Raw genomic sequence first — 72,089 nt, forward strand, 5'->3', positions numbered from 1 at the left:
AGTAGGTGGCAAAGAGATCTAATCGAGAGAGATATCAAAAACAGGTTATTTTATTAAGAACGCGACAATTATTGTCTCAACATGTGTAGGTTTCAAACAGAGAATATTCGTTAAGAACAGGACATCTCTCTGAATCGTCTAATTGAATTAGTTTGCTGTTAATTAAAGCCATCCTACTGTGCGCTGTGATTGACTAAGTCACCAACTATGAAGAATCGGAACATATATAAAGCTTTTCATTTAAACACATCACAACAGTTGAATTTCTCAGCTTCAAGGACAATGAAGACTTTTTTCGCATTTGTAGTCGCTGTTGTAGCAAGCCAAGGTGAGTGTTTTAAATGGCCATGCCTTCTAACTATCCACTTCTCAGTAGATACGATGGTCGTGGCTAAGGCGCAGCAATATGATATTTACGGAAATCCAATTATGTGCATTAATTCTTTTTCTGATGTGTTCGAATCTAAACATATTTACATTAATTATTTTTTGACTAAAGTTGACGCGTTGACGTTTTATATTTACATGTTTTCAGCTATGGCCCTGCCGATACAGGATGGAAATGATGAGTGCGCTGATTGCATCACTTTCATTACTGATCGCCAGGAGATGGAACTCGAATCGATTGTACGTAAATAATACTGACTGTATCCCATGATGGTTCGTAAAAATCGTGCTATTTCCAAACGTGCCCACTAACATATACGTACATGTTTAGAACATTATCTTTTTGATTATACACTAATGGTTTATACCCCTACCCTCAATATAATACTTAAAGTAATGGGACCAGTCAACCAAGTGTTCGTTTCGGAATCTACTTCTGAATTTTCCAATTTCCCAAAATAAATGGGATCTGTCCAGTCTTTGGTAGAATATTGTACTGAACCCTACTCTCATATATTTATCAGTATTCTATCTACTACACATAGATCTATTACTACATATATTTAAAGATAAGTTTACCCCAGAACGTAAGGAGGTAAACATGTCACAAATACACTCATGTCTCTTCTCCAGATCTATTGTACTGAGTTTTTATATAACATGTGTTTCAGGAAGAACAGGAAGCAAAAATGAACAACGTCTGTTCTTCAATGGAACCCAGCAAGGTGGAAGAGGTGAGATAAATAATAGTTCTCAATAGTAAACAAACGCATTTCATAAACAACAAGATCAGATGTTTCATTGCAAAGAGCAATGTACTGAATATATCACAAGGTAGATAATTAAAAAGGTACAATAATCTATATTCATAGCAAACTGTGTTGATCCTTAACGCTGTGAATTAGATAAACTAATATTCTTGAAGCTAATATTATAAAAACGCGTATTTGCAGTGTAAGACAAAAGTGCAGAAAATATGCCAGAAGAAGAAGGACAAAGTCAACAGTCAGGTAACTGTTAATTTTTACATCATCAGAAATCCTGCTCCAATCAATGGACTTATCATGAAGCACAAGATTGCGTCAGCTTACATTTGCATATACTGACATCATGAAAAAGGTGATTGATGCAAAAAGTTCAGGAAAGTACCAATCAGATGGAATTTAGATACCCGGGGAAGGAGATGGAAAACTCTATATCAGCATTTCAGCTTACATTTCCTTTATCAGAATAATAACCTTTACCATGATTTCACTGAGTTACACAAAATGCTGAGAATTGGACTATGATTTTACCCTTTAACTCTATAATTATTATTGTACACTGCGAGTAAGCAAAAGGATTTTGTTTTACAACATATCATGTAATTGTGTTCACCTTCATAGAGCCCTGAAGCCATCTGTAAAGCCACCAAGTACTGCCCGTCGCTTGATACCGCCAACATGAACACACCTACAAACAAGGCAAGATTAATACCTAGTACCAGTCCTCTAGTCAACAGGTTTAGTGAGTATAACTCATCAAACTTACACACAATCAAATGAATGTCTTAACGTGTTCATGATTTGTACAATTTACTGGGTTCGAAAGTAGGTTCGTCTTTCGTCACACTTATTGTGCTGCAATATTATTGTTACATTGGTTACAATCGAAAGTTTAAAAACTGTAGGCATAATGATGCATTCAATTTGTCATTTCATGTTTCGTAGGTTCAAGGGAGAAGGCGATGCAAGGACTGCAAGAACTTTCTAAAAGACGTCAAAGAAAGGCAAATGGTCACTGTTGTGAGTAACAAATATTGAGAAGGTTTAATCACTCCTATGTTGGTCTGGCACATTTACATTATTTCCCAAACTACATAAAACATGTACCATCTTGTTTTAAGTAAAATAACTAATCGTACACGTTGATGTAATGCAATCATAAAATCATGACAACGTGTAGTTAAAAACGTTTCTTTTACAGGCCTCTGTGAAGGAACTGATCGAAACCATGTTCTGTGAAAAGCTCAGCGAAGACCGTCAGGAACAGGTGTGTATATAGTTATCCAATCATTGTTCAGTTTTCTGATTATGATATAAATTCAGTAGTTCTTTCCTTATTGTAGTCCTAGACAATCCATGTGTTTGACACCATGAGTATCGGATACAATGACGTGCACCATTCAAGTCAGCAAGCCTGACCATCTGATCCCGTAGGTCGCCCCTCATATTGTGTTACAGTTAATTTCATAATCAGTCATGATATATATTCTTATATCATTATATAATGTGTGTATGTATACAATTTCACGTTCATCTAATTATGTTTGAGCATTCTGTGTACTCTGTTTCAGTGTGCTGACTTTCTAGATGCAGCAATCGAAATGGAAATCGAGCTACTAGATTTGGTGGTAAGTAAATGTTGGATGTATAAGTGAGATACTCATTGTTTTGATATATACATAAACTTACACTTTACAGCCATATATGTCGATTTCTTAAGACATATCCATTAAGGACACTTATCAATATGTATGATCGGAATGAAGTATAAAACCTGGATAGTAAGAGTTAAAAGACTACTGAACACGTCCCATTTTAATTCTGGAAACCCAAAAGTCCAGAAACTCTACGCTCTTTGCCCAGTCTCGGTTAAAGGTATTTACAAAATTAAACATGCCGTTTTCATGGGAACATACCAAGGAAGAAAAAATGAAAAAAAAAATGTTCAAAAACTCAATATTTAGACTATGTCGCCCATGGGCCTGCCCATGGGCGAAGTGTGGCCCATGGGCCTGCCCATGGGCGAAGTCTGGCCCATGGGTAGGCCCATGGGCAGGCCCATGGGCGAGAATATGTTCCTTTACTTAAAACTCATGTTTTTGTTTCGCAAATACATTTAATGTATTCATTCAAGTATCATGACACAAAATTTAATTCATTTTAACTTAATTCAACGATTTTATAACGATATTGAAATATTTCGCCCATGGGCGAGAAAAAGGTTTGGCCCATGGGCGAGAATATGTTCCTTTACTTAAAACTCATGTTTTTGTTTCACAAATACTTTTAATGTATTCATTCAAGTATCATGACACAAAATTTAACTCATTTTAACTTAATTCAACGATTTTATAGCGATATTGAAATATTTCGCCCATGGGCGAGAAAAAGGTTTGGCCCATGGGCGAGTATATGTTCCTGTACTTAAAACTCATGATTTTGTTTCGCAAATACATTAAATGTATTCATTGAAGTATCATGACACAAAATTAAACTCATTTTAACTTAATTCAACGATTTTATAGCGATATTGAAATATTTCGCCCATGGGCGAGAAAAAGGTTTGGCCCATGGGTAGGCCCATGGGCAGGCCCATGGGCGAGAATATGTTCCTTTACTTAAAACTCATGTTTTTGTTTCGCAAATACATTTAATGTATTCATTCAAGTATCATGACACAAAATTTAACTCTTTTTAACTTAATTCAACGATTTTATAGCGATATTGAAATATTTCGCCCATGGGCGAGAAAAAGGTTTGGCCCATGGGCGAGTATATGTTCCTTTACTCAAAACTCATGTTTTTGTTTCGCAAATACATTAAATGTATTTATTCTAGTATCATGACACAAAATTTAACTAATTTTTACTTAATTCAACTATTTTACGGCGTTATTAAAATATTTCGCCCATGTTTTCGTCAGTCCCTTTCAAGCATCAACTAACTGTTTGCAAAGTATATTGTATCATGTGAAATATACTTTATATTATATCATTACATTACTATTTAAAAAGGGCATTTGGTTGGATGTTTCCTTTAGTTCTACAAATTTCACCTGTTTTACATATTGTAGCGATCTTTAATGAACCCGGCCTTACCTCTCAAAACGTTTTGACAGTTTATCATACGAATTCATGTGCGTGTACTCTAATTCATTGGAGTTATTTTCCACAACATTAAATTTTAGTTACTTTCTATTTCATTTCCCATTTAATGTCCCGTTGATACATCACACTGGGCAATTACGTGACACCAGGTATGCAATATACAGGTACGCGTGCGCGTATTTTAATGAAAAAAAACTATTCGTCTTTTATTGCATAACGTTTGGCTGAATATCTTACATTCTAATGAAATCTCGAAATATTTTTTTAATTACATGCGGTTTCGAACTGACCAGTGGGAATTATGTTCCAATGCGATTGAGGAAAACGTGAGTGAATATTGTGACACTAAAGCAACTTTTAACTGCATTGTCACTTTTGGTATGAAAATGGTAACAGTTCAGAAAAAACAACAGCCTTCTTATGATAATTCTCATTAGTACGTTGTATCTAATTACAGTGTCGGCCTTATTTACAGGTGATTCTACAATACCTGCTCTCGGTCAATTACGATCTACCACACCACGCGTGAATAAACAGTTATGCAGGTGTTGCTGTGGGCAAATACCTAGCCTGAAAATGTTTATTTTTTTTAGGATACATGTTTTACAAATGTTCGTTGATATGTGGATATATTAAGCACAAAGACAAAAAAATGTTTATGAAAGATGAATTAGTGCCTTGATATATTCATCGAGATGTGTATCATCGTGTAATGGGGTCATTCAATAAACGTATGTTTGGAGGAGATATCAAAGGAGCCGCCCAATATACACAGTGTCGTCCGGTGAACTACCACCCCACCCTGTCCATTAGAGTTATTTAATCGGTACACAAATATATTTGATGCGGTGTCAGTGCGGAAGGAGTTTGAATTACGTCCGCCAGTTGTCACAGAAATCCTCAAAGTATAGAAACAATAAACAAGGTCAATCCGTACTAATTACCTAGTGACGCACGTAACAACGACTGTCAATAGGGAAAATGGTGAAAACAAATTGAAATAGATTTTAATAAAACATTATTGTACTACATAACTCGCAAAAGCGGTGCCTAAAATTGTTTGACCGTGTTATGTGTGTTGTAAACTGACGAATAGCAAGTAATTGTCATGCTGTACGCATGGTTCCATATACAAATTCAGTTATACAACCGGTATGAAACTGAGAACTGAGATACCAAGTACAACCTGCATTTACACACGGAAGCAATATACTTGTGTGTATGCCCTCTCCTCTAAAAAATGTATCACTAAAGTATTTGCATTGTAATAAATATAGTAATGATAAAACTTGGTAATTTGGTAGGTCTCCGACAGATATGATTTTCAGTTTTTTTACACCTTTGATTGATACGGATTACGTACCTGTTGTCTAGTCACTGTCTCTAATGTATCTGCTTGTTAGAAATTTCAAATGTCTTGTTATAGCACTGTTCCTAAAATACGGCAGTTTCTTTTATCGGGTATAAATAGTTGATTCGTCTTGTCACGCAGTCATTTTTTACTTGATCGAATGATTTCCACAAAAAATTACGGCAGAGAGTTTTGTATTTTATTATATTTTTAGAAGATTTTAGAAGATGCTTACATCACTGTATCTCAGAACGTAAAACTGATAACATTCAAACATGTAATTAGTACACAGTTAATTGTTACATATAATTTCCTGCATATTCCTTTTTGAACAAAAAGCCTACATGTATACTGATATCGGTGTCCACTGTTAAAAGGGTATTAGTGCAGTCAGCCATGGTAAATGGAGAGACAATAATAAGGTGATTAATTATAGTCTGTTGCAGAATATGCGGTATAAGTGTAGTCATTGATACATATACACATTACACATATACAGATGAAATACACGATATGATGCAGTGCAAGAACAAATTAAGATACGGTTTCTATTAAAAATAATTATACGATTTCGGATTTAATTGGCATGTTTAAATTTTCAGGCCAACACGGCTGAGATACAGCATCGGCATACTCAACTGGAGTTGTTTTCTGCCGGTCGTATGTTCATTGTTTGACTGAGCACACTCGTGTCGGGGTTTCGATATTTTCTTCTCTTTGTTGGCAGCCTGCCACCGGTCTGAATTTTGAGAAAGGTCTCAGCATGGGACTGTTAATTACTTCTTAATGATGTCTACAAGCTTACAAACTTGTAGATGTTGGGTGCGGTTAGGACCAAACTTTTTCAGCTCAGAGTGTTAGTGGTCCTGGAACCCATAGTGTCAAACAGGTTCTGCACAAAACGTCCATCAGATTCTACTGTTCAGCAACATTGTCACTGAATTTCAGAACTCTGGCATGATATAATAATCAAGGATTTCGAAGGTGAACGAGGGGAAAGGCAGACGCACGTGGATTTACCCTCAGGTTATTATTGTCTGGAGTTCACATTTTGGGGCATTTCATATACTAATTGAACAGAGTTCACCTGCACATGTCCACTTTAGTGATACAGACTGTAACCAAAAATGCAATGAGCCGTAGCTCTTAATCCCTTATAACAACGGTAACAACAACCAGGGTGAGGACACAGTAAGGTTAAACCGTGTCCAACAAACAATCTGAGGTGGCTATCTCCCATCAAGTCAGCTCTGTTTTTAAGCGCATAGTTATGTTTTTACATATTGAAATAAAAGGAATTTAAAAAATTATATTTAACAAACCTACACATAACCAAATACAAAACTTTATAACCCTCTCTAGACTTAGTTCCAATTAACCTGGATCATTCAACTCGCTCACGAAGGTCGTATGCGACTTTAAAGTGAATACGTCTACAGTGTACAAGTAACTTTTAACTGTATCATATATACTCATGATGAGCAATTATTTTCGTTCCTAATTCGAATGAGCACATTCTGAGGCTAAATCTGCAAAAGGACAGATAAAATATTTCTTTGTACAATGCAAACGATACAAACGTAGCGGCTGATAATAGAGACAATGATTTAATAATCTGCAATATATCAAGTGTTCTCGTTCAATCTATTGTACATATTGAAGTGATTGTAAAGTTTCAAGGAGTACTAAAATGTTGTGGTATTATGAATGTATTTAGAATATGAATAGCGAAAAACAGTCACCATATCGGATGTACATGTATAACTTGTCTTCCAACACCACGCTTGTGCCGAGGCCCATGGTCATAAAATTAATCGGTCCCATAAAAGGAGCAAATAGTTTCGCAGATACTTCTTGCTATGGTTCACTCACAATTGTCAGACGACCTAATCATCAGTCAGACCAGTCAAGTGTGACCAGCGTACCTGCCTGGTTTTGGCTCCTAATTACTGAACTGCCCAATACTTTCATACTGTGGGCAAAGTAAGCGGCCTCGTTGAGTGATACAGACTAACCAGATTATGATTGTGTTTGTAAGTTGCGTTTAATCTGTGTCGGATTGCAGTTGTTTTATTAGTCAAGACTAGGGGTAGTTTTTTCAATGAAACCTTTTAGCCGTTGAGTTTGTTTTGCATTCATTTCATTAAATACATTGTTAGGTAGAATAATAACACGTTATATGGATAAAACATCTCCCTAATCTGATTATAATCTCACATGTACTCTAAGTACCGTACTATATTACTTTGCGGAGACACTGAGTATAATTTTTTAGTTGGCATTGTATGCTGTCTGAATGACTTTACAAATCCCTGCATTCAATAGACCCGTGAAGATCTTCAACAAACCATTCTTGGCGTAAAAGGGCGACAGCGCTTGTCGTAAGAAGCGACTACCGGGATCGGGTGGTCAGGCTCGCTGACTTGGTTGATGCATGTCATCGTATCCCAATTGGTGGATCGATGCACATGATGTCAATCACTGGATTGTCTGGTCCAGACTCGATTATTTACAGACCGCCGTCATACAGCTGAAATATTGCTAAGTGTGGCGTTATACAACTAACAAACAAACAAAACACAATAAGAGAAAGTGTATGAGTACTAAAACTTGCAATAGATATGCGTACCCTACGTACACACATGAGTCCCATTCGACAGTCTACAACACACGAATAACTGTCAAACAAGTTTGGGTACCCCTTATGTTCAGGCAAGTTATTTAGTTCGATAATTTTGTATTAAAATCCTTTTCAATTTGTTTTCATCCTTTTCCCCTATTCCATGCATGTTTATGTTGCTACATCTTATTGCTCATGTTTCCAAGTATTGTAAAACACTTTAATGTTTCTCCTTCTTAATCTAACGTTGTAACATTTCCGGTCATTGCCATCATCTAATACACAAGAGATGATACCAAGACATATTTTATTCGGTTTTATGGTCTATGCGGTCTTACAATTGATTTTATTAGTCTTTAAATCTTATGTCTAGTAAATATTTTCACAAACAGGGCTGTTAACTGATATAAGGAATGTAACATCCAGTTGAGGACTGAATACGACGTACGTTAGACTGGTAACGACATTTCTACAATTAATATTTTGAATAAGCCGTTAATACGCCAGTTGTGACAGGGATGATGGTATGGTAGATGTAGCAGACATATTGACAGCCGTTGTTACGCGAGTCACTAGGTTATTAGTACGGCATTGGCCTTGTTGATTGGTACTATACTTTCTGTGGCCACTGGCGGACGTAATTCAAACTCCTTCCACACTGACATCGCACCAAATATATTTGTGTACCGATCACATAACTCTTACTGACAGGGTAGGGTGGTAGTTCACGCGAAACGGACGACACTGTGTATATTGAGCGGCTCCTTTGATATCGCCTCACAACATACTTTTAATGAATGACCAATTAAACGATGATACACATCAGGATCGCGGAGAAAATACAAGCTTCGTTCGCGTTGAATATATATATCAAGGCACAAATTCATCTTTCATAAACTTTTTGTGTCTTGGTGCTTAATATATCCACATATCAACGAAAATATGTAATACATGTATCCACAAAAATATACATGTACAGGCTAGGTATTTGCCTACAGCAACACCTGCATAACTGTTTATTCACGCGTGGTGTGGCAGATTGTAATTGACCGACAACAAGTATTGTAGAATCACCTGTAAATAAGGCCGACACTGTAATTAGACAACGTACTAATGAGAATATGAGAATTATCATTAGAAGGCTGTTACGTTTTTCTTAACTATTACCATTTTCATACCAAAAGTGACAATGCAGTTAAAAGTTGCTTTAGTGTCACAATATTCACTCACGTTTTCCTCAATCGCATTGAAACATAATTCCTACTGGTCAGTTCGACACTGCTTGTAATTAAATAATTATTTCGAGATTTCGTTAGAATGTAAGATATTCAGCCAAACGTTATGCAATAAAAGTTTATGCAATAAAAGTTTCTTTCCATTAAAATACGCGCACGCGTACCTGTCACGTAATTGCACAGTGGGATGTATCAACGGGTCATAAAATGGGAAATGAAATAGAAACTAACTAAAATTTAATGTTGTACACGCACATGAATTCGTATGATAAACTGCCAAAACGTTTTGAGAGATAAGACCGGGTTCATTAAAGATGTTGGGTGCGGTTAGGACCAAACTTTTTCAGCTCAGAGTGTTAGTGGTCCTGGAACCCATAGTGTCAAACAGGTTCTGCACAATACGTCAATCAGATTCTACTGTTCAACAGCATTGTCACTGAATTTCAGAACTCTGGCATGATATAATAATCAAGGATTTCGAAGGCAAAACCTTTTCTCGCGAAATATTTCAATAAATCTGTAAAATAGCTGAATTGAGTAAAATTGAGTTACATTATGTGCCATGAAAATAGTAAGAACACCTGCATGTATTTGCGAAACAAAAACATAAATTTTAAGTAAAGGAAAATATTCTCGCCCATGGGCCAAACCCTTTTCTCGCCCATGGGCGAAATATTTCAATATCGCTATAAAATCGTTGAATTAAGTTAAAATGAGTTAAATTTTGTGTCATGATACTTGAATGAATACATTAAATGTATTTGCGAAACAAAAACATGAGTTTTAAGTAAAGGAACATATTCTCGCCCATGGGCAGGCCCATGGGCGACATAGTCTAAATATTGAGTTTTTGAACATTTTTTTTTTCATTTTTTCTTCCTTGGTATGTTCCCATGAAAACGGCATGTTTAATTTTGTAAATACCTTTAACCGAGACTGGGCAAAGAGCGTAGAGTTTCTGGACTTTTGGGTTTCCAGAATTAAAATGGGACGTGTTGACTGTTTATTTAATTAAAAATATGTAAAAGAATGGAACTTTTTTTTAATTACAGAATGTTAAAACGTCATGCAAACTACTTGGTATGTGTGGTGCCAACTAGTTGTAAGGTGAGTTGTATTGAACGTGATATAGGCGAGGTAAGGTGAAGTGAGGCGGGATGAGTTTTAACATCGCGTTCAAGATTATTGCACTCCATGTGGCGGCTTGTTCTTGTCCGGACTTTATAGTGCTTGCTCACTGAGATGCCATGTCGCAGTTTCACATCGAAACCCCACTCTGACACATTATACTCAGACACCGAGCCGGCCAGTGCTTGTTGATGGTTGATGTTGCGCTAAAGGACACACGGGTGCTTTTGAACATTGCTACTCTCCTTTTACAAATTGAAATTATGTACTGTTTCGTGTTGATTCCCAAATTGAAATAGTATGTTAATCCAGAAGTCTGAACGTAAAAGAACTTCGTGTGAAACCAACAAACAACCAGCATGTTGTATACAATCAACAAATGAATTACAAAAATTAACTGGGTTTACAAATCAGGACAAATTACTCCACAGTAATTACAATGGCGCCTCGGGCAGACGCCCTGTCCAATACACCGCGGAGGTTTTCCTTCTGTCTACGCAATAGTTACACCGCTGTCTGAGGAACAAGTTTCGGTTGGAACTATTGACTGTTTGTTTCGTTTACTTCAACGCCACAATCAGCACTATTCCAGCTATATGAAGGCCTGTCTGAACCAGACACGCAATCAGCCAAATTACCGAGTCTGACCACTCGACCCATTAAGTCGCCTCTAACGACCAGCATAGGTGGATTGGGAGAAATACTTACTCTGGACCAATGGTCTTCTGCTCCCCGGACGGATGCTCTGTCCACTTTCCTGATGACTAGTCATGATATGAAATATTCTAACATTATTACACATGACACGGTTAACTTCAGTGTGTATTTTTGGTATTGCAGATGCTGACAATGCTGCCTCTCGATCCTTCATCGCCCACGAACAACGTCACGTGTAAAACATTGTCAATAAAACTTTGCATTTGACCAGAGTACTGTTGTTGCTTGGACGGTTTATGTGAGATATGGAGATCATTTGTTGAACCTGTGTCATATAATAGGCACGTGAACATTATTTAGCAATCGAATCCTAGTGGAACGCCATTTATCACACCATACATAACATAGACTCTCGACAGTCAAGAACGCAAAGAAACTGGTCCAGGCTGGTCAACTGATGATCAAATGAAACTACTTTAACACGTTTTTCTATTATCGTTCTATTTTGAGGATAGAGGAAGTGAGTTGGGTTTGGTTTGTCCAAGGAACGGAACTCTGCACGGCGAATAGCGGCGCCTCAGACGACTGAACCACTCGCATCCTCATCCTTGAGGATAGACCATTATGCGGTGAACTAAATACTCAGAACCAGACATTATACGATTAAATGAGGAAACACATGTATACAGGATCAAGACAAATGGACATAATAAGTTGTCACCAGTTAATTCCTGAAACAAATTGAAATAAAACGGTTATTGGCAAATGAACCCATTACGATTACTATTTTCCACACATTTCCTAAGAAGATAAACAGAACGAAGCTATCGCTTGTACAGCAAAGAGTGAGTGCGTTTAGGTTAACGCCTCTTTGAACAGTACGTCAGTTTCATCAGCACTCGTGATGGGTGCTATAATGCTGTCACACATGGGTGCTCTTGAATATTGATACTCTCTTTTGATTAATTGAAATTATATTCACTGCTCCACGGCTCAGTCATATATATCCGCTTCACCCACGGGAACTTTACCGGGGAGCATGTAAATGTACAGTGACAAAGACAATAAGGAGACATGTAAGGTTCAACCATTTCATTGCATGGTACAAGTGACGGGTAATCGTGACCTAGTGTCGCACGGGATATGATGTGGTAGTGCATGGTTGCCTAGTATTGGACAATAAGTGAAGGAAACATTACATTCCTTAGAACTATTATCAGATGGATACCAGACCTATCCTTCATTTGAATGGTTAAAGCTTCACTAACGTTACAAACTTTTAACTCAGAACTAATCAACTTGAAATATTTGAATAAACTTTAATTTTAAAGTCTCTGCAATGAGCATGACCTTTCACGGGGCACAAAGTGCTCTTGTCTCACAGGGTAAGAGATTCAGTCTAACTAGTGGTCTGGTGACTCTCTTGGAACATCTCCTTTCAGTCTCTAGAAAGGCCTTTCCTCCAGTGACACCTCCTTAATTGTACAAGAATCAATACTTCATAAAGAACGATCGGACGCCATCAACTTAGCCTTCTTAGACAGTTCAAAAGCGTTTGACGCAGTACCTGCTATACATAGATGAACTGTGAGAGAAACTGTCCACCAGCAAACTTGGTGCAGTGATCTTGGATATCCATGTAATGGCACCAACTCAAGCGGACGATATAGCAATTGTTAGTCCAGTATCAGCAAATCTGCAGAAGATGATGACCATATGTGAAAGATATAGTTCAGACTGGCGGTTCTCTTTTTATCTCCTTCCAAGAGCCAGATAGTCAGATATAGTGACAGAAAAGCAGCTACTTCTAGTGTTGTACTCTATGGACGTGATATCCCAGTGACAAATGAGCTTAAGCACGTTGGTTATATTGAACACTGAATTTAACTCATTGTAGAGAACTCTGGAGAGCTGCTCAAAGATGAAAGCATCAGCCATGGCCCTCGTCAAATCGGGACTGCATGAACGCGCTCTAAACCCCATGACAAGCTCAAAACTTATTACGGCAATTTGTATCCCAAAGGCTATGTTTGGTGTTACGGTCGTTGATTTCCAAGGCAGAAAATCTGGCTATAGAAGGAGCACAGAGGTCCATTCTCAAAATGGCACAGGGTCTTCCACGTCATACTAGGTCTGACATAGTTCATGCTCTTCCCGGCTGGCTCCCCATAGAATCACTTATCAACATCAGGAAACTATTCTTTCTTGGCCACCTCTGTAATTGTTCTAATCATCTGCTTTCTAAGAAGGTTTTTATGACTCGTATCTCCATGTCTATATACATAAGTGTTCATCCACAAGTATGGGCTTTGTCCCAGACATATGTCGCATCCTCCACAAGTATTCATTATCCTGTCACCTGGAGGCATTTCTTAGTTCCAGTACATCCCTGGAGCGGAAGATATGGAAAAGGACAGTCAAAGAAGCCGTGAATACTTTTGAAGTGCCAGCATGGCGGGAAAGACTTTCATCAGAAACCGACACTGTGCACTTTGAGAGTATTCATCCGGATGTGACCCCACACGTGGCGGGGAGGATAGCTCGAGAGTGTCCTGAGCTAAAGGCAGCTGCCTGTTTTGCTGTCCACATTTGTGCGATGTGGAGACCGGGGAAATTACATGGTATCTGTTCACAGTGTGGTATTAACTACCATGACTTACTGACTCACGTACGGTGCCACTGTGTGAGTAGGAGAACAATAAGAGAGAACTTATGGTGTGACATTGTGTGTATAGGTCCCGTTGACATCAGCGTTGAAATCCACAACAAATCAGGCTATGTTTGCTGTCCTGTAAGCCACCTTTGGATACTGATCCAGATACGAGTCGCTCTTACTCACGAAGTGAAATTCGAGGACTATACCGCTTTCATTATATGGACGGAATTTACTAACAAAATACGTTACCACAGTGGTATATGGTGGTATTCTCTGACAATGTAATAATTTTCATGTAATTATCTTTAATATTATACCTTGTAACTCTCCTATGGAGGAATAAAAGTATATATAAAAGTACTTCTCCCTTTCTTTTAATACTTTTAATTACCTCTGCACAAAGTTTCTTGGAGGCTTTCATGCGAGGAATTCAGATTATATACACATTTAGAGTACTGTTTTATAACATGACGCATGGTACCGCGCTTCTGTACATGCTGGGTCCGAGTTCCCAATCTGTAATAAAATCTGGTCATCTCCTTTCAGTCGTGCATCCTGTAAAGATTTGTCAGCATTTGTATCACATCTGATAAGGGCCTCTTGTTTTGTCTTCAAGGATGTTTCATCAACAATAACTTTAGTCTTTTTAATGATGACACACTCCTCAGGAAGTATATGATTTGATCGCCTTCACACTTTTTGTCCTGAGTTATTTTGGATCTAAGAACAATCCTTGTCATTTTAAGGGATGGTTAAGAGGTTGATACATCTGTATCTCCATGTTGAGGGGATGGTTCACAGGTAAACACATCTGCCTCTCCATCAACATGTCGTAAACACACCGGACACCATGAACTGTACGTTCCATAAACCGTCGATTGCAGTAGCGGCGATAAATTGCGTGTCACTGCACTTGGACGGCGTAAGACTTTGATTATACAAAGAAGGTATAAGACGCCGTTCCCAGGCGAAACTATTATGTGTATGTCACCAGGATATAGTTCGAATGTTGCCGATTGCTTCCTAATCAATAAAATAAAATAAAATCTACTAAAAATGTACTGGCATAATCAATTCAGAAACAACAAATACAGAACCCACCTAGATGAAACACATCAAACCATAATACACAAAATGCCATGTCTATTTCGAATTAATTAAAACACAAATGATTACATGCAACTGAATTGTTAAGGCAATGGAAACTAAACACTCACTTATGTGGTAATTAATCAGGTGTGAAACTGGAAAGTAAAGTTGATAAATGAACAATTCAAACGCCTTCCATACATCAGTTTGACGTGTTTCACATATCATTTACAATCTAATCAACTCGGTTCTCGTTATCTACCCATCCAGAATAATAGGTTCACCACACAATGAGTTATCGGTTGAATAAATAAGAGCACTCTTTTGCATGCAGTGTGCGTACATTATGCTGTTTGATAAAATCTTGCATATCGCATGAGTATAATTACTACATATTCTTTGTTTGGTTCAAATACAAATCTGAAGACAAAATTATCAAAATGAAAACGTTCGTACTCATGATCATCGGATGCTGGCTTCCCTAAGGGGCGTAACTCTTGACTGCCAATTACGGAGCAATATCTCCCTCCATGTCATATATTACAGAAATTTATAATCTTACAGATATTAAGAACGACCACCTTTGTATTGACTGTATTTGTATAAACTGCCGGATAAAGAAAGTATACACTTGACAAGGGATTTTGACAAACGTTGTCAAAAGGTTACCAAGCTGAAAACAGTCGCCGAAACACTGCAAAACTTAAGGTATAAATCTATGAAATACATCACCATCGAATAATCATTTTTGGTTTGTTTCAATTTTAGCAACAATAAATAATGTGTTGACGCTTTCTTTTGCCCGAAAGTTTAGATCTCTTGACAAATTCTCAAGAAGAATACATGCAAGCGTTTATAGGAAAGACGTTTCTGTTTATCACCTGACTTTTGGAGAGTGAGTGAGAGAGTGAGTGAATTTGGTTTTACGCCGCTTTTAGCAATATTCAAGCAATATCACGGCGGGGGACACGAGAAATGGACTTCATCCATGTGAGGAATGGAACCCGGGTCTTCGGCGTGACGAGCGAACGCTTTATCCACTAGGCTACCCCACCGCCCAACTGACTTTTGTAGAATTGGCAATGTCAGCTCATTGACATAGTTTAGTAATGGTCAACAGTAGGTGGCAAAGAGATCTAATCGAGAGAGATATCAAAAACAGGTTATTTTATTAAGAACGCGACAATTATTGTTTCAACATGTGTAGGTTTCAAACAGAGAATATTCGTTAAGAACAGGACATCTGTCCGAATCGTCTAATTGAATTAGTTTGCTGTTAATTAGAGCCATCCTACTGTGCGCTGTGATTGACTAAGTCACCAACTATGAAGAGTCGGAACATATATAAAGCTTTACATTTAAACACATCACAACAGTTGAATTTCTCAGCTTCAAGGACAATGAAGACCTTTTTCGCATTTGTAGTCGCTGTTGTAGCAAGCCAAGGTGAGTGTTTTAAATGGCCATGCCTTCTAACTATCCACTTCTCAGTAGCTACGATGGTCGTGGCTAAGGCGCAGCAATATGATATTTACGGAAATCCAATTATATGCATTAATTCTTTTTCTGATGTGTTCGAATGTAAACATATTTACATTAATCATTTTTTGACTAAAGTTGACGCGTTGACGTTTTATATTTACATGTTTTCAGCTATGGCCCTGTCGATACAGGATGGAAATGATGAGTGCGCTGATTGCATCGCTTTCATTACTGATCGCCAGGAGATGGAACTCGAATCGATTGTACGTAAATAATACCGACTATATCCCATGATAGTTCGTAAAAATCGTGTTATTTCCAAACATACCCACTAACATATACGTACATGTTTAGAACATTATCTTTTTGATTATACACTAATGGTTTATACCCCTACCCTCAATATAATACTTAAAGTAATGGGACCAGTCAACCAAGTGTTCGTTTCGGAATCTACTTCTGAATTTTCCAATTTCCCAAAATAAATGGGATCTGTCCAGTCTTTGGTAGAATATTGTACTGAACCCTACTCTCATATATTTATCAGTATTCTATCTACTACACATAGATCTATTACTACATATAATTAAAAATAAGTCTACCCCAGAACGTAAGGATGTTAACATGTCACAAATACACTCATGTCTCTTCTCAACATCTAATGTACTGAGTTTTTATATAACATGTGTTTTAGGAAGAACAGGAAGCAAAAATGAACAACGTCTGTTCTTCAATGGAACCCAGCAAGGTGGAAGAGGTGAGATAAATAATAGTTCTCAATAGTAAACAAACGGATTTCATAAACAACAAGATCAGATGTTTCATTGCAAAGAGCAATGTACTGAATATATCACAAGGTAGATAATTAAAAAGGTACAATAGTCTATATTCATAGCAAACTGTGTTGATCCTTAACGCTGTGAATTAGATAAACTAATATTCTTGAGGCTAATATTATAAAAACGCGTATTTGCAGTGTAAGACAAAAGTGCAGAAAATATGCCAGAAGAAGAAGGACAAAGTCAACAGTCAGGTAACTGTTAATTTTTACATCATCAGAAATCCTGCTCCAATCAATGGACTTATCATGAAGCACAAGATTGCGTCAGCCTACATTTGCATATACTGACATCATGAAAAAGGTGATTGATGCAAAAAGTTCAGGAAAGTACCAATCAGATGGAATTTAGATACCCGGGGAAGGAGATGGAAAACTCTATATCAGCATTTCAGCTTACATTTCCTTTATCAGAATAATAACCTTTACCATGTTTTCACTGAGTTACACAAAATGCTGAGGATTGGACCATGTTTTTACCCTTTAACTCTATAATTATTATTGTACACTGCGAGTAAGCAAAAGGATTGGGTTTCACAACATATCATGTAATTGTGTTCACCTTCACAGACCCCTGAAGCCATCTGCAAAGCCACCAAGTACTGTCCGTCGCTTGATACCGCCAACATGAACAAACCTACAAACAAGGCAAGATTAATACCTAGTACCAGTCCTCTAGTCAACAGGTTTAGTGAGTATAACTCATCAAACTTACACACAATCAAATGAATGTCTTAACGTGTTCATGGTTTGTACAATTTACTGGGTTAGAAAGAAGGTTCGTCTTTCGTCACACTTATTGTGCTGCAATATTATTGTTACATTGGTTACAAACGAAAGTTTAAAAACTGTAGGCATAATGATGCATTCAATTTGTCATTTCATGTTTCCGTAGGTTCAAGGGAGAAGGCGATGCAAGGACTGCAAGAACTTTCTAAAAGACGTCAAAGAAAGGCAAATGGACACTGTTGTGAGTGACAAATATTGAGAAGGTTTATCACTCCTATGTTGTTCTGGCACATTTGCATTATTTCCCCAAATACATAAAATATGTACCATCTTGTTTTAAGTTAAATTAACAAATCGTACACGTTGATGTAATGCAATCATAAAATCATGACTACGTGTAGTTAAAACTTTTCTTTTACAGGCCTCTGTAAATGAACTGATCGAAACCATGTTCTGTGAAAAGCTCAGCGAAGACCGCCAGGAACAGGTGTGTATATAGTTATCCAATCATTGTTCAGTTTTCTGATTATGATATAAATTCAGTAGTTCTTTCCTTATTGTAGTCCTAGACAATCCATGTGTTTGACACCATGAGTATCGGATACAATGACGTGCACCATTCAAGTCAGCTAGCCTGACCATCTGATCCCGTAGGTCGCCCCTCATATTGTGTTACAGTTAATTTCATAATCAGTCATGATATATATTCTTATATCATTATATAATGTGTGTATGTATACAATTTCACGTTCATCTAATTATGTTTGAGCATTCTGTGTACTCTGTTTCAGTGTGCTGACTTTCTAGATGCAGCAATGGAAATGGAAATCGAGCTACTAGATTTGGTGGTAAGTAAATGTTGGATGTATAAGTGAGATACTCATTGTTTTGATATATACATAAACTTACACTTTACAGCCATATATGTCGATTTCTGTAGACATATCCATTAAGGACAATTATCAATATGTATGATCGGAATGAAGTATAAAACCTGGATAGTTAGAGTTAAAAGACTACTGTTTATTTAATTAAAAATATGTAAAAGAATGGAACATTTTTTTATTACAGAATGTTAAAACGTCATGCAACCTACTTGGTATGTGTGGTGCCAACTAGTTGTAAGGTGAGTTGTATTGAACGTGATATAGGCGAGGTAAGGTGAAGTGAGGCGGGATGAGTTTTAACATCGCGTTCAAGATTATTGCACTCCATGTGGCGGCTTGTTCTTGTCCGGACTTTATAGTGCTTGCTCACTGAGATGCCATGTCGCAGTTTCACATCGAAACCCCACTCTGACACATTATACTCAGACACCGAGCCGGCCAGTGCTTGTTGATGGTTGATGTTGCGCTAAAGGACACACGGGTGCTTTTGAACATTGCTACTCTCCTTTTACAAATTGAAATTATGTACTGTTTCGTGTTGATTCCCAAATTGAAATAGTATGTTAATCCAGAAGTCTGAACGTAAAAGAACTTCGTGTGAAACCAACAAACAACCAGCATGTTGTATACAATCAACAAATGAATTACAAAAATTAACTAGGTTTACAAATCAGGACAAATTACTCCACAGTAATTACATTGGCGCCTCGGGCAGACGCCCTGTCCAATACACCACGGAGGTTTTCCTTCTGTCTACGCAATAGTTACACCGCTGTCTGAGGAACAAGTTTCGGTTGGAACTATTGACTGTTTGTTTCGTTTACTTCAACGCCACAATCAGCACTATTCCAGCTATATGAAGGCCTGTCTGAACCAGACACGCAATCAGCCAAATTACTGAGCCTGACCACTCGACCCATTAGGCCGCCTCTAACGACCAGCATAGGTTGATTGGGAGAAATACTTACTCTGGACCAACTGTCTTCTGCTCCCCGGACGTATGCTCTGTCCACTTTCCTGATGACTAGTCATGATATGAAATATTCTTACATTATTACACATGACACGGTTAACTTCAGTGTGTATTTTTGATATTGCAGATGCTGACAATGCTGCCTCTCGATCCTTCATCGCCCACGAACAACGTCACGTGTAATACATTGTCAATAAAACTTTGCATTTGACCAGAGTACTGTTGTTGCTTGGACGTTTATGTGAGATATGGAGATCATTTGTTGAACCTGTGTCATATAATAGGCACGTGAACATTATTTAGCAATCGAATCCTAGTGGAACGCCATTTATCACACCATACATAACATAGACTCTCGACAGTCATGAACGCAAAGAAATTGGTCCAGGCTGGTCAACTGATGATCAAATGAAACTACTTTAACACATTTTTCTATTATCGTTCTATTTTGAGGATAAAGGAAGTGAGTTGGGTTTGGTTTGTCCAAGGAACGGAACTCTGCACGGCGAATAGCGGCGCCTCAGACGACTGAACCAATCGCATCCTCATCCTTGAGGATAGACCATTATGCGGTGAACTAAATACTCAGAACCAGACATTATACGATTAAATGAGGAAACACATGTATACAGGATCAAGACAAATGGACATAATAAGTTGTCACCAGTTAATTCCTGAAACAAATTGAAATACAACGGTTATTGGCAAATGAACCCATTACGATTACTATTTTCAACAGATATCCTAAGAAGATAAACAGAACGAAGCTATCGCTTGTACAGCAAAGAGTGAGTGAGTTTAGGTTAACGCCTCTTTGAACAGTACGTCAGTTTCATCAGCACTCGTGATGGGTGCTATAATGCTATGTCACACATGGGTGCTCTTGAATATTGATACTCTCTTTTCATTAAGTGAAATTATATTCACTGCTCCACGGCTCAGTCATATATATCCGCTTCACCCACGGGAACTTTACCGGGGATCATGTAAATGTACAGTGACAAAGACAATAAGGATACATGTAAGGTTCAACCATTTCATTGCATGCTACAAGTGACGGGTAATCGTGACCTAGTGTCGCACGGGATATGATGTGGTAGTGCATGGTTGCCTAGTATTGGACAATAAGTGAAGGAAACATTACATTCCTTAGAACTATTATCAGATGGATACCAGACCTATCCTTCATTTGAATGGTTAAAGCTTCACCAACGTTACAAACTTTTAACTCAGAACTTATCAACTTGAAATATTTGAATAAACTTTAATTTTAAAGTCTCTGCAATGAGCATGACCTTTCACGGGGCACAAAGTGCTCTTGTCTCACAAGGTAAGATATTCAGACTAACTAGTGGTCTGGTGACACTCTTGGAACATCTCCTTTCAGTCTCTTCACATTCCTGCTGTAGTACAGTTGGTCTGGTATTCATCTTGTCAGGCACTGATAATGATGTACTCGTAGTGTCTTGATGGTCATCTGGCTTCCACTGGTCAGTCGTCTTGTTGCTGGACATTACTGAATCTCACTTACAGTCACGGTCTCTGCCGATCTAGTAGTTTCCTCCCACATATGAGTGAGTGAGGAATGAGTATGGTTTTACGCCACTTCTATATTTCAACAATATCACGAAAGGGACAACGGAACATGGGCTTCATGCATTGTACTCAGGTGGGAATAAAACCCGGGTGTTTGCCGTGACGAACTAACACTTTTACAACTAGGCTACCTCATCGTCCCTGTGATGTGCAGTACTAGATATCAATATAAATAAGGAACATTTGGTTAAAATAGAGACCAGAAAAATCCAGAAGTCCATAAGACAGTATTATCGAAGTAAGTGGTGGCGGTTGTGTATTAGTTCTTCGGTCTTGCGATCACAACCAAATGAGGACACCAAATATAAAGTGCCGACCCGGCATTCGAACACTGGCTGCCTGCGTAAAGATTGAGCATACTGGATACTATTATAGTATAGTATGGTATAGATTATAGAACGAGACATTATGTTTTAACATGAAAAGCAGAAAGCAGTGACACCATGAGAAGCATGATATACTGTGCAAAAAGGTGAACGGACTAAAGGGATCATGGCTACTAACTCTTACATGTACTTGAAATACCTGACCAGCTTCAATGAACCTTGTATAAAAATAAATATTGCATCTTATTACATTTCATAACATTGTTTGTTTTGTTTATATGTAATGCACTTACTTTATTTGAATGTTCATCTGGAATATAATTATATATTAATCATTAAATATCGTAAAATATCACTGACATTAAATGTTTGGAGAATTGACATTACTTGAAGTTGATGTCATAATGCGTTATCACCCAAATAGATGTTATCCCACACCAGGGTGGTGAACACATTGCTGCGAAATCCATAGGGAACATCGGTTTCATGCTGTAATTTTGTTTTGTCGTCAAAGCCGTATCAAGAGTCACCGAGTAGGAAACGCCGTGTCCTAACGAGTTAAGTAGCTGCTGTAATTTGGTAGACCCTTTAATGTGTCTTTAGGGCCACACCTAAAGCAAAGTGTTTTCGCATCAGCTTTCCACCACAGAGAAAAGACGAATTATGTCTTGTGAAAGAGAAAGTATTTCCTGGTTGTTATTTCCTTTTATTTCCACCAACTGCCGTTCTTTTAAAACTTTTCTCAATTACCTCAGTACAAAATTTCTTGTAGGCTTTAATGCGAGGTGTTCAGATTATATACACATTTAGTGTACTGTTTATAACATGACGCATGGTACCGCATTTCTGTACATACTGGGTCCGAGTACCCAATACGGGTCTCTTGTTTTCTCTTCAAGGATCCATTTTTGTTTTGATCGCCTTCATACATTTTGTCCTGTCCATTTTGTGATCTAGATCAGAAGATGTTTTGGACTTTAATTCGACGTGGGAACCAATTCCATGCCTTGAAGCAGAAGGTGTGCAAACAAGAAATGCCCAAGAAATCTGTACCATCATGCCAAACCATATGAAACAGGTATCAAGCGACCAAGATGAGCTTCACTTTGATCAAGAGTTTAGGAAGCACATTGAGGCGCACGTGGAAAGGATACGTTTGGACATACAGGGCACTGACCAGTCATCAGTTGATCTTCTAACAAGTCCAGGGAAAAAACATCAATTTGCAAAACCCCAAAACGCAACAAGGCTGCTGGTATTGACAACATCTTTTATGAACATCTTCGATATGGTGGAAAATACCTTACAAAGTGCTTGTCAGAACTCTTTAACCTCGTTATTACATCTGGATACATTCCTGCCTAATGGAAAAGAGGCACTATCATACCGATATTCAAAGGAGGCAACATGTCTCGCGTGTTACCGGATTCCTATCGAGGGGTAACCCTATTGCCGGTATATATACAAGGTATTTGAAGTCATTGTAAGTAGTAGAATCCAACAGCTCACCAACAGTGAATCCTTTCCATGTATACAACAACGTGGTTTCTAGAAAGGCCTTTCCTCCAGTGACACCTCCTTTATTGTACAAGAATCAATACTTCACTATAAAGAACGTTCGGACGCCATCAACTTAGCCTTCCTGGACAGTTCAAAAGCGTTTGACACAGTATGACACCAAGGACTTTTATACAAGCTGTATCATCTTGGAATCCTAGATACACTGTGGGGGATATTTGACAATAGCTACAAGTTCATCGAGAGCAGCGTCCTTGTTAATAACACAAGATCATACTGGTTTCCGTTATCAAGAGGTGTTCGGCAAGGAAGCGTCCTGTCGGCAAAACTCTACCTGCTATACATAGATGAACTGTGAGAGAAACTGTCCACCAGCAAACTTGGTGCAGTGATCTTGGATATCCATGTAATGGCACCCACTCAAGCGGACGATGTAGCAATTGTTAGTCCAGTATCAGCAAATCTGCAGAAGATGATGACCATCTGTGAAAGATATAGTTCAGACTGGCGGTTCTCTTTCTCTCCTTCCAAGAGCCAGCTAGTCAGATATAGTGACAGAAAAGCAGCTGCTTCTAGTGTTGTACTCTATGGACGTGATATCCCAGTGACAAAAGAGCTTAAGCACGTTGGTTATATTGAACACTGAATTTAACTCATGGTAGAGAACTCTGGAGAGCTGCTCAAAGATGAAAGCATCAGCCATGGCACTCGTCAAATCGGGACTGCATGAACGCGCTCTAAACCCCATGACAAGCTCAAAACTTATTAAGGCAATTTGTATCCCAAAGGCTATGTTTGGGTGTTATGGTCGATGATTTCCAAGGCAGAAATTCTGGCTATAGAAAGAGCACAGAGGTCCATTCTCAAAATGGTACAGGGACTTCCACGTCATACTAGGTCTGACATAGTTAATGGGTTTAGAGCGCGTTCATGCAGTCCCGATTTGACGAGTGCCATGGCTGATGCTTTCATCTTTGAGCAGCTCTCCAGAGTTCTCTACCATGAGTTAAATTCAGTGTTCCCAGAGATGGAAACACACGCTTTTGATTTGTTAATTGACATTTGGGCATGTTCATGTTTTTTTTATGAAATCATGCATTTTCTGAATTCAGTATGGCAAATTAAACCATTTGAACACATACAGGAGTCTTTTATCTGTTGCAAACCGAAATTGTTTCAGATTTGGTAAAAACATCACTTTGCATTAAATCTTATTCAATGTCACAGGAGCTTTTGTTGTTCAGTATAGTTTAACTTAAGCTTCAGGTATATCGATCATTTGGTATCGTTCAATAACCATCAAACAGCCAATTCCCTGATTCCCACGATTTACCCAACCCGAACTGGAAGTAAAGGAGACCAGTGAGACCGCCTCACCTGTTTCATATGTAGATCTATCCATAAAGATTCAGAGTACTAGTGATAACACACTATCCACAACACTGTATGACAAGAGGAATAACTTCAACTTTCCAATACACAACATTCCCATCATGTCGCGCAGCTCCAGCCCTTGGTGTTTTCATTTTACAGTTTTTGATTTATACTCGAACGTGCCACTCTTGTTCAGAAGTTGTTTGATGAAGGTTAAAACATTTAAGGCTTCAGTAAAGCTTTTATGGTAGACAGGTGGAGGACATTTCCAAATTTGACACATCAGTGACGCATCAGTGACTTGTGCCATGTGGTCCCGTGTTTTTGTCAGGTGAACAACTGACTTGCATGTGCTTGTGAGGGGTGCCGCAGATGGCGCAGGATACGCTCAATTTTTTCGCGGACTCTTGGTATCATCTCTTCTTGATAGTGATTCATAAACACATTTTCATGATATCGTCGGAATCGCAGAATGGACTGCTCAGAAGTTTTTTGATTCAAGGCCTCAGTAAAACTTCCAAAACGTTTTATAGAAGACAGGTGGAGGACATTTCCAAATTTGTCGCATCAGTGACAAGTATGATGTCCGATGCATTTCCATATTTTAACGTGCATCATATGTTCCCGTGTTTTTTTTCAGGTGAACAATTGATTTGCCTTTGCATGTGCTTGTGACGGGTGCCACCGGTGACGCAGGACACCTGGTATCATCTCTATTTGATAGAGATTCATAAACATATGTTCATGATGTAGTCGGAGATTTCTTATGTATATGGCAAAGGTTTCTGCCGCTTTTATTTTATTTTCATGGTATATGTCTACTTAAGTATCTGTTTTATGGACGAACTATGAAAGGTTGTAAATAACTCTCATGACAGAACATTCTCTATTCTTCCATTATGACAACATTTACTTACAGTTTCTCTGAGAGTGTATGAGGATAGATGAGAACATATTTCTTCCTTTAGGAAGTGTTCTACCATTTCCTGAAATGCAAAGAACAAGGTTTCCAGTAATTGCCATTATACAGAGGCTTTCGCAAATTATTGATTTCACGCGATAATGCCCCAAAATAAACATTGAAATATGTGTAAGTTGTGTTTTACGCCGCTTTTAGCAATATTCCACCGATATCACGACAGGAAACACCAGAAATGGGCTTCACACATAGTACCCAGGTTGGGATTCGGACTTGGCCTCAGCCGTGACGGCGAACGCTTTGACGCGTTTGTACAATATTTCATTGAAAGTCAGCTTAAAGTGATAGACATGTCTAAAGTCACCTTCTCCTTCGAAGACTTTTGTGAGCCATTCTCCCGTTTTTCGAGGCAATGCGGTTATATACATATGAAAGTCGTTATATCTAATGCCAATAAATAGAACAGATCATGTATTTGACAAGCAGGAAGTAGGCACTGGTCAATCAATTTCTAATTTATTCAAGTAGCATGACTCACCACGCCTTCATCTGTATCCAATCTGGCAATTACCGCGGTGAGGGTTTCCTTACAGTTCGTACACGCATCGTCATCCTTTGAAATGATGCAGAAGAAAAAACGAATGTTTTTCGCTTATAAGCAGTTCAATTTTTACTGAACCCTCACATTGAAAATAGATATAACGATTACAACACACACGCACGTTTATAAGTTTCGCATATATGGTTGTCAAGTGAGTAGAGAGTATACCTCTGTTGATTATGTTACTAGCTGTCTTATATTCCAGTTATTAGGCAGCGATATAGCTGAAACAAATATTGATTTTCTAAGTCAAATGTGTATGAGTTGGTAAAATATCCCGTGCACAAATATACAAAGGTTGACATATAATCAACTCCTAACGCAACCAACTTACCTGACCCAACGGAGACACATAGGGCAATAATAAGAATCGAAGTATTCATTTTCGGGGATGAACGTAAACACGCCGTTGATGTCAGGTCAGAAGTAAACGTCATGGAGGTTTATATACTCAGGCTAGGGTGACACCATGTGCAACCCGACGCTATTTAATTTTCCCATATGTCTTTTAATGGGTGCGTTTGACAATTTTGAAGAGAGCATTACCCTTTTTAGTTGGTGCTAATAAAGCCAATTGCCTAGTTAAAAGTGTCAGACATGTGAAATTGATATAGTCAAAATGTCTATTCCAATATGCTTAACAGCATGTGGAATTGAAATATTCAATTTCAATATATGTTTCGCAAGAGCTATCATGTGTTTATCGATGTTGGCACACCTTTACATTATATGCTTCATAATATATTTTTAATGAATCAGTTTCTTGTCGTGATGAATAACAATACTATTTATTGCCACGGACATAATGTCGGCGGTCGTATTTTAAGAGTAAGGTAATATGTAATGTGTTCAATTCTTATTTTGAAGCTGCGATAATGAGAGACTTAAGAAATTTAACAGAATTCAAAACATCTATGACAGAGAATAATCAGTGTCACATGTCTACCGAAAACATAAGGTGTAAAAGGTAAAATAATGATGAATATTACATGTATGCAATCGAGTATAGACCAGACACTCCAGTGATTGATATTATGAGCAGTTATCCACGTCGTCGGGGTACGACGCCAGGCTGTCAACCAAGACAGCAAGCCTTACCACCCGTCCCCATTAAAGTAAGTGCCAGGAGGTGTGAAAACTCATTGCAAAGGTAACAGTATGGTTAAGCGCAGCGAATAATGTTGACAATCGACTTTGAATGTCTACCATACATTTTCTGGCATACCTTAGCCAGGTCACTGATAGTGAAGAGATGATTGAAAAGCTTTCTTTTGTTCTTATGTACCTAAGAAACCGAACAATGTAGACGCCACAAGCTGGAGCTGATACAATATTGATCAACATGGCGGGGAAACTGACGATCCTCTTGTCTTAAAGCTTTGTACAGAAGTTGTCATCATACTCATTCTTGTTTATCTCGGCATTGTTGAATGAAATTAGGTCATTAATATATCTGAAATTGAACTCTTTGGCAATGAATCCTTACTTTGATTTCACTGAAGCAGTAGGAGAGATTTTCTACTTTAAAATGTATTGTATTTCATCCTTACCTAATCTGAAAGTACTATGTTTTTACTCTGACGATTGCAAACTATGACGTCATCATAGGGGAAAATGACAAAGTTCATCTTTTCTTGTCTGAAGAAGTTCACGATTGAGTATGCCTGTGAGATAACAGAACATTAAGCCCCACTACCAACTAGATGTACACATATAAAAATGTCATTACATTTTGAACAGAAACGGCCGAATGATGGACATAAATTTCAGATTTCAGCGTAGTCAGAGTTGAAAGATCAAATAAAGGTCAGAACCTAATACATCTCAAAACGGAACACACATGTTGAACCCCACTACTAAATTCATACCCAATTTCATTTGAGTAATAGCCAGAAATAGGTTTTCCAATATGATTTGATCGCAGTGGTGATATTGAAATCGGATTTCAACCTTTCCTTTAGATTCAGGTGGCATCATTTGTTGGAAGTTTCAACTTCATTGGTCCAGTGGATTCTGAAGAAATTATGTTTGTATTGGTAGGAAATGCAATTTGAGAGAATTAGGGAGCATGGTCAAAGGGATGAAAACATTTATTATTATTAAAAAAGGAACACATATATGTTGAGTCCTACAACCATGTTGAGTACCATGTTTTATTACATTTTGTCCAGATTTCCCACAAGCAGTTACAGCTTTCACTGTAGTCAGCCCAAGATGGAAACAAATACAACAACTCGCACAAAAACAGGAAATTTATGTCGATGCGCCCTACTACCAAGTTCCCATGCACCACCATCTCCATTTTAAACATAATGGCTAACTAACTAAATAACGCATGGCGCATGGCGCATGACGGACAAAGACTCCTCTGTTTAAAATATGTCGCAAATATCCAACCCTTCACGTGAACTATGTCCTAGTCGTCTTTATTATTGTGTGTATAGGAAGGATTGTATATACGGACATGGGCAGAGATGGTTTCATTTACCAAACTGTTATTCTTGCACTTTTGACTTACAGTAATGTAACGTTTCGAGATCAAACTGAGCATCACTTCATGTCGTTCTAAATGCTTCTTATGCTGGGCCAACATATAAGGTTGGACAGCACTGACACTGATACTATCTGGAAACTTTTTAATTCTATTCCTTGTTGTTTCAATATCATAAGTTTATCGTGAAAGACTTAAATATGAATTTATTACATGATGTTTGTTATCATTTAATTCAATTCACCACAGAACGCCTTCGTTGTTCTTGAAATGACGTTTAACCAAAGTGGTCAACGTGTGACACATGCATCACTTTGGGCTTTCCTCCCACATCAGACTGACACTCCTTGTGGATCGGTGCTCATGATGTCAATCACTGGATTGTCTGGTCCAGACGCGATATTTTACAGACTCCCATCATACAGCTGGAATAATGCTGAGTGCGGAGTTAAACAACAAACAAGTCATCGCGAAAAACACTTAAGCTGGTGTGTACTAAAATCATCAATCACGAATCATAAGAACAAACTTCTGAAATGCTGAAAACTCCTGCACTTCTCAATAACACTTTTATCAGTACACTAACGTGAGATTCAACGCTTGTTCGAGTGCATGACATGTCACTTCTGTTATTAGTGTGAATTCATATTTCTCCCTCGATGTTTTTATCTTAAACTGCCTGAATACTTTGCGTTCATGCCAACATCTTTACTTACAGTGTACGTAATCACTGTTGGGTGACCAATGCAACAGAAAATGTCTTTCCACTAAGGCAAACTTAACTGTCATATACACTTTAATAGATTAGAGCAACAAAAACATGTATGTGATCTAGATTTCAAGTGTGGGTGTGCAAGTGACGGTGGTTCAGAGTGGTGGTGGTGGTGGTGGTGGTTGTTGTTGTTGTTGTTGTTTAACGCCGGTCTGTAAATAATTGAGTCTGGGCCAGACAATCTAGTGATTTGTATCATGAACATCGATCCACTTAATGTGGGATACGATATGACGCATCAACCAAGTCAGTGAGCCTGACCTCCTCATCCCGTTAGTCGCCTCTTTCGACAAGCATAGTCTCCTCTTACGACATGGGTTGCTGAAGATCTGTTCTAACCCGTATCTTCACGGCGGATTCCAAAACTATGTATATCATCGTCATATTAGTGATAGACAATTTCCTTTAGTTGGTATGGCCTTGTGCTAGTATGGCCGTAAGCCCACTGAGATGCCATGCTGCAGTATAAAATGTCTCCCTACTCAAACACAGTATACTGACTAAGCGGAAAAACCCTTCGTTTATCCTCTTAATGCTAAATGCCAACAGGGTTACAACAAATATAATCTTTTAACGTATTTGGGTACGCCCCTGCAATGTTCTTGGAGAATGAGGACGTCAGCATCGATCTTCCCTTTTTGTTTGACAATCAGAGACTGTGAGGCAATAAGTGTATTTGCCTTCAGTAGCATTATTTCGAGAGTACATGATCGGTCGTTTCTGAAAAAGACATTGTATGTGATTTTTTTATGCCCCTTCGTTTTTAACAGTCCATCTTTAAGAGTGTTGGTTTGGTCAACTGTGTAACAAACTATTATTCCAATGAAACCATACACGTTTCCTTCATATCATTGCATGTGGAACACACACACCTACATTGTTGATACCTGCATGAAATGCCTTTGTTGACTCGTGCTAGATTTGAGACTAAAGGAAACACCATTTACGGTAATTTAACTATATGACTCGCAACGTGACTCAAGTTTCTTGAGAGAGAAACAATGTCATGACATGGAAGAGTGTATGCCATGATTTTTATTAACTGTACTATGACTTTAATAATGATCTTCACCCATGACGGGTTTTTTCCAGTGTGGTAGAGCATGTTCAGCCAATCACACACACCTGGTGTCGTCGCTGAAACCCTTTGTGATTAATACTTTTGAATTTGTTGCTTTCATACCTTTTTTACTTTGATTTAAATAGTAAATGTCATAAGAAAAGGATTAACCTTTGCAAAACTCTTGACAAATCATAGCAGAGCGATGCTTCTGATTCATTTATATAACATTCCCACGTAAGATGAAGATTGGACAATTATTGTTGTGTATAACTTTATATTGTGATTCTCAGATACATACTCTGCTTTTCAAAGGAGATTAATACAGAAAAAATGTATATCGAAACCTTTACGCATACGAATTACCAACGGATAGAGATGCTTGATAGACTGTTTACATTGAATTTGATTTCTTTCTTTTGTTATATCTGCTCTTTGTGTCTCTGACAATATTTAACCGTAATCTTATAAAGTGTATGCTCTGCTCAAGTGTCGCAGTCATAATCTTTAAGCGAACCCTGTCCTCACACTTATATAGTTTAGGACAACTCGTTATACATTATATGAATTTATGCAAGAATATGTGATTTGTGTTACATATGTGTATACATATGCGTCTTTGCAGGAAGGGGGTGCCTCTTTAGGTAACATCTGGGGTCACTGGAGGAACGGTGGCCCATACCCGCCACTGGTGAGATCATTTCCCCCTGTATGCCTCTACATTTTATCTCGCGGCCACCAGATACTTCCACTGGTGAGATAAAATATAGAGGTATACAGAGGAAAATGATCTCACCAGTGGAAGTATCTGGCGGCCGCCAGACAAAATATAGACGCATACAGTGAAAAATGATCTCACCAGTGGCGGGTCTGGGCCACCGTACTGGAGTCGTTATCATGGACTCAACTTTTTTTCACAAACGGATAAATATATAGACGAATGCAATGCTATTTTTGGAAACGTTGACAATCAAAGTCCGATTCATTCACGTTACATCCGCAAGACGCTGAAAAGGATACGCCTCCAGTTGAATATGTCAGGCTTGGATATTAGGATATTAAAGAGATATTATCTTTCTGTCAATATTGCACTGGATTATAATAGTTTCCAAGATTTGTAACGTTTAATATACATAAATGATTATCTTTATTGCGCTGTTTAACGGTAATTCAGAACCCGTGGTATTTCATTAACAGCTGAAAACAGAATTCCCTCTATGTTCAGTCATGGTTGAATATGTATAGCCAGAATACTGAAAGCGTTTACTGAAATATCAGTAGAATATACGAATGTAGTATAGATGTCTTAGAAAGATCAAGGGATTTTTTTTAGCCTTAACATGTGTCCATATCTTTTGCAAAAATCCAGTCAACAATACATCGGATGGCTTCCCTTTAACATTCTCTGGACATAACGTGTATAGAGTGCACATAGACTGGTAACGAGGACTGGCACCCAAAATTAATAAAATGGGATAAAATGCTTGTATTGTCTGTAATGTGCAGGGAGTGAGACAGCCTCATCTGTTTCATCTTATCAAAACTGATCCTCAGATGCAATTCCCAATTGCGAATTGGGCCAAATGTTCCCGTGTTTCTTCAGATGAATATCTGGCATGTGTTTGTCGCGGGTAGAACGGATTCAGAAGGATGTGCTGCATTAACGTATGTCACTAAATGTACGGGGTGATAAATATTACATTCCAAATCACTTCCCTCGTATTGAGTGACACCCCATTGCATTTCCGTAGTGCATTACCCAGCAGGCACATGACATTGTTCTGTTGAAATTTGGTTGATCTGAGGCTGCTACGTTCAAAAACATTGTATCGACATTGTTTCAACATTGGCCTTTCGATAGTTGAAAACATGAAGAATTTGATATTGTTTTAACATGGAAGAGTAATCTAAAAACGATGATATCTCAGAAAACCATGAATTCTGCAATACTTAATTAAATATATATATTTGTTGTCGTTGGAATCAATATATCTAGACTCTAGATTGTTTGTTTTGTACCACATAATGATGATTTAAAGACGTATTACATATCATAAATATAGATAAACATTTGGTTTAACAATGCTAATACAGATATTTTAAATACTTTCGTGAGACATAGAAAGTATTACTGACATACAGTGATTTACTTTACCGAAACTGCCAGGACATCTCGCATTTCAACTGAACATTCCGGCGTGTATTTGGACATTGTAACCTCAGATAATTCAACCATAGAACGACCGAGTGATGTCCAATGAAACAAACATGCACACTGTGTGAAATTCTCTTTCCAAACATAGGAGGTGATGCTGGTATATGACAGATCAATAGTGACAATGGATTCTCTCAAAATGCAGCATTCCACCCATATTAACCAAGTAGAAAAACGGCGTCTGATATGGCGACACTGGCATGCCCCCAACACAATATGAGTCCTTGCCAGGGTCCTCTAGTATCCAGGAAGGTGCAACCCTTATGGGAGTAGACTTTTGGAGTCCATTTGACCTGTTTATATTGTCTTTTTTAGATGTATGTGTCAGTGCAACCAATATCCATCCAATACCCAACCAAAAATCAACAATATTTCAACATTGATATCTGATGTCCATTCAACGTCAATATTTCAAATCCAATCAAAGATCAATGTCATTTCAACGTTGAAGGACGGCATTGATTCAACATTTTTGTGACTGCTGGGTTAATTACAATTTGCAATTCGCTATTGTTTCAAATGTATGCTGCACCACATAAGTGGTATCCAAAATGTCCACTAAAGAGAAAAAAAGACACGTGTCGATCATTGAATCCAATTAGTTTATTTTTTAAAGAGACACATATACAAACAACTACTATGCTAATTCTAGTAGACGTTGATAATCTGGTCGATTCAAGTTACATCCGCCTCAAGAAAAGATTCTGAAAAATAGATAAGTCTTTAGTTGAGTCATGCAAGTGAATCAGTGCAAAAATGTATTACCTCATTGTAAACTTCTATAACTTAATATACAATAGCATAGGTCAGGATTGAGATAAAATTCATTCACAAGAAATATCATATTTAAGATAGTTCCTGATGATAAAGGCATTTTGTAAATGTGTTTATTGCTTTGATATGGCTCGAAGGGATTGATGCATACCTTGCTCAATGGTGATCATAACTTGTAGACTTAAGTATTTCATTAATATCTGAAAAATATATAAATGACATCAATTGCAGGACAAACTATCATATCAAACCATTTCCTAAATATGTAGTCATAGTTGAATATGTCTAGTCATATGATGACAAACTTGATTACTGTAGTCTGAGACATTGATAATGGATAGCATGATTGTTTGGCGTTAACATCACATAAAATCATTTATTGGGAGAAATGCTTTAATTCAGATCAGTTGTCTATATGATCATAATACAATTTTGTATATTTCTAATGTTTTCTCATCTTGTTATTACAATTATGATTGTTTAGCATTCACATCACTTAAAATTATTTATTGGGAGTAATGCTTTAATTCAGATCAATTGCCTATATTATTATAATACAATTTTCTATTTTTCTAATGTTTTTATCTTGTTCTTACAATGCTACCTTTTGAAGGAAGTCTGTCACCAGTGCAGTAGATGGCTTCCCTTTAAGATTCTCTGGGCATAATGTGGCGAGAGTGCAAAGGCCCTCGGGATCCTAAAGCATGAAAAAACGGTGGACTGCTCATGACGACTGGCATCAAGATTACAACATTAAAAAATACTTCAGATTAAAAAAGAATAAAATAATATACTAATCTGTCTAACTGTTAGACCGAAATGTCAAACACACCCACGCACGCACGCACGCACTCGAATTAGAAGTTGACAATTTGTTCATTTAAGCCCATGATAAAGTCATGATACCTGTGATATCCAATTCTTTTATGAATGGAATCGATAAACTGTAGAACGTTTTTCTTACCGCGTTTTCAACAATGTAATCCAGAACCCCGGGTATCAGAGCACGGACCTCAGCAGTACACTAAAACAAAGTAAAGAAGTCAGCAGTTGAATATTGTTTTAAAACAACTTTAACAACTACGTTGTGCATTATCAAATTAATTGGCATTCGCTACACATGCATTTATACGTGTTATGGAAGTCTTGCATCATTTCGTTTCAGAGCAAGTTATTTCTAAGAAGACAAAAGAACTAATGCAAACCAATATGTGTGGCTGAAACAATATGTGTGTCCAGGTATCATGTAGCCACTGTTTGTTTAAGAAGAAGCAACAACACGTTTATTCAGGGACTACAACGATCTTAGCTGCTTAAGATTGGTCCGGACCAATTGTAAGTTTCGATTGTAACTTACAACGATCTTAGCCTACAATCGCTTTGTGCAAGTGGATGACGATTGTAGCCGAAGCCAAAGATCGCGATCTTAAGGATTTTTAATAATTGTAGCGCTAAGATCGCTTTGTGCAAGTGGACCCAGGTATCCTATAGCCACTGTATGTTTAAGAAGAAGCAACAACATTAACATGATAGCCAATGTGTTTGACTGAAATACGTATTTCAATAGAAAGAAGAGTGGAACATAAGAACAAATAGGTAAACACTTACGACTTCCTCCAGAAAATAAGCAGAAAGTGGACTGCAAATTACATGGTCGAAATACGTCTCCACTTGTTCCTGCACAATACATTAGACACACTTGTCATTTAGGGCCTAATCCAACAACAACATTAGTAATGATTGCTTATTTGAATTATAAACGTTGACATGTGCCCTGTGCGATATTTGGACATGTTGTCTCGGTAACTATTTGCGATGGTATACACAAAGTTTATCAGACCAACAACGTGTCAAGCTAATTCGATTAAAATGCAATTTATGGACAGTAAGTAGGTACAAAAACTTATTCACGCTAATTCAATATGAGCGTTTTACCTTCACTTCATCTGTGTTCAAACTCGCAATGAAATTATCAACGACTTCAATGCAGTTTGCACAAGCATCATCACCCTGGAAGAAAACAGAACCATTTTGTTTATGTTTATTAATTGTACATAAGTTGGGTTTAATCACACAATGACTCGTCGACTATTGCGCACACAGAATAAACAATCACTGTTTTTAGTCAATGACAGGTACACCAATGACTCACTCATCGAGGTCAACATAAATAGCTATACATAGATGTGTTGTGAGTATCTCTTAAACCCTGATCTATGTTTCACGGGGGTTCAAATGTCACATCTTTGGTTTGTCAAAAGCATCGCTGTGCCATTGGTGCTAATTACTATCTGTGACATTCGTCCAACTTTAATATAACTGACATACAGTTTAAAGCGGGAATAAATCCAACACATTCACACAAGTCATTACCGTTTGTACATCGACATTTGTAACCATCTTGAAGTGATTATTAAGCTCTTCAGGACACAACATTGCCAAACTGCACAAGACCTCAGGATCCTGAAACATATAGAATTAAATATTTTAAATTTACATTTTTAGTTTCTTTATCTTACATTAATATTTATATTCTTCCTGCTCTTCAGACGACTTCTGTTTGTAGTTTATAATTAATCACTTTCACATGTTACATACAATGATAAATAGGCCATCATGTCTCCCCTGACTTACCGCGTTCTCCACAACATACTCCAGAAGACCTGGAACAAGCCCATGAACAGCAGAGTTACACTAAAACAAGAAGATACAATGGTAAGACTCGTGACATAATGACAATACAGTATTCCATTGATATTGTCCTAAGTACATGTAAAGCCAAAATCCTACCTCTGTCAGGCGATTAGTCTCCAAGTCATCGTTTACATATTTTTTGCTCTACCTCATTGATAACATCTATGAACAATGTTGGGGAAACATTTAGGAAAGAAGTAGGCATTCCCAAAGGCACCAATTGTGATCCCCTTCTTCCTGATCTGTTTCTTTATGCATATGAATCAGTTGGTGAGTCAGTTGGTGAGTGAGTTCGGTTTAATATCGCTTTTAACATTATTCCAGTTATATCACGGCGTGTCAGCTTAATCCGGGAGGAGAGCCCGGAGTGATGTAGGTCTCAGACGTTTACCACTTCGATGACACCCACGAGCACGGGTATGGTGCTGACAAATCTAGAAATATAATCGGGGCGACCTGGGATTCCAACCTTCAATCATAGGTTTCTGGTGTGCCCAAGAGACGCAACTCTGCACAGCGAATCGCGGCGCCCCCCGCCCCCCATATAGGGACATTTCCAAACTTGACGCATGAATGACAAAAATGAAGTCCAATGCAATTCCCAATTTTGACTTGCACAATATGTTCACGTGCGTTTCAGGTGAACAATTGACTTGCCCTTGCATGTGTTTGTAACGGGTGCCACAGATGGGGCAGGATACGCTCACCTTTTCTCGAACACCTGGTATCATCTCTAAATGATTGTGATTCTTAAACACTAGTTCATGATATATTCGAAAGATTTCTTATGAATAAGGAATGAGTTTTTCTTGGCATAAGTCTACTACTTCATGGTTCAACAATTTCCATTCTACCATTATCACAACATTTACTTACAGTTTCTGTTAGAAAGTATGAGGATAGATGAGAACATATTTCATCCTTTAGGAATTGTTCCACCATCTCCTGAAATACAAAAAACATGGTTTCAGTTGTTGCCCTTAAGCTTTTGCAGAGGCTTTGCAAGTTATTTATTTCACACAATAATGCCAACTGATGAACATTTAAGTGTGTGAGTTGTGTTTTACGCCACTTTTAGCAATATCAAGGCGATAGACACCAGAAATGAGTTTCACACATTGTACCCAAGTAGGGATTCGGACGGCGAACGCGTTAACCTCTAGCCTTCCACCTTTTTAGACGTTTTCTCGTTAGTGAATATAACTGAACTCGTTTTTCATAGTTGAACTAAATTCGTGTTCATGCTTTATCATGGAAGGATTCAACGGATGCACAATTATTACTTTATTCCCTTCTCATCAAACCCCGTTATCAACGTAGGCAATTGTGAAATTGGAAAAGGGAAGAAGTTCCTTTTCATATGTCTTGCAAGTTGAATTGCCTTTCCGACATTATGTCACTGCAAGTCCCACAAGCCACTTAGCGAACAAGGGATCGACGTCAGCGATTCGAATCTACAACTGACAGATCTACAAAGCAAACATCATCTTCATAGAAGACTTTTCAAACCCATGCTCCCGTATTTCGAAGCAATGCAGTAATATACAACTGAAAGTCGTATATTAAATGCCAATAAATAGAACTGTTCGTTTATTTGACAAGCAGGAAGTAGGCACTGCTCAATCAATTTCTAATTTATTCAAGTTACATGACTCACCACGCCTTCATCTGTATCCAATCTGGCAATTACCGCGGTGAGTGTTTCCTTACAGTTCGTACACGCATCGTCATCCTTTGAAATGATGCAGAAGAAACCCACTAGTATCATATCATATGTGAAACGGATTTTTTCTCTTATTAGCAGTTCATTTTGTACTGAACACTGACATTGAAAATAGATATAACGATTACAACACACACACGTTTATAAGTTTTGCATATATAGTTGTCAGGTGAGAAGATATTTTACCTCCGTTGATGATGTTACTAGTTGTCTTATATTCCAGTTATTAGGCAGCGATATAGCTGAAACAAATATGGAGTTTATAAGTCAAATGTGTATGAGTTGGTAAAATAGCCCGTGCACAAATATACAAAGGTTGACATATAATCAACCAACCAATTTACCTGACCCAACGGAGACACAAAGGGCAATAATGAGAATCGAAGTATTCATTTTCGGGGATGAACGTTAACACGACGTTGATGTCAAGTCAGACTGTTTGATGCAAACGCCATGGAGGTTTATATACTCAAGCTAGGGTGACAGCATGTGCAACTCGACACTAATTAATTTTCCCATATGTCTTTTAATGGGTGCGTTTGGCAATTTTGAAGAGATCATTACCCTTTTTAGTTGGTGCTAATAACGCCAATTGCCTGGTTAAAAGTGTCAGACATGTAAAACTGATATAGTCAACATGCCTATTCCAATATGCTTAACAACATGTGTTTCGCAATAGCCATCATGTGTATATCGATATTGGCACCCCTTTACATTATATTCTTCATAATTTATTTTTAATGCATCAGTTTCTTGTCGTGATGAATAACAATACTATTTATTGCCAAGGACATAATGTCGGCGGTCGTATTTTAAGAGTAAGGTAATGTGTAATGTGTTCAATTCTGATTTGGAAGCTGCGATAATGAGAGACATTAGAAATTTAACAGAATTCAAAACATCTATGACAGAGAATAATCAGTTTCACATTTCTACCGAAAACATAAGGTGTAACAGCTAAAATAATGATGAATATTACATGTATGCAATCGACTATAGACCAGACACTCCAGTGATTGATATTATGAGCAGTGAGCCACGTCGTCGGGGTACGACGCCAGGCTGTCAACCAAGACAACAAGCCTGACCATCCGTCCCTATTAAAGTAAGTGCCAGCAGGTGTGAGATTTTCTACTTTAATATGTATTGTATTTCATCCTTACCTAATCTGAAAGTACTATGTTTTTACTCTGACGATTGCAAACTATGACGTCATCATAAGGAGAAATGACAAAGTTCAGCTTTTCTTGTTTGAAGATGTTCACGATTGAATATGCCTGTGAGATAACAGAACATTAAGCCCCACTACCAATTAGATGTACACATATCAAAATGGCATTAAATTTTGAAAGAAATGGCTGAATAATGGACATAAATTTCAGATTTCAGCGTTGTCAGAGTTGAAAGATCAAATAAAGGTCAGAACCTAATACATGGCAAAAGCGAACACACATGTTGAACCCCACTACTAACTACATACATACATACATACCAAATTTCGTTTGAGTAATAGCCAGAAATAGGTTTTCCAATATGATTTGCGTAGTGGCCATATTGAAATCGGATTTCAACCTTTCCTTTAGATTCAGGTGGCATCATTTGTTGGAAGTTTCAACTTCATTGGCCCAGTGGATTCTGAAGAAATTATGTTTGTATTGGTAGGAAATGCAATTTGAGAGAATTTGGGAGCATGGTCAAAGGGATGAAAACATATATTATTATTAAAAAAGGAACACATATATGTTGAGTCCTGCAACCTTGTTGAGTACCATGTTTTATTACATTTTGTCCAGATTTCCCACAAGCCCTTACAGCTTTCATTGTAGTCAGCCCATGATGGAAACAAATACAACAACTCGCACACAAAAAAAGGAAGTTTATGTTGATGCACCCTACTACCAGCTTCCCATGCACCATCATTCATTCCATTTTAAACATAATGGCTAACTGACGAAATAACGCATGGCGCCTGACGGACAAACACTCCTCTGTTTAAAATATGTCGCAAATATCCAACCATTCACGTGAACTACGTCCTAGGCGTCTTTATTATTGTGTGTATAGCGAGGATTGTATATACGGAAATGGGCGGAGATGATTTCATTTACCAAACTGTTATTCTTGCACTTTTGACTTACAGTAATGTAACGTTTCGAGATCAAACTGAGCATCGCTTCATGTCGTTCTAAATGCTTCTTATGCTGGGCCAACAGATAAGGTTGGACAGCACTGACACTGATACTATCTGGAAACTGTTAATTCTATTCCTTGTTGTTTCAATATCATAATTGTATCGTGAAAGACTTAAATATGAATTTATTACATGATGTTTATTATCATTTAATTTAATTCACTACAGAACGCCTTCATTGTTCTTGAAATGACGTTTAACCAAAGTGGTCAACGTGTGACACATCAAACTGACACTCCTTGTGGATCGATGCTCATGATGTCAATCACTGGATTGTCTGGTCCAGACGCGATTGTTTAGAGACTGCCATCATACAGCTGGAATAATGCTGAGTGCGGAGTTACACAACAAACAAACAAAAAACAGAGTCATCGCGAAAAACACTTAAGTTGGTGTGTAATAAAAAACATCAATCACGAATCATAAGGACGAACTTCTGAAATGCTGAAAACTCCTGCGCTTCTCAATAACTCTTTTATCTATTAGTGTGAATTCATATTTCTCCCTGGATGTTTTATCTTAAACTGCCTGAATACTTTGCGTTCATGCCAACATCCTTTCCTACAGTGTACGTGATCACTGTTGGGTGACCAATACAACAGAAAATGTCTTTCCACTAATGCAAACGTAACTGCCATATACACTTTAATAGAATAGAGCAACAAAAACATGTATGTGATCTAGATTTCAAGTGTGGGTGTGCAAGTGACGGTGGTTCAGAGTGTGAGTTGTGGTGCGGGTGGTGGTGGTGGTGGTGGTGGTGGTGGTGGTTGTTGTTGGTGGTGGTGGTGGTGGTGGTGGTGGTGGTGGTGGTGGTTGTTGTTGTTGTTGTTGTTGTTGTTGTTGTTGTTGTTGTTGTTGTTGTTGTTGTTTAACGCCTGTCTGTAAATAATTGAGTCTGGGCCAGACAATCTAGTGATTTGTATCATGAACATCGATCCACTTAATGTGGGATACGATATGACGCATCAACCAAGTCAGTGAGCCTGACCTCCTGATCCCGTTAGTCGCCTCTTTCGACAAGCATAGTCTCCTCTTACGACATGGGTTGCTGAAGATCTGTTCTAACCCGTATCTTCACGGCGGATTCCAAAACTATGTATATCATCGTCATATTAGTGATAGACAATTTCCTTTAGTTGGTATGGCCTTGTGCTAGTATGGCAGTAAGCCCACTGAGATGCCATGCTGCAGTATAAAATGTCTCCCTACTCAAAAACAGTATACTGACTAAGCGGAAAAACCCTTCGTTTATCCTCTTAATACTAAATGCCAACAGGGTTACAACAAATATAATCTCTTAACGTATTTGGGTACGCCCCTGCAATGTTGTTGGAGAATGAGGACGTCAGCATCGATCTTCCCTTTTTGTTTGACAATCAGAGACTGTGAGGCATTAAGTGTATTTGCCTTCAGTAGCATTATTTCGAGAGTACATGATCGGTCGTTTCTGAAAAAGACATTGTATGTGATTTTTTATGCCCCTTCGTTTTTAACAGTCCATCTTTAAGAGTGTTGGTTGGGTCAACTGTGTAACAAACTATTATTCCAATGAAACCAAACACGTTTCCTTCATATCATTGCATGTGGAACACACACACACCTACTTTGTTGATACCTGCATGAAATGCCTTTGTTGACTCGTGCTAGATTTGAGACTAAAGGAAACACCATTTACGGTAATTTAACTATATGACTCGCAACGTGACTCAAGTTTCTTGAGAGAGAAACAATGTCATGACATGGAAGAGTGTATGCCATGATCTTTATTAACTGTACTATGACTTTAATAATGATCTTCACTCATGACGGGTTTTTTCCAGTGTGGTAGAGCATGTTCAGCCAATCACACACACCTGGTGTCGTCGCTGAAACCCTTTGTGATTAATACTTTTGAATTTGTTGCTTTCATACCTTTTTTTCTTTGATTTAAATAGTAAATGTCATAAGAAAAGGATTAACCTTTGCAATACTCTAGACAAGTCATAGCAGAGCGATGCTTCTTATTCATTTATATAACATTCCTACGTAAGATGAAGATTGGACAATTATTGTTGTGTATAACTTTATATTGTGATTCTCAGATACAGACTCAAAGGAGATTAATACAGAAAAAATGTATATCGAAACGTTTACGCATACGAATTACCAACGGATAGAGATGCTTGATAGACTGTTTACATTGAATTTGATTTATTTCTTTTGTTATATCTGCTCTTTGTGTCTCTGACAATATTTAACCGTAATCTTATAAAGTGTATGCTCTGCTCAAGTGTCGCAGTCATATTCTTTAAGCGAACCCTGTCCTCACACTTATATAGTTTAGGACAACTCGTTATACATTATATGAATTTATGCAAGAATATGTGATTTGTGTTATATCCATATAAAACATGATTTAACATTAACATTTAGGACAACTCGTTGTACATCATATGAATTTATGCAAGAATATGTGATTTGTGTTACATATGTGTATACATATGCGTCTTTGCAGGAAGGGGGTGCCTCTTTAGGTAACATCTGGGGTCACTGGAGGAACGGTGGCCCATACCCGCCACTGGTGAGATCATTTCCCCCTGTATGCCTCTACATTTTATCTCGCGGCCACCAGATACTTCCACTGGTGAGATAAAATATAGAGGTATACAGGGGAAAATGATCTCACTAGTGGAAGTATCTGGCTGCCGCCAGACAAAATATAGACGCATACAGTGAAAAATGATCTCACCAGTGGCGGGTCTGGGCCACCGTAATGGAGTCGTTATCATGGACTCAACTTTTTTTCACAAACGGATAAATATATAGACGAATGCAATGCTATTTTTGGAAACGTTGATAATCAAAGTCCGATTCATTCACGTTACATCCGCAAGACGCTGAAAAGGATACGCCTCCAGTTGAATATGTCAGGCTTGGATATTAGGATATTAAAGAGATATTATCTTTCTGTCAATATTGCACTGTATTATAATAGTTTCCAAGATTTGTAACGTTTAATATACATAAATGATTATCTTTATTGCGCTGTTTAACGATGATTCAGAACCCGTGGTATTTGATTAACAGCTGAAAACAGAATTCCCTCTATGTTCAGTCATGGTTGAATATGTATAGCCAGAATACTGAAAGCGTTTACTGAAATATCAGTAGAATATACGAATGTAGTATAGATGTCTTAGAAAGATCAAGGGATTTTTTTTAGCCTTAACATGTGTCCATATCTTTTGCAAAAATCCAGTCAACAATACATCGGATGGCTTCCCTTTAACATTCTCTGGACATAACGTGTATAGAGTGCACATAGACTGGTAACGAGGACTGGCACCCAAAATTAATAAAATGGGATAAAATGCTTGTATTGTCTGTAATGTGCAGGGAGTGAGACAGCCTCATCTGTTTCATCTTATCAAAACTGATCCTCAGATGCAATTCCCAATTGCGAATTGGGCCAAATGTTCCCGTGTTTCTTCAGATGAATATCTGGCATGTGTTTGTCGCGGGTAGAACGGATTCAGAAGGATATGCTGCATTAACGTATGTCACTAAATGTACGGGGTGATAAATATTACATTCCAAATCACTTCCCTCGTATTGAGTGACACCCCATTGCTTTTCCGTAGTGCATTACCCAGCAGGCACAAAACATTGTTCTGTTGAAATTTGGTTGATCTGAGGCTGCTACGTTCAAAAACATTGTATCGACATTGTTTCAACATTGGCCTTTCGATAGTTGAAAACATGTTGAATCTGATATTGTTTCAACATTGAATAGTAATCTAAAAACGATGATATCTCAGAAAACCATGACTTCTGCAATACTTAATTAAAATATATATTTGTTGTCGTTGGAATCAATATATCTAGACTCTAGATTGTCTGTTTTGTACCACATAATGATGATTTAAAGACGTATTACATATCATAAATATAGATAAACATTTGGTTTAACAATGCTAATACAGATATTTTAAATACTTTCGTGAGCCATAGAAAGTATTACTGACATACAGTGATTTACTTTACCGAAACTGCCAGGACATCTCGCATTTCAACTGAACATTCCGGCGTGTATTTGGACATTGTAACCTCAGATAATTCAACCATAGAACGACCGAGTGATGTCCAATGAAACAAACATGCACACTGTATGAACGCGCGATTTTTTTCCAAACAAAGGAGGTGATGCTGGTATATGACAGATCAAAAGTGACACTGGATTCTCTCAAAATGCAGCATTCCACCCATATTAACCAAGTAGAAAAACGGCGTCTGATATGGCGACACTGGCATGCCCCCAACACAATATGAGTCCTGGCCAGGGTCCTCTAGTATCCAGGAAGGTGCAACCCTTATGGGAGTAGACTTTTGGAGTCCATTTGACCTGTTTATATTTTGTCTTTTTTAGATGTATGTGTCAGTGCAACCAATATCCATCCAATACCCAACCAAAAATCAACAATATTTCAACATTGATATCTGATGTCCATTCAACGTCAATATTTCAAATCCAATCAAAGATCAATGTCATTTCAACGTTGAAGGACGGCATTGATTCAGCATTAATTCAACATTATTGTGACTGCTGGGTTAATTACAATTTGCAATTCGCTATTGTTTCAAATGTATGCTGCACCACATAAGTGGTATCCAAAATGTCCACTAAAGAGAAAAAAGACACTTGTCGATCATTTACTCCAATTAGTTTATTTTTTAAAGAGACACATATACAAACAACTAATATGCTAATTCTAGTAGACGTTGATAATCTGGTCGATTCAAGTTACATCCGCCTCAAGAAAAGATTCTGAAAAATAGATAAGTCTTTAGTTGAGTCATGCAAGTGAATCAGTGCAAAAATGTATTACGTCATTGTAAACTTCTATAACTTAATATACAATAGCATAGGTCAGGATTGAGATAAATTCATTCACAAGAAATATCATATTTAAGATAGTTCCTGATGATAAAGGCATTTTGTAAATGTGTTTATTGCTTTGATATGGCTCGAAGGGATTGATGCATACCTTGCTTAATGGTGATTCATAACTTGTAGACTTAACTATTTCATTAATATCTGAAAAAATAAAAATGACATCAATTGCAAGACAAACTATCATATCAAACCAGTTCCTAAATATGGAGTCATAGTTCAATATGTCTAGTCATATGATGACAAACTTGATTACTGTAGTCTGAGACATTGATAATGGATAGCATGATTGTTTGGCATTAACATCACATAAAATCATTTATTGGGAGAAATGCTTTAATTCAGATCAGTTGTCTATATGATCATAATACAATTTTGTATATTTCTAATGTTTTCTCATCTTGTTATTACAATTATGATTGTTTAGCATTCACATCACTTAAAATTATTTATTGGGAGTAATGCTTTAATTCAGATCAATTGTCTATATGATTATAATACAATTTTCTATTTTTCTAATGTTTTTTATCTTGTTCTTACAATGCTACCTTTTGAAGGAAGTCTGTCACCAGTGCAGTAGATGGCTTCCCTTTAAGATTCTCTGGGCATAATGTGGCGAGAGTGCAAAGGCCCTCGGGATCCTAAAGCATGAACAAACGGTGGACTGCTCATGACGATTGCCATCAAGATTACAACATTAAAAAATACTTCAGATTAAAAAAAATAAAATAATATACTAATCTGTCTAACTGTACAATAGACCGAAATGTCAAACACACGCACGCACGCACGCACGCACTCACACACACACACACACACACACACACACTCCACCTTTCAAAACATACAAAGGATTTCTATAATTTTAAGCTTTTTTTATTTGGAATATCTACTGATGGAAATGTTTTAAGTAACATGTAGTTGTACCTCGAATTAGAAGTTGACAATTTGTTCATTTAAGCCCATGATAAAGTCATGTACCTGTGATATCCAATTCTTATATGAATGGAATCGATAAACTGTAAAACGTTTTCCTTACCGCGTTTTCAACAATGTAATCCAGAACCCCGGGTATCAGAGCACGGACCTCAGCAGTACACTAAAACAAAGTAAAGAAGTCAGCAGTTGAATATTGTTTTAAAACAACTTTAACAACTACGTTGTGCATTATCAAATTAATTGGCATTCGCTACACATGCATTTATACGTGTTATGGAAGTCTTGCATCATTTTGTTTCAGAGGAAGTTATTTCTAAGAAGACAAAAGAACTAATGCAAACAAATTTGTGTGGCTGAAACAATATGTGTGTCTAGGTATCATGTAGCCACTGTATGTTTAAGAAGAAGCAACAACAAGTTTATTCAGGGACTACAACGATCTTAGCTGCTTAAGATTGGTCCGGACCAATTGTAAGTTTCGATTGTAACTTACAATGATCTTAGCCTACAATCGCTTTGTGCAAGTGGACGACGATTGTACCCGAAGCCAAAGATCGCGATCTTAAGGATTTATAATAATTGTAGCGCTAAGATCGCTTTGTGCAAGTGGAACCAGGTATTCTATAGCCACTGTATGTTTAAGAAGAAGCAACAACATTAACATGATAGTCAATGTGTTTGACTGAAATACGTATTTCAATAGAAAGAAGAGTGGAACATAAGAACAAATAGGTAAACACTTACGACTTCCACCAGAAAATAAGCAGAAAGTGGACTGCAAATTACATGGTCGAAATACGTCTCCACTTGCTCCTGCACAATACATTAGACACACTTGTCATTTAGGGCCTAATCCAACAACAACATTAGTAATGATTGCTTATTTGAATTATACACGTTGACATGTGCCCTGTGCGATAATTGGACATGTTGTCTCGGTAACTGTTTGCGATGGTATACACAAAGTTTATCAGACCAACAACATGTCAAGCTAATTCGATTAAAATGCAATTTATGGACAGTAAGGAAGTACAAAAACTTATTCACGCTAATTCAATATGAGCATTTTACCTTCACTTCATCTGTGTTCAAACTCGCAATGAAACTATCAACGACTTCAATGCAGTTTGTACAAGAATCATCACCCTGGAAGAAAACACAACCCCTTTGTGTATGTTTATTAATTGTACATAAGTTAGGTTTAATCACACAATGAGTCGTCGACTATTGCGTATACAGAATAAACAATCACTGTTTTTAGTCAATGACAGGTACACCAATGACCCACTCATCGAGGTCAACATAAATAGCTATACATAGATGTGTTGTGAGTATCTCTTAAACCCTGATCTATGTTTCACGGGGGTTCAAATGTCAGATCTTTGGTTTGTCAAAAGCATCGCTGTGCCATTGGTGCTAATTACTATCTGTGACATTCGTCCAACTTTAATATAACTGACATACAGTTAAAAGCGGGAATAAATCCAACACATTCACACAAGTCATTACCGTTTGTACATCGACATTTGTAACCATCTTAAAGTGATTATTAAGCTTCTCAGGACACAACATTGCCAAACTGCACAAGACCTCAGGATCCTGAAACATATAGAATTAAATATTTTAAATTTACATTTTTAGTTTCTTTATCTTACATTAATATTTATATTCTTCCTGCTCTTCAGATGATTTCTGTTTGTAGTTTATAATTAATCACTTTCACGTGTTACATACAATGATAAATAGGCCATCATGTCTCCCCTGACTTACCGCGTTCTCCACAACATACTCCAGAAGAACAGCAGAGTTACACTAAAACAAGAAGATACAATGGTAAGACTCGTGACATAATGGCAATACAGTATTCCATTGATATTGTCCTAAGAACATGTAAAGCCAAAATCCTACCTCTGTCAGGCGATTAGTCTCCAAGTCATCGTTTACATAGTTTTTGTACTACCTCATTGATAACATCTATGAACAATGTTGGGGAAATATTTTAGGAAAGAAGTAGGCATTCCCAAAGGCACCAATTGTGAGCCCCTTCTTGCTGATCTGTTTCTTTATGCATATGAATCAGTGAGTGAGTGAGTGAGTGAGTTCGGTTTAACATCGCTTTTAACATTATTCCAGTTATATCACGGCGTGTCAGCTTAATGTGGGAGGAAAGCTCGAAGTGATGTAGGTCTCAGACGTTTACCACTTCGGTGAAACCCACGAGCACGGGTATGGTGCTGACAAATCTAGAAATCTGATCGGGACGAGCCGGGATTCGAACCTTCAATCATAGGTTTCTGGCGTGCCCAAGGGACGCATCTCTGCACATCGAATCGCGGCGACTTAGACGACTGGGCCACCCGACTACTTTTTTTCAGAGATTTCTTATGAATATGGAAATAGCTTTTCTTGGCATACGTCTACTATTTAATGGTTCAACAATTTCCATTCTACCATCATCACAACATTTACTTACAGTTTCTGTGAGGAGGTATGAGGATAGATGAGAACATATTTCATCCTTTAGGAATTGTTCTGCCATCTCCTGAAATACAAACAAAGTTGCCCTTAAGCTGCCCACATTGTACCGAGGTAGGGATTCGGACGGCGAACGCGTTAACCTCTAGCCTTCCGCCTTTTTAGACGTTTTCTCGTTGGTGAATATAACTGAACTCGTTTTCATAGTTGAACTAAATTCGTGTTCATGCTTTATCATGGAAGGATTCAACGGCTGCACAATTATTACTTTATTCCCTTCTCATCAAACCCCGTCATCAACGTAGGCAATTGTGAAATTGGAAAAGGGAAGAAGTTCCTTTTCATATGTCTTGCAAGTTGATGTGCCTTTCCGAGATTATTTCACTGCAAGTCACACAAGCCACGTGGCGAACAATGGATCGACGCCAGCGATTCGAATCTACAATCGTCAGATTTACAAAGCAAACATCGCCTCTATAGAAGACTTTTGAAACCCATGCTGCCGTATTTCGAGGCAATGCAGTAATATACAACTGTAAGTCATTTTATTAAATGCCAATAAATAGAGCAGTTCATTTATTTGACAAGCAGGAAGTAGGCACTGCTCAATCGATTTCTAATTTATTCAAGTAGCATGACTTACCACGCCTTCATCTGTATCCGACCTGGCAATTACCGCGGTGAGGGTTTCCTTACAGCTCGTACACGCATCGTCATCCTTTGAAATGATGCAGAAGAAAACTACTAGTATCATATCATATGTGAAACGGTTTTTCTCTTATTAGCAGTTCATTTTGTACTGAACACTGACTTTGAAAATAGAAATAACGATTGCAACACACACACGTTTATAAGTTTTGCATATATAGTTGTCAGGTGAGTAGAGAGTTTACCTCCGTTGACGATGTTCCTAGTTGTCTTATATTACAGTTATTAGGCAGCGATATTGCTGAAACAAATATTGAGTTCATAAGTCAAATGTGTATGAGTTGGTAAAATATCCCGTGCACAAATATACAAAGGTTGACATATAATCAACCAACCAATTTACCTGACCCAACGGAGACACAAAGGGCAATAATGAGAATCGAAGTATTCATTTTCGGGGATGAACGTAAACACGACGTTGATGTCAAGTCAGACTGTTTGATGTAAACGCCATGGAGGTTTATATACTCAAGCTAGGGTGACAGCATGTGCAACTCGACACTAATTAATTTTCCCATATGTCTTTTAATGGGTGCGTTTGGCAATTTTGAAGAGATCATTACCCTTTTTAATTGGTGCTAATAAAGCCAATTGCCTGGTTAAAAGTGTCTGACATGTAACATTGATATAGTCAACATGCCTATTCCAATATGCTTAACAACATGTGGAATTGATATATTCAATTTCAATATGTTTCGCAATAGCCATCATGTGTATATCGATATTGGCACACCTTTACATTATATGCTTCATAATTTATTTTTAATGAATCAGTTTCTTGTCGTGATGAATAACAATACTATTTATTGCCACGGATATAATGTCGGCGGTCGTATTTTAAGAGTAAGGTAATGTGTAATGTGTTCAATTCTGATTTGGAAGCTGCGATAATGAGAGACTTTAGAAATTTAACAGAATTCAAAACATCTATGACAGAGAATAATCAGTTTCACATTTCTACCGAAAACATAAGGTGTAAAAGGTAAAATAATGATGAATATTACATGTATGCAATCGAGTATAGACCAGACACTCCAGTGATTGATATTATGAGCAGTTATCCACGTCGTCAGGGTACGACGGGAGGCTGTCAACCAAGACAACAAGCCTGACCATCCGTCCCCATTAAAGTAAGTGCCAGGAGATGTGAGATTTTCTACTTTAAAATGTATTGTATTTCATCCTTACCTAATCTGAAAGTACTATGTTTTTACTCTGACGATTGCAAACTATGACGTCATCATAAGGAGAAATGACAAAGTTCAGCTTTTCTTGTTTGAAGATGTTCACGATTGAATATGCCTGTGAGATAACAGAACATTAAGCCCCACTGCCAATTAGATGTACACATATCAAAATGGCATTACATTTTGAAAGAAATAGCCGAATAATGGACATAAATTTCAGATTTCAGCGTTGTCAGAGTTGAAAGATCAAATAAAGGTCAGAACCTTATACATGGCAAAACGGAACACACATGTTGAACCCCACTACTAACTACATACATACCAATTTCGTTTGAGTAATAACCAGAAATAGGTTTTCCAATATGATTTGCGTAGTGGCCATATTGAAATCGGATTTCAACCTTTCCTTTAGATTCAGGTGGCATCATTTGTTGGAAGTTTCAACTTCATTTGCACAGTGGATTCTGAAGAAATTATGTTTGTATTGGTAGGAAATGCAATTTGAGAGAATTTGGGAGCATGGTCAAAAGGATGAAAACATATATTATTATTAAAAAAGGAACACATATATGTTGAGTCCTGCAACCTTGTTGAGTACCATGTTTTATTACATTTTGTCCAGATTTCCCACAAGCCCTTACAGCTTTCATTGTAGTCAGCCCAAGATGGAAACAAATACAACAACTCGCACACAAAAAAAAGGAAGTTTATGTCGATGCGCCCTACTACCAGCTTCCCATGCACCATCATTCATTCCATTTTAAACATAATGGCTAACTGACGATATAACGCATGGCGCATGACGGACAAACACTCCTCTGTTTAAAATATGTCGCAAATATCCAACCATTCACGTGAACTACGTCCTAGGCGTCTTTATTATTGTGTGTATAGCGAGGATTGTATATACGGAAATGGGCGGAGATGATTTCATTTACCAAACTGTTATTCTTGCACTTTTGACTTACAGTAATGTAACGTTTCGAGATCAAACTGAGCATCGCTTCATGTCGTTCTAAATGCTTCTTATGCTGGGCCAACAGATAAGGTTGGACAGCACTGACACTGATACTATCTGGAAACTGTTAATTCTATTCCTTGTTGTTTCAATATCATAATTGTATCGTGAAAGACTTAAATATGAATTTATTACATGATGTTTATTATCATTTAATTTAATTCACTACAGAACGCCTTCATTGTTCTTGAAATGACGTTTAACCAAAGTGGTCAACGTGTGACACATGAATCACTTTGGGCTTTCTTCCCACATCAAACTGACACTCCTTGTGGATCGATGCTCATGATGTCAATCACTGGATTGTCTGGTCCAGACGCGATTGTTTAGAGACTGCCATCATACAGCTGGAATAATGCTGAGTGCGGAGTTACACAACAAACAAACAAAAAACAGAGTCATCGCGAAAAACACTTAAGTTGGTGTGTAATAAAAAACATCAATCACGAATCATAAGGACGAACTTCTGAAATGCTGAAAACTCCTGCGCTTCTCAATAACTCTTTTATCTATTAGTGTGAATTCATATTTCTCCCTGGATGTTTTATCTTAAACTGCCTGAATACTTTGCGTTCATGCCAACATCCTTTCCTACAGTGTACGTGATCACTGTTGGGTGACCAACGCAACAGAAAATGTCTTTCCACTAATGCAAACGTAACTGCCATATACACTTTAATAGAATAGAGCAACAAAAACATGTATGTGATCTAGATTTCAAGTGTGGATGTGCAAGTGACGGTGGTTCAGAGTGTGAGTTGTGGTGGTGGTGGTGGTGGTGGTTGTTGTTGTTGTGGTTGTTGTTGTTATTGTTGTTGTTTAACGCCGGTCTGTAAATAATTTAGTCTGGGCCAGACAATCTAGTGATTTGTATCATGAACATCGATCCACTTAATGTGGGATACGATATGACGCATCAACCAAGTCAGTGAGCCTGACCTCCTGATCCCGTTAGTGGCCTCTTTCGACAAGCATAGTCTCCTCTTACGACATGGGTTGCTGAAGATCTGTTCTAACCCGTATGTTCACGGCGGATTCCAAAACTATGTATATCATCGTCATATTAGTGATAGACAATTTCCTTTAGTTGGTATGGCCTTGTGCTAGTATGGCCGTAAGCCCACTGAGATGCCATGCTGCAGTATAAAATGTCTCCCTATTCAAACAGTATACTGACTAAGCGGAAAAAACCCTTCGTTTATCCTCTTAATGCTAAATGCCAACAGGGTTACAACAAATATAATCTTTTAACGTATTTGGGTACGCCCCTGCAATGTTCTTGGAGAATGAGGATGTCAGCATCGATCTTCCCTTTTTGTTTGACAACCAGAGACTGTGAGGCATTAAGTGTATTTGCCTTCAGTAGCATTATTTCGAGAGTACATGATCGGTCGTTTCTGAAAAAGACATTGTATGTGATTTTTTATGCCCCTTCGTTTTTAACAGTCCATCTTTAAGAGTGTTGGTTGGGTCAACTGTGTAACAAACTATTATTCCAATGAAACCAAACACGTTTCCTTCATATCATTGCATGTGGAACACACACACCTACTTTGTTGATACCTGCATGAAATGCCTTTGTTGACTCGTGCTAGATTTGAGACTAAAGGAAACACCATTTACGGTAATTTAACTATATGCCTCGCAACGTGACTCAAGTTTCTTGAGAGAGAAACAATGTCATGACATGGAAGAGTGTTTGCCATGATCTTTATTAACTGTACTATGACTTTAATAATGATCTTCACTCATGACGGGTTTTTTCCAGTGTGGTAGAGCATGTTCAGCCAATCACACACACCTGGTGTCGTCGCTGAAACCCTTTGTGATTAATACTTTTGAATTTGTTGCTTTCATACCTTTTTTACTTTGATTTAAATAGTAAATGTCATAAGAAAAGGATTAACCAAGTCATAGCAGAGCGATGCTTCTTATTCATTTATATAACATTCCTACGTAAGATGAAGATTGGACAATTATTGTTGTGTATAACTTTATATATGGATTCTCAGATACAGACTCAAAGGAGATTAATACAGAAAAAATGTATATCGAAACGTTTACGCATACGAATTACCAACGGATAGAGATGCTTGATAGACTGTTTACATTGAATTTGATTTCTTTCTTTTGTTATATCTGCTCTTTGTGTCTCTGACAATATTTAACCGTAATCTTATAAAGTGTATGCTCTGCTCAAGTGTCGCAGTCATAATCTTTAAGCGAACCCTGTCCTCACACTTATATAGTTTAGGACAACTCGTTATACATTATATGAATTTATGCAAGAATATGTGATTTGTGTTATATCCAGATAAAACATGATTTAACATTAACATTTAGGACAACTCGTTGTACATCATATGAATTTATGCAAGAATAAGTGATTTGTGTTACATATGTGTATACATATGCGTCTTTGCAGGAAGGGGGTGCCTCATTAGGTAACATCAGGGGTCACTGGAGGAACGGTGGCCCATACCCGCCACTGGTGAGATCATTTCCCCCTGTATGCCTCTACATTTTATCTCGCGGCCACCAGATACTTCCACTGGTGAGATAAAATATAGAGGTATACAGGGGAAAATGATCTCACCAGTGGAAGTATCTGGCGGCCGCCAGACAAAATATAGACGCATACAGTGAAAAATGATCTCACCAGTGGCGGGTCTGGACCACCGTACTGGAGTCGTTATCATGGACTCAACTTTTTTTCACAAACGAATAAATATATAGACGAATACAATGCTATTTTTGGAAACGTTGACAATCAAAGTCCGATTCATTCACGTTACATCCGCAAGACGCTGAAAAGGATACGCCTCCAGTTGAATATGTCAGGCTTGGATATTAGGATATTAAAGTTATTATCTTTCTGTCAATATTGCACTGGATTATAATAGTTTCCAAGATTTGTAACGTTTAATATACATAAATGATTATCTTTATTGCGCTGTTTAACGGTGATTCAGAACCCGTGGTATTTCATTAACAGCTGAAAACAGAATTCCCTCTTTGTTCAGTCATGGTTGAATATGTATAGCCAGAATACTGAAAGCGTTTACTGAAATATCAGTAGAATATACGAATGTGGTATAGATGTCTTAGAAAGATCAAGGGATTTTTTTTAGCCTTAGCATGTGTCCATATCTTTTGCAAAAAATCCAGTCAACAATACATCGGATGGCTTCCCTTTAACATTCTCTGGACATAACGTGTATAGAGTGCACATAGACTGGTAACGAGGACTGGCACCCAAAATTAATAGAATGGGATAAAATGCTTGTATTGTCTGTAATGTGCAGGGAGTGAGACAGCCTCATCTGTTTCATCTTATCAAAACTGATCCTCAGATGCAATTCCCAATTGCGAATTGGGCCAAATGTTCCCGTTTTTCTTCAGGTGAATATCTGGCATGTGTTTGTCGCGGGTAGAACGGATTCAGAAGGATATGCTGCATTAACGTATGTCACTAAATGTACGGGGTGATAAATATTACATTCCAAATCACTTCCCTCGTATTGAGTGACACCCCATTGCTTTTCCGTAGTGCATTACCCAGCAGCCACAAAACATTGTTCTGTTGAAATTTGGTTGATCTGAGGCTGCTACGTTCAAAAACATTGTATTGACATTGTTTCAACATTGGCCTTTCGATAGTTGAAAACATGTTGAATCTGATATTGTTTCAACATTGAAGAGTAATCTAAAAACGATGATATCTCAGAAAACAATGAATTCTGCAATACTTAATTAAAAATTTATATTTTTTGTCGTTGGAATCAATATATCTAGACTCTAGATTGTATGTTTTGTACCACATAATGATGATATAAAGACGTATTACATATCATAAATATAGATAAACATTTGGTTTAACAATGCTAATACAGATATTTTATATACTTTCGTGAGACATAGAAAGTATTACCGACATACAGTGATTTACTTTACCGAAACTGCCAGGACATCTCGCATTTCAACTGAACATTCCGGCGTGTATTTGGACATTGTAACCTCAGATAATTTAACCATAGAACGACCGAGTGATGTCAAATGAAACAAACATGCACACTGTATGAACGCGCGATTTTTTTCCAAACAAAGGAGGTGATGCTGGTATATGACAGATCAAAAGTGACACTGGATTCTCTCAAAATGCAGCATTCCACCCATATTAACCAAGTAGAAAAACGGCGTATGATATGGCGACACTGGCATGCCCCCAACACAATATGAGTCCTGGCAAGGGTCCTCTAGTATCCAGGAAGGTGCAACCCTTATTGGAGTAGACTTTTGGAGTCCATTTGACCTGTTTATATTGTCTTTTTTAGATGTATGTGTCAGTGCAACCAATATCCATCCAATACCCAACCAAAAATCAACAATATTTCAACATTGATATCTGATGTCCATTCAACGTCAATATTTCAAATCCAATCAAAGATCAATGTCATTTCAACGTTGAAGGACGGCATTGATTCAACATTAATTCAACATTATTGTGACTGCTGGGTTAATTACAATTTGCAATTCGCTATTGTTTCAAATGTATGCTGCACCACATAAGTGGTATCCAAAATGTCCACTAAAGAGAAAAAAGACACTTGTCGATCATTTACTCCAATTAGTTTATTTTTTAAAGAGACACATATACAAACAACTACTATGCTAATTCTAGTAGACGTTGATAATCTGGTCGATTCAAGTTACATCCGCCTCAAGAACAGATTCTGAAAAATAGATAAGTCTTTAGTTGAGTCATGCAAGTGAATCAGTGCAAAAATGTATTACGTCATTGTAAACTTCTATAACTTAATATACAATAGCATAGGTCAGGATTGAGATAAAATTCATTCACAAGAAATATCATATTTAAGATAGTTCCTGATGATAAAGGCATTTTGTAAATGTGTTTATTGCTTTGATATGGCTCGAAGGGATTGATGCATACCTTGCTTAATGGTGATTCATAACTTGTAGACTTAACTATTTCATTAATATCTGAAAAAATAAAAATGACATCAATTGCAGGACAAACTATCATATCAAACCATTTCCTAAATATGTAGTCATAGTTCAATATGTCTAGTCATATGATGACAAACTTGATTCCTGTAGTCTGAGACATTGATAATGGATAGCATGATTGTTTGGCGTTAACATCACATAAAAGCATTTATTGGGAGAAATGCTTTTATTCAGATCAATTGTCTGTATGATTATAATACAATTTTCTATATTTCTAATGTTTTTTATCTTGTTCTTACAATGCTACCTTTTGAAGGAAGTCTGTCACCAGTGCAGTAGATGGCTTCCCTTTAACATTCTCTGGGCATAATGTGGCGAGAGTGCAAAGGCCCTCGGGATCCTAAAGCATGAAAAAACGGTGGACTGCTCATGACGACTGGCATCAAGATTACAACATTTAAAAATACTTCAGATTAAAAAAGAATAAAATAATATACTAATCTGTCTAACTGTACAATAGACCGAAATGTCAAACACACGCACGCACGCACGCACGCACGCATTCACACACACACATACACACACACACACATACACACACACACACACACACACACACACACTCCACCTTTCAAAACATACAAATGATTTCTATAATTTTAATCTTTTTGTATTTGGAATATCTACTGATGGAAATGTTTTAAGTAACATGTAGTTGTACCTCGAATTAGAAGTTGACAATTTGTTCATTTAAGCCCATGATAAAGTCATGATACCTGTGATATCCAATTCTTATATGAATGGAATCGATAAACTGTAAAACGTTTTTCTTACCGCGTTTTCAACAATGTAATCCAGAACCCCGGGTATCAGAGCACGGACCTCAGCAGTACACTAAAACAAAGTAAAGAAGTCAGCAGTTGAATATTGTTTTAAAACAACTTTAACAACTACGTTGTGCATTATCAAATTAATTGGCATTCGCTACACATGCATTTATACGTGTTATGGAAGTCTTGCATCATTTCGTTTCACAGCAAGTTATTTCTAAGAAGACAAAAGAAATAATGCAAACCAATATGTGTGGCTGAAACAATATGTGTGTCCAGGTATCATGTAGCCACTGTATGTTTAAGAAGAAGCAACAACAAGTTTATTCAGGGACTACAACGATCTTAGCTGCTTAAGATTGGTCCGGACCAATTGTAAGTTTCGATTGTAACTTACAATGATCTTAGCCTACAATCGTTTTGTGCAAGTGGACGACGATTGTACCCGAAGCCAAAGATCGCGATCTTAAGGATTTATAATAATTGTAGCGCTAAGATCGCTTTGTGCAAGTGGAACCAGGTATGCTATAGCCACTGTATGTTTAAGAAGAAGCAACAACATTAACATGATAGTCAATGTGTTTGACTGAAATACGTATTTCAATAGTAAGAAGAGTGGAACATAAGAACAAATAGGTAAACACTTACGACTTCCTCCAGAAAATAAGCAGAAAGTGGACTGCAAATTACATGGTCGAAATACGTCTCCACTTCCTCCTGCATAATACATTAGACACACTTGTCATTTAGGGCCTAATCCAACAACAACATTAGTAATGATTGCTTATTTGAATTATACACGTTGACATGTGCCCTGTGCGATAATTGGACATGTTGTCTCGGTAACTGTTTGCGATGGTATACACAAAGTTTATCAGACCAACAACTTGTCAAGCTAATTCGATTAAAATGCAATTTATGGACAGTAAGGAGGTACAAAAACTTATTCACGCTAATTCAATATGAGCGTTTTACCTTCACTTCATCTGTGTTCAAACTCGCAATGAAACTATCAACGACTTCAATGCAGTTTGTACAAGAATCATCACCCTGGAAGAAAACAGAACCCCTTTGTGTATGTTTTTTAATTGTACATAAGTTGGGTTTAATCACACAATGACTCGTCGACTATTGCGCATACAGAATAAACAATCACTGTTTTTAGTCAATGACAGGTACACCAATGACTCACTCATCGAGGTCAACATAAATAGCTATACAGAGATGTGTTGTGAGTATCTCTTAAACCCTGATCTATGTTTCACGGGGGTTCAAATGTCAGATCTTTGGTTTGTCAAAAGCATCGCTGTGCCATTGGTGCTAATTACTATCTGTGACATTCGTCCAACTTTAATATAACTGACATACAGTTTAAAGCGGGAATAAATCCAACACATTCACACAAGTCATTACCGTTTGTACATCGGCATTTGTAACCATCTTGAAGTGATTATTAAGCTTCTCAGGACACAACATTGCCAAACTGCACAAGACCTCAGGATCCTGAAACATATAGAATTAAATATTTTAAATTTACACTTTTAGTTTCTTTATCTTACATTAATATTTATATTCTTCCTGCTCTTCAGACGATTTCTGTTTGTAGTTTATAATTACTCACTTTCACGTGTTACATACAATGATAAATAGGCCATCATGTCTCCCCTGACTTACCGCGTTCTCCACAACATACTCCAGAAGACCTGGAACAAGCCCATGAACAGCAGAGTTACACTAAAACAAGAAGATACAATGGTAAGACTCGTGACATAATGGCAATACAGTATTCCATTCATATTGTCCTAAGTACATGTAAAGCCAAAATCCTACCTCTGTCAGGCGATTAGTCTCCAAGTCATCGTTTACATATTTTTTGCACTACCTCATTGATAACATCTATGAACAATGTTGGGGAAATATTTTAGGAAAGAAGTAGGCATTCCCAAAGGCACCAATTGTGAGCCCCTTCTTGCTGATGTGTTTCTTTATGCATATGAATCAGTGAGTGAGTGAGTGAGTGAGTGAGTGAGTTCGGTTTAACATCGCTTTTAACATTATTCCAGTTATATCACGGCGTGTCAGCTTAATCCGGGAGGAAAGCTCGAAGTGATGTAGGTCTCAGACGTTTACTACTTCGGTGAAACCCACGAGCACGGGTATGGTGCTGACAAATCTAGAAATCTGATCGGGACGAGCCGGGATTCGAACCTTCATTCATAGGTTTCTGGCGTGCCCAAGGGACGCATCTCTGCACATCGAATCGCGGCGACTTCGACGATTGGGCCACCCGACTACTTTTTTCAGAGATTTCTTATGAATATGGAAAGAGTTTTTCTTGGCATAAGTCTACTATTTCATGGTTCAACAATTTCCATTCTACCATCATCACAACATTTACTTACAGTTTCTGTGAGGAGGTATGAGGATAGATGAGAACATATTTCATCCTTTAGGAATTGTTCTACCATCTCCTGAAATACAAACAAAGTTGCCCTTAAGCTGCCCACATTGTACCGAGGTAGGGATTCGGACGGCGAACGCGTTAACCTCTAGCCTTCCACCTTTTTAGACGTTTTCTCGTTAGTGAATCTAACTGAACTCGTTTTCATAGTTGAACTAAATTCGTGTTCATGCTTTATCATGGAAGGATTCAACGGCTGCACAATTATTACTTTATTCCCTTCTCATCAAACCCCGTCATCAACGTAGGCAATTGTGAAATTGGAAAAGGGAAGAAGTTCCTTTTCATATGTCTTGCAAGTTGATGTGCCTTTCCGAGATTATTTCACTGCAAGTCCCACAAGCCACGTGGCGAACAATGGATCGACGTCAGCGATTCGAATCTACAATCGTCAGATTTACAAAGCAAACATCGCCTCTATAGAAGACTTTTGAAACCCATGCTCCCGTATTTCGAGGCAATGCAGTAATATACAACTACAAGTCATTTTATTAAATGCCAATAAATAGAGCAGTTCATTTATTTGACAAGCAGGAAGTAGGCACTGCTCAATCGATTTCTAATTTATTCAAGTACCATGACTCACCACGCCTTCATCTGTATCCAATCTGGCAATTACCGCGTTGAGGGTTTCCTTACAGTTCGTACACGCATCGTCATCCTTTGAAATGATGCAGAAGAAACCCACTAGTATCATATCATATGTGAAACGGTTTTTTCTCTTATTAGCAGTTCATTTTGTACTGCACACTGACTTTGAAAATAGAAATAACGATTACAACACACACACGTTTATAAGTTTTGCATATATAGTTGTCAGGTGAGTAGAGAGTTTACCTCCGTTGACGATGTTCCTAGTTGTCTTATATTCCAGTTATTAGGCAGCGATATAGCTGAAACAAATATGGAGTTTATAAGTCAAATGTGTATGAGTTGGTAAAATATCCCGTGCACAAATATACAAAGGTTGACATATAATCAACCAACCAATTTACCTGACCCAACGGAGACACAAAGGGCAATAATGAGAATCGAAGTATTCATTTTCGGGGATGAACGTAAACACGACGTTGATGTCAAGTCAGACTGTTTGATGCAAACGCCATGGAGGTTTATATACTCAAGCTAGGGTGACAGCATGTGCAACTCGACACTAATTAATTTTCCCATATGTCTTTTAATGGGTGCGTTTGGCAATTTTGAAGAGATCATTACCCTTTTTAGTTGGTGCTAATAAAGCCAGTTGCCTAGTTAAAAGTGTCAGACATGTAAAATTGATATAGTCAACATGCCTATTCCAATATGCTTAACAACATGTGGAATTGATATATTCAATTTCAATATATGTTTCGCAATAGCCATCATGTGTATATCGATATTGGCACACCTTTACATTATATGCTTCATAATTTATTTTTAATGAATCAGTTTCTTGTCGTGATGAATAACAATACTATTTATTGCCACGGACATAATGTCGGCGGTCGTATTTTAAGAGTAAGGTAATGTGTAATGTGTTCAATTCTGATTTGGAAGCTGCGATAATGAGAGACTTTAGAAATTTAACAGAATTCAAAACATCTATGACAGAGAATAATCAGTTTCACATTTCTAACGAAAACATAAGGTGTAAAAGGTAAAATAATGATGAATATTACATGTATGCAATCGAGTATAGACCAGACACTCCAGTGATTGATATTATGAGCAGTTATCCACGTCGTCGGGGTACGACGGGAGGCTGTCAACCAAGACAACAAGCCTGACCATCCGTCCCAATTAAAGTAAGTGCCAGGAGGTGTGAGATTTTCTACTTTAAAATGTATTGTATTTCATCCTTACCTAATCTGAAAGTACTATGTTTTTACTCTGACGATTGCAAACTACGACATCATCATAAGGAGAAATGACAAAGTTCAGCTTTTCTTGTTCAAAGAAGTTCACGATTGAATATGCCTGTAACAGAACATTAAGCCCCACTACCAATTAGATGTACACATATCAAAATGGCATTACATTTTGAACAGAAATGGCCGAATAATGGACATAAATTTCAGATTTCAGCGTTGTCAGAGTTGAAAGATCAAATAAAGATCAGAACCTAATACATGGCAAAACGGAACACACATGTTGAACCCCACTTCTAACTACATACATACCAAATTTCGTTTGAGTAATAGCCAGAAATAGGTTTTCCAATATGATTTTCTCGTAGTGGTGATATTGAAATCGGATTTCAACCTTTCCTTTAGATTCAGGTGGCATCATTTGTTGGAAGCTTCAACTTCATTGGTCCAGTGGATTCTGATGAAATTATGTTTGTATTGGTAGGAAATGCAATTTGAGAGAATTTGGGAGCATGGTCAAAAGGATGAAAACATATATTATTATTATTAAAAAAAAGGAATACATCTTTGTCGAGTCCTACAGCCTTGTTGAATACCATGTTCTATTACATTTTGTCCAGATTTCCCACAAGCAGTTACAGCTTTCACTGTAGTCAGCCCAAGATGGAAACAAATACAACAACTCGCACACAAAAAAAGGAAATTGATGTCGATGCGCCCTACTACCAGTTTCCCATGCACCATGATTCATTCCATTTTAAACATAATGGCTAACTAACGAAATAACGCATGGCGCATGACGGACAAACACTCCTCTGTTTAAAATATGTCGCAAATATCCAACCATTCACGTGAACTACGTCCTCGGCGTCTTTATTATTGTGTGTATAGCGAGGATTGTATATACGGACATGGAGACAGATGATTTCATTTACCAAACTGTTATTCTTGCACTTTTGACTTACAGCAATGTAACGTTTCGAGATCAAAACAACATTATAAGATTTGACAGCACTGACACTGATACTATCTGGAAACTGTTAACTCTATTCCTTGTTGTTTCAATATCATAAGTTTATCGTGAAAGACTTAAATATGAATTTATTACATGATGTTTGTTATCTTTTAATTTAATTCACTACATAACGCCTTTGTTGTTCTTGAAATGACGTTTAACCAAAGTGGTCAACGTGTGACACATGCATTACTTTGGGCTTTCCTCCCACATCAAACTGACACTCCTTGTCGATCGATGCTCATGATGTCAATCACTGGATTGTCTGGTCCAGACTCGATTATTTACAGACTGCCATCATACAGCCGGAATAATGCTGAGTGCGGAGTCATCGGGAAAAACACTTAAGTTGGTGTGTACTCAAATCATCAATCACGAATCATAGGGACAAACTTCTGATATGCTGAAAACGCCTGCACTTCTCAATAGTCAGTACACTATCACTAACGTGACATTCAACGCTTGTTCGCGTGCATGACATGTCACTCCTGTTATTAGTGTGAATTCATATATTTATCTTAAACTGCCTGAATACTTTGCGTTCATGCCAACATCATTTCCTACAGAGTACGTAATCACTGTTGGGTGACCAATGCAACAGAAAATGTCTTTCCACTTGTTGTTTAACGCCGCACTCAGGTATATTCCAGCTATATGACGGCGGTCTGTAAATAATTGAGTCTGGACCAGACAATCCAGTGATTAATATCATGAGCATCGATCCACCCAATTGGGATCGATGACATGTATCAACCAAGTCAGCAAGCCTGACCACCCGATTCCGTTAGTCGCCTTTTACGAAAAGCATAGTCACCTTTTACGGCAAGCATGGGTTGCTAAAGACCTATTCTACCCCGGAATCTTCACGGAAGTCCACTAAGGCAAACGATACTGTTATATATACTTTAATAGAATAGAGCAACAAAAACATGTATGTGATCTAGATTTCAAGTGTGGATGTGCAAGTGACGGTGGCTCAGAGTGTGAGTTGTTGTTGTTGTTGTTGTTGTTGTTGTTGTTTAACGCCGGTCTGTAAATAATCGAGTCTGGACCAGACAATCTAGTGATTAGTATCATGAACATCGATCCACTTAATGTGGGATACGATGACATGCCTCAGCCAAGTCAGTGAGCCTGACCTCCTCATCCCGTTAATCGCCTCTTACGACAAGCATGGGTTGCTGAAGATCGTTTCTAACCAGTATCTTCACGGCGGATTCCAAACTACCGGTACGTATATCATCGCCATATAAGTGATGGACAATTTCCTGTAGTTGGTATTGCCTTGTGCTAGTATGGCAGTAAGCCAGTTTTACAGTGCTAGCCCACTGAGAGGCCATACTACAGTTTAAAATGTCTCCCTACTCAAACAGTATACTGACTAAGCGGAAAAACCCTTCGTTTATCCTCTTAATGCCAAATGCCAACAGGGTTACAACAAATATAATCTTTTAACGTATTTCGGTACGCCCCTGCAATGCTGTTGTAGAATGAGGACATCAGCATCTATCGTCCTTTCCTTTTGTTTGACAATCAGTGACTGTGAGGCATTAAGTGTATTTGCCTTCAGTGGCATTATTTCGAGAGTACATGGTCGGTCGTTTCTGAAAAAGACATTGTATGTGAATTTGTATGTCCCTTCTTTTCTGACAGTCCATCTTTAAGAGTGTTGGTTGGGTCAACTGTGTAACAAACTATTATTCCAATGAAACAAAACACGTTTCCTTCACATCATTACATGTGGAAAACACACACCTACTTTGTTGATACCTGCATGGAATGCCTTTGTTGACTCGTGCTAGATTTGAGACTTAAAGAAACACCATTTACGGTAATTTAACTATAATACTCGCAACGTAACTCAAATTGCTTGAGAGAGAAACAATGTCATGACATGGAAGAGTGTATGACATGATCTTTATTAACTGTACTATGACTTTAATAATGATCTTCATCGAGGACAGGTTGTTCCAGTGTGTCAGGGCTTGTTCAACCAATCACACACACCTGGTGTCATCGCTGAAACCCTTTGTTATAATACTTTTGAATTTGTTGTTTTCATATCTTTTTTACTTTGTTTTAAATTGTAAATGTCATAAGAAAAGGATTAACCTGTGCAATACTCTTGGCAGCTCATAGCAAAGCGATGCTTCTGATTCAGTCTTATAACATGCCTACGTAAGATGAAGTTTGGACAATTACTGTTGTGTATAACTTTATATTGTGATTCTCAGATACATAGTCTGCTTTTCAAAGGAGTTCAATACAGAAAAAAATGTATATCGAAAACGTTTACGCATACGAATTACCAATGGATGGAGATGCTTGATAGACTGTTTACATTGAATTTGATTTATTTCTTTTGTTATATCTGCTCTTTGTGTCTCTGACAATATTTAACCGTAATCTTATCAAGTGTATGCTCTGCTCAAGTGTCGCAGTCATAATCGTTAAGCGAACCCTGTCCTCACACTTATATATTGTAGGACAAATCGTTATACATTATATGAATTTATGCAAGAATATGTGATTTGTGTTATATCCATATAAACATGATTAACATTAACATTTAGGACAACTCGTTATACATCGTATGAATGTATGTAAGAATATGTGATTTGTGTTATATACATATGCTTCTTTGCAGGAAGGGGATGCCTCATTAGGTTACATCTGGGGTCAATGGAGCCGTTATCATGGACTCAACTTTTTTCACAAACGGATAAATATATAGACGAATGCAATGCTATTTTTGGAAACATTGATAATCAAAGTCCGATTCATTCACGTTACATCCGCAAGACGCTGAAAAGGATACGCCTCCAGTTGAATATGTCAGGCTTGGATATTAGGATATTAAAGAGATATTATCTTTCTGTCAATATTGCACTGGATTATAATAGTTTCAAAGATATCAACGTTTCATACATAAATCATTATCTTTATGGCGGTATTTAACGATGATTCAGAACCCGTGGTATTTCATTAACAGCTGAAAACAGAATTCCCTCTGTGTTCATTCATGGTTGAATATGTATAGCCAGAATACTGAAAGCATTTACTGGAATATCAGTAGAATATACAAATATATATTTAGTATAGATGTCTTAGAAAGGTCAAGGGAAATTCGTTTTTAGCCTTAACATGTGTCCATATCTTTTGTAAAAAATCCAGTCAACAATACATCGGATGGCTTCCCTTTAACATTCTCTGGACATAACATCTACAGAATGCACACAGACTGGTAACGAGGACTGGCACCCTAAGTTATTAAAATGGGATAAAATGTTTGTATTGTCTGCAGTGTGCAATTCCCAATTGCGACTTGGACCCAATGTTCCCGTGTTTCTTCAGGTGAATATCTGGCATGTGTTTGTCGCGGACAAACATAGAACGGATTGAGAAGGATATGCTGCATTAACGTATGTCACTAAATGTACGGGGTGATAAATATTAAATTCCAAATCACTCCCCTCGTATTGAGTGACACCCCATTGCTTTTTCGTAGTGCATTACCCAGCAGGCACATGACATTGTTTCAGTGTTGAAATTTGGTTCATCTGAGGCTGCTACGTTCAAAAACATTGTATCGACATTGTTTCAACATTGGCCTTTCGATAGTTGAAAACATGTAGAATTTGATATTGTTTCAACATTGAAATGTAATCTTAAAACGAATCACATCTCAGAAAATCATGAAGTCAGCAATACTTTATTAAATATATATATTTTTTGTCGTTGAAATCAATATATCCAGACTCTAGGTTGTAGGTTTTGTACCACATGATGATGATTTAAAGACGTATTACATATTATAAATAAAGATAAACATTTGGTTTAACAATGCTAATAAAGATATTTTAAATACTTTTGTGAGCCATAGAAATTATTACTGACATACTGTAATTTACTTTACCGAAACTGCCAGGACATCTCGCATTTCAACTGAACATCCCGGCGCGTATTTGGACATTGTAACCTCAGATAATTCAACCCTAGAACGGCCGAGTTATGTCCAATGAAACAAACATGCACACTGTGTGAAATTCTCTTTCAAAACATAGGAGGTGATGCTGGTATATGACAGATCAATAGTGACAATGGATTCTCTCAAAATGCAGCATTCCACCCAAATTAAACCAAGTAGAAAACTGGTCTCTGATATGGCGACACTGGCATGCCCCCAGCACAATATGAGTCCTGGATCTCAGCCAGGGCCCTCTAGTATCCAGGAAGGTTCAGCTCCTATGGGAGGAGGCTTTAGGAGTCCATTTGACCTGTTTGTATTGTCCTTTTTAGATGTATGTGTCAATGCAACCAATATCCATCCAATACCCAACCAAAATTCAACATTATTTCAACATTGATATCTGATGTCCATTCAACGTCAATATTTCAAGTCCAATCAAAGATCCATGTCATTTCAACGCTGAAGGACGGCATTGATTCAACATTATTGTGACTGCTGGGTTAATTATAATTAGCAATTCGCTAATGTTTCAAATGATGCTCCACCACACAAGTGGTATCCAAAATGTCAACTAAAGAGAAAAAAAAAGACACCTGTCGATCATTTTCTCCATCAAGTTTATTTTTTAAACAGACACATATACAAACAACTACTGTGCTAATTCTAGTAGACGTTGATAATCTGGTCGATTCAAGTTACATCCGCCTCAAGAAAAGATTCTGAGAAAAATATAAGTCTTTAGTTGAGTCATGCATGTGCATCAGTGCCAAAATGTATTACTTCATTGTAAACTTCTATAACTTAATATCCATTAACAAGGTAGACACAATTTTATAAATAACATCTTCTTTTATTCTGTAAAAAGCGACGTTTCGGTATAGATCATTTTACCGTTGTCAAGCAAGACTGAATGAGGGACATAGTACAGAATATATATAGTAGGTGGAGGATTAACAGTAATAACAGTTGCATATGTGAGTGGGATAGCATAGGTATGTCTGTACCGAAACGTCGCTTTTTACAGTATTAATGAAGTTGTTATCCATAAAATTGTGTCTGCCTTGTCATCCGTCAACTTCTAAGTAATGCCTATCAAACAATTTAATATCCAATAGCATAGGTCAGGCTTGAGATAAAATTCATTCACAAGAAATATCATATTTAAGATAGTTCCTAATGATATAGACATTTTGTAAATGTGTTTATTACTTTGATATGGCTCAAAGGGATTGATGCATACCTTGCTCAATGGTGATCATAACTTGTAGACTTAAGTATTTCATTAATATCTGAAAAATATATAAATGACATCAATTGCAGGACAAACTATCATATCAAACCATTTCCTAAATATGTAGTCACAGTTGAATCTGTCTAGTCATATGATGACAAACTTGATTCCTGTAGTCTGAGACATTGATATTGGATAGCATGATTGTTTGGCGTTAACATCACATAAAATCATTTATTGGGAGAAATGCTTTAATTCAGATCAATTGTCTGTATGATTATAATACAATTTTCTATATTTCTAATGTTTTTTATTTTGTTCTTACAATGCTACCTTTTGAAGGAAGTCTGTCACCAGTGCAGTAGATGGATTCCCTTTAACATTCTCTGGGCATAATGTGTCGAGAGTGCAAAGGCCCTCGGGATCCTAAAGCTCGTGACGATTGGCATCAAGATTACAACATTAAAAAATACTTCAGATTAAAAAAGAATAACATAATTTACTAATCTGTCTAACTAAACAATAGACCGAAATGTCAAACGCACGCACGCACGCTCTCACACACACACACACACACACACACACACACACACACACACACACACACACACACACACACAAACACACACACAAACACACACAAACAATTACACACACACACACACACACACACACACACACAAACACACACACTGATGGAAATGTTTTAAGTAACAGGTTGTTGTACCTCGAATTAGTAGTGGATAATTTGTTCATTTAAGCCCGTGAAAAAGTCATGATACGTGTGATATCCAATTCTTATATGAATGGAATCGATAAACTGTTAACGTTATTCTTACCTCGTTTTCAACAATGTAATCCAGAACCCCGGGTATCAGAGCACGGACCTCAGCAGTACACTAAAACAAAGTAAAGAAGTCAGCAGTTGAATATTGTTTTAAAACAACTTTAACAACTACGTTGTGCATTATCAAATTAATTGGCATTCGCTACATATGCATTTATACGTGCTATGGAAGTCTTGCATCATTTCGTTTCAGAGCAAGTTATTTCTAAGAAGACAAAAGAAATAATGCAAACCAATATGTGTGGCTGAAACAATATGTGTGTCCAGGTATCATGTAGCCACTGTATGTTTAAGAAGAAGCAACAACAAGTTTATTCAGGGACTACAACGATCTTAGCTGCTTAAGATTGGTCCGGACCAATTGTAAGTTTTGATTGTAACTTACAGTGATCTTAGCCGGCAATCGCTTTGTGCAAGTGGATGACGATTGTAGCCGAAGCCTAAGATCGCGATCTTAAGGATTTACAATAATTGTAGCACTAAGATCGCTTTGTGCAAGTGGACCCAGTTATCATATAGCCACTGTATGTTTAAGAAGAAGCAACAACATTAACATGAAAGCCAATGTGTTTGACTGAAATACGTATTTCAATAGAAAGAAAAGTGGAACATAAGAACAAATAGGTAAACACTTACGACTTCCTCCAGAAAATATGCAGAAAGTGGACTGCAAATTATATAGTCGAAATACGCCTCCACTTGCTCCTGCACAATACATTAGACACACTTGTCATTTAGGGCCTAATCCAACAACAACATTAGTAATGATTGCTTATTGGAATTATACACGTTGACATGTGCCCTGTGCGATAATTGGACATGTTGTCTCGGTAACTATTTGCGATGGTCTACACAAAGTTTATCAGACCAACAACTTGTCAAGCTAATTCGATTAAAATGCAATTTATCGACAGTAAGGAGGTAAACAAACTTATTCACGCTCATTCAATATGAGCGTTTTACCTTCACTTCATCTGTGTTCAAACTCGCAATGAAATTATCAACGACTTCAATGCAGTCTGTACAAGCATCATCACCCTGGAAGAAAACGGAACCATTTTGTGTATGTTTATGAAACGTAAATAAGTTTGGTTTAATAACGCATTGAATTAAGGACCATTGTGTAAAAACAATCAACAATTATTTTTGCAAGTTTATATCAGAAACACAAATACCCCAATGATCCAGGTCAACATAACTAGCTAATCATGGTTGTATCATCATCTGCGAGTGTCTATTGAATGGAGAGGCGCATTTCTCGGAGGTTTCAATTTTTCGTTTCGCTTAAGCATCGCCGTCCAGTATGTGCTAATTACCACTCGTGTCTTTCGTTCAGTTCCAATCCATCATGACATAATGATACTGACAGACTGATTCACACAATTCATTACCGTTTTGACATTGACATTTGTTTACTTCGTGAAGTGATTCCATGGGTTTTCAGGACACAACATTGCAAAACTACACAAGACCTCCGGATCCTGAAGCATAATTTTGTTTGTACAATCACATATTTTAAATGTACATTTTAATCAATACCAAAAATTTCTTTTAAAATATCGATTCATATGTATCATACAGAAATATTATTTTCTTCCTACTATTCAGACAGTTTATATTTGTAATTAATGATGCTTCAGATGCTTATGTTGTATACAAGGATACATAAGACATCACTTCTCCACTGTCTTACCGCGTTCTCAACAACATACTGCAGAAGACCTGGAACAAGCCCATGAACAGCAGAGTTACACTGAAACAAGAAGATACAATATTCAAATGTAAGATATTTTGATACAATAAACCCAAGTCAACCAGTAGTGTCCTAAGTACATGTAACGCCAACGTTCCACCTCTGTCCAGGTGATTAGTCTCTAAGTCATCAATCACTTATTTTCTGCACTGCCTCATTGATAACACCTATGTAAACTGTTTAGGGGGGAAGACATTTAGGCACAAATTGTTCTCCCCGTCTTGCTGATCTGTTTCTTTATGCATATGAATCAATATTTCTGCTTGGATTGGCAAAGTCAAAACAAGGTAATTTAGCTCAAAAGTTTAACTTTTAAAGCTTCAGGTATATCGATGATTTGGTATCGTTCAACAACCATCAAATAACCAAGTCCCTGATTCCCATGATTTACCCAACCCAAACTAGAAGTAAAGGAGACCAGTGAGACCGCCTCGCCTGTTTCATATTTAGATCTATGCATAAAGATTCAGAGTGACAAAGCACTATCCACAACACTGTTTGAAAAGAGGGATAACTTTAACTTCCATTCACAACATTCCCATTATGTCCAGCAATATTCCTGCAGCTCCATCCCTTGGTGTCTACATTTTACAGCTTTTGATTCAGTTATATAACATTCCTACGTGAGATGAAGATCGGACAGTTACTGTTGTGTATCACTTAATATTGTGATATTCAGATACATACTCAGAATATTCAGAATATACATACATATAAAAGGAGACAAATAGAGAAAAACATATGTATCAAAGACGTGTTCGAATACGAATTACAAATGGATAGAGATGATTGATAGATTGTTTGCATTCACAATTTGTTACATTTGCTGTTTGAGCCTCTAATTATACCTATGAAGTGTATATGCTACTTTAGTGTCGCAGTGATAAATCTTAAAGTGAACCCTGTCATCACACTTTCTTTGTGCAGTTTGGTGTAATGATTCGCTGTTGAAAACATGATTTAACATTTAGAACTACTCGTTATTACCACATATTAGTGAGTAAGTGCGTGAGTAAATGGTTTTACGCCGCTTTTAGCCATATTCCAGCAATATCACGGCGGGGGGACACCAGAAAAGGGCTTCACACATTGTACCCAGGTCGGGAATCGAACCCGGTCTTCGGCGTGACGAGCGGCACTAGGCTACCTGACCGCCACCACAATAGATGCACAATAGATGTTCACGTATAACAACATATATGACTCTGTAATCGGTAGGATCAACATTTCTATTGTAGGGTTGTGTTTGAAGCGATGATTCGGGTAAAGTGTCTGCATTCAATAGTCCATTCAAGAACTACATTCGCCTTGTGGTTAAATCATTCGCTCTTCACGTCGAAGGCCCGGCTTTGATTCTCCACGTGGATACCATGTGCGAAGGACATCTCTCATGCTGTGTCTTCTGCTGTGAAGTTGCTGTTACAATGGTCAAGGTGGCGTTAAACCGTAGTCACTCACTTATAGGTGGAAGTATGGCATGAAACATGAAAAAATACTCAAAATCCCAATTCTGCCACTGTTACTAAAACCTTCTCATAAGAGACCTGCGAAGTTCCCACTTAGAATAGGTCTTCAGCAACCCATGGTTGCCGCTAAAGGCGACTATGCTCGTCGTAAGAGGCGACTAACGGGATCAGGTGGTCAGGCTCGCTGACTTGGTTTGATGCATGTCATCGTATCCCAATTAGGTTGACAGATGTCCATCATGTCTTTAACTGGATTGTCTGGTCCAGACTCGATGATTTAC

The 72,089-nt window shown here is 37.5% G+C and overlaps 5 protein-coding genes across 7 annotated transcripts; 2 read left to right on the plus strand and 3 right to left on the minus strand.

Annotated features, from left to right (window-relative positions):
* Window positions 1–257: 257 nt before the first annotated feature.
* On the plus strand, window positions 258–11,516 carry LOC124131191 (proactivator polypeptide-like 1). Its single transcript, XM_048400827.1, has 10 exons — window positions 258–328; window positions 536–627; window positions 1,059–1,121; window positions 1,341–1,397; window positions 1,773–1,850; window positions 2,097–2,171; window positions 2,353–2,418; window positions 2,723–2,779; window positions 10,517–10,571; window positions 11,433–11,516. The coding sequence occupies exons 1-9, from the start codon at window positions 283–285 to the stop codon at window positions 10,562–10,564; spliced, it is 582 nt and encodes a 193-aa protein (XP_048256784.1). The 5' UTR covers window positions 258–282; the 3' UTR covers window positions 10,565–10,571; window positions 11,433–11,516.
* A 4,853-nt stretch (window positions 11,517–16,369) lies between these two features.
* LOC124131231 (proactivator polypeptide-like 1) lies at window positions 16,370–20,110 on the plus strand. The gene is made up of 10 exons (XM_046494348.2): window positions 16,370–16,440; window positions 16,648–16,739; window positions 17,171–17,233; window positions 17,453–17,509; window positions 17,885–17,962; window positions 18,210–18,284; window positions 18,465–18,530; window positions 18,835–18,891; window positions 19,115–19,169; window positions 20,031–20,110. The coding sequence occupies exons 1-9, from the start codon at window positions 16,395–16,397 to the stop codon at window positions 19,160–19,162; spliced, it is 582 nt and encodes a 193-aa protein (XP_046350304.1). The 5' UTR covers window positions 16,370–16,394; the 3' UTR covers window positions 19,163–19,169; window positions 20,031–20,110.
* A 13,340-nt stretch (window positions 20,111–33,450) lies between these two features.
* On the minus strand, window positions 33,451–38,396 carry LOC124133695. Its single transcript, XM_048401008.1, has 12 exons — window positions 38,311–38,396; window positions 38,153–38,208; window positions 37,901–37,975; window positions 37,120–37,188; window positions 36,184–36,243; window positions 35,923–36,012; window positions 35,485–35,559; window positions 35,158–35,226; window positions 34,514–34,573; window positions 34,154–34,246; window positions 33,701–33,749; window positions 33,451–33,479 (listed from the first exon to the last, which is right to left on the minus strand). The coding sequence occupies exons 1-12, from the start codon at window positions 38,357–38,359 to the stop codon at window positions 33,451–33,453; spliced, it is 774 nt and encodes a 257-aa protein (XP_048256965.1). The 5' UTR covers window positions 38,360–38,396.
* Window positions 38,397–45,189: 6,793 nt separating this feature from the next.
* Window positions 45,190–49,642, minus strand: LOC124133713. Of its 2 annotated transcripts, XM_048400707.1 has the most exons (11): window positions 49,556–49,642; window positions 49,398–49,453; window positions 49,148–49,222; window positions 48,503–48,571; window positions 47,800–47,841; window positions 47,539–47,628; window positions 47,101–47,175; window positions 46,774–46,842; window positions 46,130–46,189; window positions 45,639–45,731; window positions 45,190–45,234 (listed from the first exon to the last, which is right to left on the minus strand). In XM_048400707.1, exons 1-11 carry the CDS (start codon window positions 49,602–49,604, stop codon window positions 45,220–45,222), a joined length of 693 nt encoding a protein of 230 aa, XP_048256664.1. In that variant the 5' UTR covers window positions 49,605–49,642; the 3' UTR covers window positions 45,190–45,219. The 2 variants fall into 2 exon arrangements, with proteins under 2 accessions (XP_048256664.1, XP_048256665.1); XM_048400708.1 differs by lacking the exon at window positions 46,774–46,842.
* Window positions 49,643–56,030: 6,388 nt separating this feature from the next.
* Window positions 56,031–60,761, minus strand: LOC124133717. Of its 2 annotated transcripts, XM_046498208.2 has the most exons (12): window positions 60,675–60,761; window positions 60,517–60,572; window positions 60,266–60,340; window positions 59,621–59,689; window positions 58,893–58,952; window positions 58,632–58,721; window positions 58,194–58,268; window positions 57,867–57,935; window positions 57,223–57,282; window positions 56,696–56,788; window positions 56,372–56,421; window positions 56,031–56,150 (listed from the first exon to the last, which is right to left on the minus strand). In XM_046498208.2, exons 1-11 carry the CDS (start codon window positions 60,721–60,723, stop codon window positions 56,407–56,409), a joined length of 711 nt encoding a protein of 236 aa, XP_046354164.2. In that variant the 5' UTR covers window positions 60,724–60,761; the 3' UTR covers window positions 56,031–56,150; window positions 56,372–56,406. The 2 variants fall into 2 exon arrangements, with proteins under 2 accessions (XP_046354164.2, XP_046354183.2); XM_046498227.2 differs by lacking the exon at window positions 57,867–57,935.
* Between the last annotated feature and the right edge of the window lie 11,328 nt (window positions 60,762–72,089).

This window comes from Haliotis rufescens, unplaced genomic scaffold (genome assembly GCF_023055435.1).
Source record: "Haliotis rufescens isolate VD_foot unplaced genomic scaffold, xgHalRufe1.0.p SCAF_20, whole genome shotgun sequence".
Taxonomy (NCBI): domain Eukaryota; kingdom Metazoa; phylum Mollusca; class Gastropoda; order Lepetellida; family Haliotidae; genus Haliotis; species Haliotis rufescens.

Excerpts from the sequence above, each read along its gene's own strand:
- LOC124131191 (XM_048400827.1), top strand. The coding sequence starts at position 283 with ATGAAGACTTTTTTCGCATTTGTAGTCGCTGTTGTAGCAAGCCAAG. Across the intron at positions 628-1,058 it reads AGATGGAACTCGAATCGATT|GAAGAACAGGAAGCAAAAAT; the intron begins GTACGTAAATAA and ends CATGTGTTTCAG. Across the intron at positions 1,398-1,772 it reads AGGACAAAGTCAACAGTCAG|AGCCCTGAAGCCATCTGTAA; the intron begins GTAACTGTTAAT and ends TCACCTTCATAG.
- LOC124131231 (XM_046494348.2), top strand. The coding sequence starts at position 16,395 with ATGAAGACCTTTTTCGCATTTGTAGTCGCTGTTGTAGCAAGCCAAG. Across the intron at positions 16,740-17,170 it reads AGATGGAACTCGAATCGATT|GAAGAACAGGAAGCAAAAAT; the intron begins GTACGTAAATAA and ends CATGTGTTTTAG. Across the intron at positions 17,963-18,209 it reads TGAACAAACCTACAAACAAG|GTTCAAGGGAGAAGGCGATG; the intron begins GCAAGATTAATA and ends ATGTTTCCGTAG.
- LOC124133695 (XM_048401008.1), bottom strand. The coding sequence starts at position 38,359 with ATGAATACTTCGATTCTCATTATTGCCCTTTGTGTCTCCGTTGGGTCA. Across the intron at positions 38,209-38,310 it reads TTGTGTCTCCGTTGGGTCAG|CTATATCGCTGCCTAATAAC; the intron begins GTAAATTGGTTG and ends TATTTGTTTCAG. Across the intron at positions 34,574-35,157 it reads CTTATTTTCTGGAGGAAGTC|TGTACTGCTGAGGTCCGTGC; the intron begins GTAAGTGTTTAC and ends ACTTTGTTTTAG.
- LOC124133713 (XM_048400707.1), bottom strand. The coding sequence starts at position 49,604 with ATGAATACTTCGATTCTCATTATTGCCCTTTGTGTCTCCGTTGGGTCA. Across the intron at positions 49,223-49,397 it reads TAGGAACATCGTCAACGGAG|GATGACGATGCGTGTACGAG; the intron begins GTAAACTCTCTA and ends ATCATTTCAAAG. Across the intron at positions 45,732-46,129 it reads ATTACATTGTTGAAAACGCG|GATCCCGAGGGCCTTTGCAC; the intron begins GTAAGGAAAACG and ends TTCATGCTTTAG.
- LOC124133717 (XM_046498208.2), bottom strand. The coding sequence starts at position 60,723 with ATGAATACTTCGATTCTCATTATTGCCCTTTGTGTCTCCGTTGGGTCA. Across the intron at positions 60,341-60,516 it reads TAGGAACATCGTCAACGGAG|GATGACGATGCGTGTACGAA; the intron begins GTAAACTCTCTA and ends ATCATTTCAAAG. Across the intron at positions 57,283-57,866 it reads CTTATTTTCTGGAGGAAGTC|TGTACTGCTGAGGTCCGTGC; the intron begins GTAAGTGTTTAC and ends ACTTTGTTTTAG.